This window comes from Pseudophryne corroboree, chromosome 7 (genome assembly GCF_028390025.1).
Source record: "Pseudophryne corroboree isolate aPseCor3 chromosome 7, aPseCor3.hap2, whole genome shotgun sequence".
In the NCBI taxonomy this organism is placed as follows: Eukaryota; Metazoa; Chordata; class Amphibia; order Anura; family Myobatrachidae; genus Pseudophryne; species Pseudophryne corroboree.
In genome coordinates, this window is record NC_086450.1 from 342,255,563 (window position 1) to 342,327,651 (window position 72,089).

Below are 72,089 nucleotides of genomic sequence, written 5' to 3' on the forward strand. Positions count from 1 at the left end.
CCTCGCTCAGCACATATCACGCTGTGTGCTGAGCGGGACAGAGATGTGTGCTGAGCGTTCTGTGCTAGATCGCTCAGCTAGGGTGACCATATTATCCCTTTTACCTGGGACGCTCATGGATTACACAGGTTCTGTGGCTGGCTGACTTAAAGCCTACATTCCAGCTGGTTTTAATCAGCCACAGAAGATGTGTAATCTATGAGCGTCCCAGGTAAAAGGGATAATATGGTCACCCTAAGGGCTGTAACACACACTCCGGTTTTTCCCGGATGGCAAAAAGCCGGACAAACTTTGTCCGGCTTTTTGCCATCCGGGAGAAACCGGCAGTGTCTGTCACACAGGACGGCTTTGAGCCGTGTGTGATGCTGTGCGCATGCGCAGCATCAGACACGGCTTGAGAAAAAACCGTTGTGTGTGAAAGCTCCCCTTCACACACACGGTTTACTGGCTGCAAAGACGGCCCGGCGGCCGCCCGGCAGCCGGACCTTCCAGTGGTGAGACCCGGCTGCAACCCGGCAGCCGGGCCGGGGCCGTGTAGTGTGAAGGGACCCTACCCCTCACACTGTTAACTACAATGCCGGCACGGGAAAAAGCCGTCCGGCTCTTTCCCGGCCGGCAAAAGCCGGGTAGTGTGTTTTAGCCCTAACTCAGTGCACATCTCTGTACACATCGTTAAGTGTGCACCCAGCATAAGTAGAGCAGCAGCAGGACTAAACGGTCAAGTTCTGGTATTGCTTCAATCAGTTGTCAGTCAGAAGCTAGGCTAATTAATTAAACTGCACCTGTAATCTACCTATAACCACTTAACTGACGATTTTTTCCCCCCTTAAAAAAAACGCTCAGAAATTGTTGTTTTTTTATGAGTGAATTAGATGAAGAACATGAATTTAACCCTATGCAAAATGAATTTAGTTAAAAAAAAGAAAACACTTTTGTAAAGTTTTTTTCAAACATAGAAACATCAGTAAGGAACATTGTGACCATCAGAACAAAGGTAACATTGCGAGCATCGCAATTTTACCTTTTAAAGCCCAGACAGCCAGCAGGTACACAAGGGGGGGGGGGCTGTCGGGGGCTTGGGGGGGGGAGTTGTTTTACACTTTCCCTGCGGCTGCCTTCCCCCAGCAGCTGCCTACCGGTCCCTCTGACATCAGCAGCAGAGGGAATTTTCCCTTCCCTGCCTCTGCTAGCACTGTTTATCTGACTGGTCGCATCCTGTGCGACCAGGTCAGATAAGGAGATTTATGGTAGACTTACCATGGTTAAATCTCTTTCTGCGAGGTACACTGGATTCCACAGGAAATAACATCAGGGTGTAGAGTTGGATTTTTATCCAAGGCACCAACAGGCTAAAGCTTTGACTGTTCCCAGGATGCATTGCACTGCCTCCTCTATAGCCCCGCCTCCAGGCAATGGAGCTCAGTTTCGTTAACCAGTCCAATGCAGTAGCAGGTAAAAGAGACGGCAGATGTTAGTCACATAGAACCACATTCTCACAACAGGAGAAGGTACTAGTGGCTAATGCCATACAAACCCAAAGAAGCTAAGTGCGTCAGGGTGGGCGCCCTGTGGAATCCAGTGTACCTCGCAGAAAAAGATTTAACCATGGTAAGTCTATCATAAATCTCCTTTTCTGCAGCGGGGTACACTGGCATTCAACAGGGAATAACATTGGGGATGTCCTAAAGTAGTTCCTCATGGGAGGGGATGCACTGTAGCGGGCACAAGAACCCGGCATCCAAAGGAAGCATCCTAGGAGGCGGAAGTATCAAAGGCATAGATCCTGATGAACGGGTTCACAGAGGACTACGCAGCCACCTTGCACAATTGTTCAGCGGAAGCGCCTCAGCGGGCCACCCAAGAAGGTCCAACAGACCAAGTAGAATGGGCTTTGATAGCAGCAGGAGCTGGAAGACCAGCCTGTGCATAAGCTTGTGCAATCACCATTCTAATCCATCTGGCCAAGGTTTGCTTATTCACAGGCCAGCTACGTTTGTGAAAACCAAAAAGTACAAAAAGGGTATCGGACCTCCTGAGATAGGCAGTCTTCTTCACATAAATACGGAGAGCCCGTACCACATCCAAAGACCGCTCTTTGGAGGACAAACCAGAAGAGATAAAAGCCGGAACCATAATCTCTTGGTTAAGGTGAAAAGATGACACCACCTTAGGCAAATAACAAGGGCGAGTTCGAAGAACTGCTCAGTCACGGTGAAAAATCAGAAAGGGCGGATGACAGGTCAAAGCGCCTAAGTCCGACACCCTCCTAGCAGAGGCAAAATCCAACAGAAAAACGACCTTAAGCGTAAGGCATTTAAGGTCCATAGACTCAAGAGGTTCAAATGGAGACTCTTGTAGGGCATTCAAAACAACAGACAGATCCCATGGAGCCACAGGAGGGACATAGGGAGGCTGAATCCGTAAAACACCCTGAGTGAAAGTATGAACGTCAGGGAGAGATGCAATTTTCCCCTGAAACTACACCGATAAGGCAGAAATATGAACCTTGAGAGAGGCTAGACGGAGGCCTAAGTACAGGCCCTGTTGCAGAAAAGCCAAAAGTCTGGAAGTTTTGAAAGTATATGCATCATAATTCTTACCAGCACACCAGGTGAAGTAAGAATTCCAGACCCTATGATAAATCTGTGCAGATGCCGGTTTACAGGCTTTCAACATTGGCCCTCATTCCGAGTTGATCGCTCGGTAAAAATCTTCGCATCGCAGCGATTTTCCGCTTAATGCGCATGCGCAATGTTCGCACTGCGACTGCGCCAAGTAAATTTGCTATGTACTTAGGAATTTTACTCACGGCTTTTTCATCGGTCTGGCGATCGTAATGTGATTGACAGGAAATGGGTGTTACTGGGCGGAAACAGGCCGTTTTATGGGCGTGTGGGAAAAAACGCTACCGTTTCCGGAAAAAACGCAGGAGTGGCCGGAGAAACGGGGGAGTGTCTGGGCGAACGCTGGGTGTGTTTGTGACGTCAAACCAGGAACGACAAGCACTGAACTGATCGCAGATGGCGAGTAAGTCTGGAGCTACTCTGAAACTGCTACGAGGTGTGTAATCGCAATATTGCGAATACATCGTTCGCAATTTTAAGATGCTAAGATTCACTCCCAGTAGGCGGCGGCTTAGCGTGAGCAACTCTGCTAAAATCGCCTTGCGAGCGACCAACTCGGAATGAGGGCCATAGTTTGAATTACCGCCTCAGTGAATACCTTGGCCCTCAGGAGTGAAGCTTCAAGAGCCACGCCATCAAAGCCAGTCTGGCCAGGTCTGGGTAGACACAAGGGCCCTGAACGAGGAGGTCTGGGCGCTGAGGAAGTAGAAGAGGACGCTCCATCGAAAGTCCCTGCACGTTTGAGAACCAATGCCGTCTGGGCCGTGCTAGAGTGACTAGAAGTAGTATTCCTCTTTCTTGCCTGGGCAGGAGTGACACTGGAGGGAACACATATGGCATCCAAAAGTTCCATGGAATTGCCAGTGTGTCCACATACGCTGCTTGAGGATCCCTTGTCCTTGATCCGAAGACCGGAACCTTGTGATTGTGTCGAGATGCCATCAGGTCTACATCTGGTAGGCTCCCTTGTCTACTAGGAGTTGAAAGACTTCCGGATGAAGACTCCACTCTCCAGCGTGAATGTCCTGACGACTGAAGAAATCCGCTTCACAGTTGAGTATTCCGGGAATGAACACTGCCGATATTGCTGGCAGATGGCGTTCCGGCCAATGGAGGATCTTTGATACTTCCAGCATTGCCATGCAGCTTCGAGTGCCGTCTTGATGATTTATGTATGCCACCGTGGTGGCGTTGTCTGATTGTACTTGAACAGGCCTGTTCTGTACTAGAGGTGCCAACGCATTGAACACTGCCTGCAATTCCAGAATGTTTATCGGGAGGAGAGATTCCTCCCTGGTCCACTGACCCTGGAGAGAGTGTTGCTCCAACACCACACACCAACCCCGCAGACTGGCATCCGCTGTCATGAGGACCCAGTTGGAGATACAGAAGGGACGGCCCCTGCTCAGCTGTTGGTCCTGTAGCCACCAGCTCAGTGTAAGACAAACCTCCGGAATCAAGGAGATCATTTGAGACTTGATCCGATGAGGCATGCCGTCCCACTTGAAAAGGATTAACCTCTGCAGAGGGCGGGAATGAAATTGAGCGTACTCTACCATGTCGAAAGATGACACCATGAGGCCTAGTACTTGCATCAACACTCTTGGGCGAGAGAGGAAATAGCTGATCCTGTCCTAAAGTTTCAGGACTTGTGTCCAGTAGTGCCCCCAAGTGCACCATGCTCCGAGCAGGGACCAGTGAGGACTTTTTGCAGTTGATGAGCCACCCATGGGCTTGTAGGAATTGGACCATCAGTTCCAGATGACTGAGGAGAACCTCTTGGGAGTTCACCAGGATCAGCAAGTCATCCAGATATGGCAGGATCCTGATTCCCTGATGGCGGAGAAGAGCAGTCATCACAGCCATGACCTTGGTGAAGATCCAAGGGGCTGTGGCCAATCCAAAAGGCAGTGCCTGGAATTGATAATGTAGGTTGCCAATAGCAAACAGATATTGCTGATGCGACATGGCAATAGGTATGTACAGGTAAGCATCCTGTATGTCCAGGGACACCATATAGTCTTCGGGTTCCATGGCCAGCAGTATAGAGTGCAGAGTTTCCATACAGAATTTGGAAACTCTCACAAACTTGTTCAATGACTTGAGGTTGAGTATAGGCTGGAAGGACCCATTTGGCTTCGGAACTAGAAACAGGGTCGAATAGTATCCCCTGCCTCTCTACGACAGAGGTACCGGCACTACCACTACTGTATCCAGGAGGGATTGTATAACCAAGTGTAAAGCTTGTGCCTTTAATGGATCTGCAGGGATAACCGTTGTGCAAAACTGGCGAGGGGGACTCTTGAAAGAGATTGCGTACCCGTGAGAGACATCTTCCCGCACCCAGGCATCTGGAGTGGTCTTTAACCAGGCCTGGGCGAACAGCAGAAGTCGGCCTCCCACCCTGCGGTCCCCTAGGGTAAGGCCCACCCCGTTATGCAGCAGGCATGTCTTGTTTGGAAGCAGGCTAATGAGCAGCCCAGGATTGTTTAGATTTAGGCTTAGTGGTTTTGGAAGCACGAGCCTGTCATGCCTGACCCTTTGCTTTTCCTGGAGGTCGAAAGGAATGAAAGGTGGTACTCTTAGCCTTCGGAACATAAGTATTAATATTTGGGAGACACGCAGTCTTGGCAGTAGCCAAGTCAGTTACAATCTTTTCAGATCCTCCCCAAATAGGATGTCTCCCTTAAAAGGGTGCACCTCCAAGGTCTTTTTTGAGTCCATGTCCACCTTCCAGGACCTCAACCACATAATTCGACGAGCCAGTATAGATGTAGTAGATGCCTTGGCTGCCATTACACCTGCATCAGAGGCTGCCTCTTAAATATAGTGGGAGGCTGTGGTAATATAAGACAGATATTGTCTGGCAGTGTCAGAAAAATCCTAAGGCAGCTCATCCTCAATTGCCTGAACCCATGCTTCAATACCTTTCACAGCCCAGGAGGCTGCCATAGTGGGTCTATGTACAGCGCCAGTAAGGGAGTAAATAGACTTCAGGCATCCCTTCACATGCTTATCCGTCGGTTCCTTCAGTGAGGTGACAGTGGTGACAGGCAGACTAGATGACACCACAAGACGGGTGACATGAGAGTCCACCAGCGGTTACTCAACTCCGCAGAGATAGGATAACGAGCTAGCATCTTTTTAGACAGGGAAAATGAATTTCCTGGAGACGACCAGGATTGCTGACGTATGTCAATTAAATGGTCAGAATGTGGTAAGACAACTTTAGCAACCTTCTGACATATCAGATTTCTTAGATGCAGTAGTGGGCTCGATCTCATCATCTATTTGAAGAATTAGCTTAATAGCCTCCACTAGGTCCGGAACATCAACCTTGGTTGTAGATTCCTCATTAGAAGCAACTGTATCAGTGGCTGACAAATCAGTATATTCCCATCCTCATCGGAAGAATTATCTGAAATATTAGTGTATTGTGAGGAAGAATTGGCCCGTTTAGATTACCCCTTGGTCCTAGAGGAGCGTGGGGTAGACTTTTGTCTAACCAAAGATTGATTTAATTGTTGTAATTGGGTACACAGAGTTTCCGTCCAGGGCAGATTAACTACAGGGACAATATGTGGCTGCAATGGCACAGGAGGTCCCACAGGGGGCCTAAGATGTGTCACAAGTGTAGTCAGCAGACTTGAGAACGCTGCCCAAGGTGGGTCCTGATTGGCCACAGGTGCTACAGGTTGGCTGGGTGTATGGCACTCAGTGCCTGAACCAGCAGCTAAAACTTCCCCCTTAGGTAAATCCGTGGTGCCAGTACTGCAGGATGCAGAAGTGTCCACAGATTTTTCTGCCCTTTGTGACAGACATTATAAGGAATGCAGCCTTAGGGTGTAACAGTACAATATAGCCAGACAAACACAATTCCTGCAAATAAACCCCTAAGTTATGTGACAGTAACCACAGGACACAAAACAGAGGATTTAAGTGGTATGAGGTGACTGAAACACACAGTAAAAATACCCAATCGTATATTCTGTGTAACACTATATATATATATATATATATACTGTACATATGGGACCCTGACGCACTTAGCCCCTCATGGTACAGAATATAGTGATAGCAATATGTGATATAGGAGTATGGAATCCCACACAACAGCTACAGGCACACTCAGTCACATGTACAATTCAGACGTTATTACATATAAACAATAAAACTGTACTGGACTAGTAAAACTACATATAAATATGTATGAGTATAGTTATAACAATGCACAGTAGATACTGGATGTATATCACAGAATACTTGTACTAAATATTCAGTTAGCAGTACACTTGTTCTTTACTAACACTGTCTAAAATGACATGTAGAATACTTAAGTGCCTGAAAATGCACAGCGCTAATGAGGAAGGTGGCTTTACAGAGGAGACAGAGCCCTGCAGTCCAGCTAGTAGTGAAGATGACACCAAAATCTCTGTCAGGGAGTGAGGGAGAGAGAAATGCAGCTCAAGGGCAGGAACACCAGCAGTAGATGGCACCTGGAGCTGGGGGAGGGGCTACAGGTCAGCGCCTTATCCCCTATACTGGGCCTCACCACCGGGTACTATGGAGCCTACATAAAATGGATTTTAGTTCATTCAGCCTGTGCTCCCTGCCCTGGTGGATATAGTGGGGTTCCTGTGCAGTACAGTGTCCACGCAAGCGGCGCGGTCCATCTCCTGGGACCGCGACCGGACCGCGATTTACCGGCAGGTCCCACCTGGGGGACCCTCTTACCTCCTCCCTGATGTGCAGTCACGTGATCCTCGAGAATGTCAGTGGTGTGTGCCTGAAGTCCGGTGCGCCTCCGTTACAAGTACCCAGGCAGGCCACGGGAATATGCAGCGCTGCTGGGGGAGGTGATGGAGCCGCAGCACAGCATGTCAGAATGACATAGAAAGTGCTGCGCCCTTGAAGTCTTCTTAAAAAGCTCTTTTCAGGGCTGCCTAGCACAGCCCCCCCTGTTAGTGACCTGCTCTGTGGGAACCAACTTACAAACTGAGCTCCAGTGCCAGGAGGCGGGGCTATAGAGGAGGCGGTGCAATGCATCCTGGGAACAGTCAAAGTTTTAGCATGTTGGTGCCTCAGATCAAGATCCAACTCTACACCCCAATGTTATTCCCTGTGGAATACCAGTGTACCCCGCTGCAGAAAAAACACTTTCTGGTGTGGTCGCATCTGATGCGACCATGCCAGGCAAGAGGTTAAGTATATGTTCAGGGGTCAGAGACTTTGATACTGGTTATTAGCATCCAGAAGGGGTTGTGGGAATGTCAGGGCCACTGATCCTGTGATATGATCCTGTGCATATATGAATTATGCTAATGTGATCCTGCCATACCCTCCCTTCCATACACACTGATACACACACACTGTCATACACACAAACACTCTCATACACACTAACACACATTCTGGCACTGACAAGACAATGTGGACACTGTTCCAGAGTCTACTGTGCATGCTCATATCTGTCAAGCCTGGGGGTAGGGTTATGGCTTGGGTAGGCATGGGGAGCTGATGCTGGAGCTGAAGGAACATGGAGGAAGCTGGGAGGCTTAACCCAGCTCCAATTCATGGAGCATTAGGGAAAACTATGGAAACTGCTTGTGATCGGACGCCTTCAGCCCTCACTGGCTACACCCTGCGATCACAGAATAGTTTTGGGTCACACGGGACCTGGCTAATAGGGGAATCCCTCTTACCACCAGTAATCGCCTGTTACTGACTCCACTGAGCAGTGGGCAAGTATGATGCTGCCACCACCAGACTTCTAATGCCCTTGGTGTCTGGAACCATGGTTCTGCTCAGGCTCCTACCACCGGCACTTGAAAACCACTTGCTGCTGTGTATGTGTCGACATGTTGCTGACACACCTCCGAGTTGGCTGACCCCCACAGGTCACTGACAAGGCCACTGGCAGAAGGTGGAGCTTAGAGACGCTGGACGTAACCTGGACACCCGGAGAACGTGTCTGCTTTAGGTCATCCCTGGGTGTCGCAAGATGGAAGGCAATCGTCGTCTTGAGGCAAGAATGTTTATTGGTCAAATCAAGCCCTAAAAAATGACCTTCCTGTTGCCAGGGAAAACAGCATCCAAAAAGAAGTTCACAGCAGAATAAATTAAGATGGAATACATTTCTAAGGCTCGCAGGCCCTCTTTTTATCTGAATTCTAGTTCTACACACCATACCACAATCACTGGATGTGCACGTGCCTTTCATGCCCAAGGCATGCTCACCTTTAACATTGTTCTCTATAGGCAGTGGGGAGTGTCCACTCTTATGCAGACTCAGCCCTTCTCCTGAGTTAGACACTCCCTGGTGCCATCCAGTCTGGGAGTAAAAAAAAGTTCCCTCCAAAAACTTTCTCCAGGAATCTGCCATGGGACCCAGCTCATCATCTCCAGCCTGAAACCAAATTCCAGAGATGGGCAGCCCAGATCCCCTGACAGGGTTTCCTGCCCACCAAGGGGGATCCCTATGGAGCTCCCTAAAATATTCAGCTGGTTGGGAAGCTAAGCTGTTTCTCTCCCTCCCCATGCTATATTCATAGGGGAGGCTGAAACAGAAGACACTCCATTTCGCCTGGAAGGGGGCTGAGGGAGTCCAGCTGCCAAGACAGAGCCCTTGACTCCCTGGGACACAAGCACAACCAGTAAGTGCATTTTTATCTTAAAATATATTTAAATACCTTTTGTGCATTTCTACACTGAGCCTGTGCACAGCACAGATTCCTCAAACCACACAGCACTGTAGCTGGGGACCTTCAGTCCCAGCTCAGTGCTGCACATATATTAAAATACATTCTTATATGTTCCACATACCCAGGCACTGCAACCTAGCTGCAGTGCCTGGCAGCCTGGTACTAAGTTCTGGCTGCAGTTGCTTCCTATACACCGGCCCCTGGTGCAGTGCACCAGGGGTTAACAAGCATCGCTGTGGCTCCTGGATAAGTCTGGGGCCGCGGCACATCACACACATTGAAATATACATTGTTAACCAACCGTGCACTGGGAATACATTTACACAGGTCACCTAGCGCATATTGGGCCAATTTCAGAATTGATCGTAGCCGTGCAAAATTTTGCATGGCTACGATCAGTTACTCAGACATGCGGGGGTGCCCAGCACAGGGCTAGTACGCCCCGCATGTCTGGCTCTTCCCAATCGCACAAATACAAAAGCATCGCACAGCGGTGTTGCTTTTGTACTTGATGAGTGGCTCCCTACCAGCGCAACTCCTGCGCGCTGGTAGGGAGCTACTCAACGCTGTCTGGGTCACAGCGGGGAGTGCCCCTCCAGCATTTGGAATCTACAAATATAATGGTGGACCCACCTACTGTGTGGATCACCACTGGGAGCTCCCCATTGATGGATATTATCTGATGTGAGTGCAGGATACACGTGTACATATATATATATATATATATATATATATATATATAATATTATATATTGGACATATATATACATATATATTTACATATTGGTATCTGTTATTCAGACAGATTGGTCAAATCAGGGATTTAACCAATTTGTATGAACAACAGTTTGTGTCCATTTTCCAGTGTTTGGGAGTAATGGTCAATTGTAATTTTTCTCATCCATTAATAGATTTTCATTAAAACCAGCCAGAGATGACAGATTATCTGACAGATAATTGTATAGTGTATGCCCAGCATTAATCTTAACCAGTCAATCAGACATTAGCTTTAATTGTATCACTTGAATAGAAAAAAATGCTGATTGGTTAATATAGTTTCAGTGCAACTTTCAGTTATTTTAGTATAAAGCACTCATTCTTTTCCTTTGCTATTTTAATAGGGTTTTTTTTGCCATTAACAGCAGCTACCTAATTATTTGTAACATTATTGTAACATTATTTATTCCAACACAGGTTACTGCATTTGGAATATGATTTTTTTTTTTTTTTAAAGAGAATGCTATTGTGTGTAAATTTTCTTAACTAGCAATCAAAGAGATGATGTTCCTTTTAAATTTGACTTTTTATGGATATGTTTCAGCTTGCAGTGAATATTGCTTTAAATGCATACATTACAATTGTTAAGATTTAAATAAAACTCAACTGAACTGTATGTGAAGATGTAAAATGAATGCACATGCCAATCAACAAGTTTATCATGGAAGAATCGCTAATATTACCCTGCAGCCTGATTCCATCTCGTTAGTGCTAGCTGAGTGTAGCTTGGTTGCTGTGATGGAAACAGCTAAATTACTTGCATACGATTTGAAGAAACTGTATGCAAAGCAATTTGCAACTGTGAAGATATGAGACAAAAGAAGTCATAAGTACCATCTGTAGAACAGAGATCTAGGAAGTGTTATAAAAAGAAAAAAAAAGCACAAAAACAGTAACAGCAAACTGCAAAAACCAATTTGTGCCTTTGAATTGTTTTTCTATTTAAACATTGATGTGCAAAAGTATTACAGTAATTCACATCGTCTGTAAAAAGAAAATGTGCTTATATTTTAATATTAGATTAAATATAGGTTAAGGGTAAAGAATTCAATATTATAAATACATTTATGCTTATTTCATACAAAACAACCCAAGCTTAAAATCAAGGGCCAGATGTAATTGAGATCGACGGAGGTGCGAGATGCCGGACGATCTCGGATGTTTTTTAAAGGGGCAACCGCTTACAAGGCAAATTCCTTGTAAGTGATTGTCCCTTTAAAAAGATGACTTGTTAGTGATTACCCCTTTAAAAATAGAGATGAGTGGGTTCGGTTCTCAGAGAACCGACCCCCCCCCCCCCCCTGAACATCCCGTTCCGAGCCAGAACCCAAGTCCGGCTCAGGACTTCCCACCAGACTCAGAAACCAGAATGAGGCAAAACGTCATCATACCACTGTCGGATTCTCACGGGTTTTGGATTCCATATAAGGAGCTGCGTGTCACCGCCATTTTCACTGTGGACTTGGAAGTGAGGAAGACAGAACTCTGACTCTCTGTGGGTGGTGGTGTCGGGTGGGGTCAGTGTGTGTTCTCTAGGGGTGCTGTTCCTGTCACTGTGGTGCACCTGTGCTGTTAGGGGTGCTGTCTTGACTGTCACTGGTGTTTTATGTTCTGTTAGGAGTGCTGCAGCTGTACATGGGTGTTGCTGTCCTGGCTGTCACTGTGTTGTACAGGGGCAGGGGCACTGTCCTTCTGTATGCTGTGAAAATAAAGGGGTGCTGGCTGTAAAAAATCTGGGTTGCAGTGAAAATAAATGTACACTGGCCCTACCTTGTATGCTGTTAAAATTCTGGGGTGCAGTGAAAATAAATATACACTGGCCATGTCTTGTATGCTGTAAAAAATCTTGGGTAAATGAAAATAAATGTACACTGGCCCTGTCTTGTATGCTGTAAAAAATCTGGGTTGTTGTTGTTAACATAAATGTACACTGGCCATGTCTTGTATGCTGTAAAAATTCAGGGGTGCTGCTGTTAAAATAAATGTACACTGGCCCTGTCTTGTATGCTGTAAAAAAAATCTGAGGTGCTGCTGTTAAAATAATTGTACAATGGCCCTGTCTTGTATGCTGTAAAAAATTGGGTGCAGTGAAAATAAATGTACACTGGCCCTGTCTTGTATGCTGTAAAAATCTGGGGTGCTGCTGTTAAAATAAATGTACACTGGCCCTCTCTTGTATGCTGTAAAAAATCTGTGGTGTGGTGAAAATAAATGTACACTGGCCCTGTCTTGTATGCTGTAAAAATTCTGGGCTGCAGTGAAAATAAATCTACACTAGCCCTGTATTGTATGCTGTAAAAAATCAGGGGTGCTGCTGTTAAAATAAATGTACACTGGCCCTGTCTTGTATGCTGTAAAAATGATGGGGTGCAGTGAAGATAAATGTACACTGGCCCTGTCTTGTATGCTGTAAAAATTCTGGGGAGCTCTGTTAAAATAAATGTGCACTGGCCCTGTCTTGTATGCTGTAAAAATACAGGGGTGCTGTTAAAATAAATGTACACTGGTCCTGTATGCTGTAAAAATACAGGGGTGCTGCTGTTAAAATAAAAGTACACTGGTCCTGTATACTGTAAAAATACAGGGGTGCTGCTGTTAAAATTAAAGTACACTGGCCCTGTATGCTGTAAAAAAAAGGGGTGCAGTGAAAATAAATGTACACTGTTGTGTTGTGAAAATACAGGGGTGCTGGCACTGTCCACGGTTGCGATGTCTAGGCCTGACCTTCACAACACTGTATGGGAAGAGGAGGCACCTACCACCATTTGCATGCCCTCTGCAAGTGCTGGGAGGAGCACCGCCAGTCCAGTTGCTGATATTGAGATTGAGGATGTCACTGTAGAAGTACACCAAGATGAGGAGGATATTGGTGTAGCTGGTGCTTAGAAGGTTGTTGACGATGAGGATTCTGATGGTGATGTGGTTTGTTTGAATAAGGCACCAGTGGAGACAGTTGTTGGCCATGGGACGAAAAAGCCTATTGTCATGCTTGGCAAAATAACAAAAAAGCCACCTCTTCGGTGTGGAATTATTTCTCCACAAATCCGAACAACAGGTGTCAAGCTATTTGTTGCCTTTGTAAATCCATAATAAGTAGGGGTAAGGACGTTAACCACATAGACCCGTCCTCACTTATACGTCACCTGCAGCACATTCATGAGTGGAGATGAAAGCCTGTGTGTTGTTCCTGATTGCGTGTGCATCTCTAATTTTTAATCACCTTCTTGAAAAGTAATCAAAGAAGGAGGTGGTATGTTTGTAGCTAGCTATGATTCAGAGAACTTGGCGAGCTTTTTCCAGGGGGATCACCTGTCGCTGAAATGATGGGTTTATTAAACTGTGCATGTCCTGTTTAAACAACACATGGGTGGGTGGATGGGCCCAAGACAATTCCATCTTGCACCTCTTTTTTTTCTTTGCATTATGTGCTCTTTGGGGCCTATTTTTTTCAAAACTGCCATCCTGTCTACCACTGCAGTGCCACTCCTAGATGGGCCAGGTGTTTGTGCCGCCCACTTGTGTCGCTTAGCTTAGTCATCCAGCTATCTCGGTGCATCCTTTTGGCCTAAAAACAATATTGTGAGGTGTTCAGAATAGACTGGAAATGAGTGGAAATAAATGGTATTGAGGTTAATAATACCATAGGATCAAAATTACCCCCAAATTCTGTGATTTTAGCTGTTTTTATGTTTTTTTTTTTAAATCATTGAGATCCAAAACCAAAATACGAAAGGGTGGTTTTGGCAAAACTAATCCAGATCCAAAACACAAGTGGACATCCAGATCCACAACCAAAACACAAAACCTGAAAAGTGCCCGCCGCACATCTCTATTTAAAAAAACGTCCGAGATTGGCCGGCATTTCGCACCTCCGGTGATCTCGGGTGTCATTACATCTGGCCCTAAATATTTAACTACAATTCACCTCTCAACTAGCAGAATTTTGGTGGACCTGTTTCTGGACGCGTGCAGTGTGATACAACTCCAGGACAAATTCATTAAAACGGGAAGCAGTCACAATACCGCAGGACGGGAGCCAGAATCCTACTTTGCGGCCACAACCCTGGTGTCAGAATGCGGACACCAAGATTCATGATCGTACTCTCAGCGGGACGTCCTACCACGGGGGCGGGGGGTGGTAGGTTTAGGCATTAGAAGGGAGGTTAGGATTAGGGTGCAGGGACAGGAAGGTTAGGGTTCGGTACTGGGTAGGGAGGGTTAAATACTTAGAAGGGGAGGTTAGGGTTAGGCACCCCCGGGGAGGGTTATAGTTAGGCACCCACAAGGGAGGGTTAAGGCAGGGGGCAGGAGAGGGTTAGTGCCTTAACTACGGGGCTGTCTGGATTTTGATGGCCGGGATACTGTTGTCGGTATTCTGAGTGACGGCATCCCGTCCATCGGGATTACAAACTGAACCCATAAAAACAACTTCTGCCCAGTGTTGATAACCTAGATGAATTTTTATGCTGGGCATACATTACACAAATATAATTCTGATGCGCCAGTTGTTGGCTGTTGGCTCAATAATCGCATAGTATGTAGCCATGACCGACCACAAATGATTCTACTCAACAAATATTACAATATTCTCTGCATCTAGCATGTGAATATGTGTTTTAGGCTTATTTAGGGATGCTGAATTCAGTGGAAAAAAAATCAGATTTTCTCTATTATGTCAGATTTATTAGATGAACAAAAATAACAAAAGCGGCAATAATCATATCTAAATAAAAGTAAGATTAAAAAAAATTTGATTAATCTCTATAAAATTGGAATATTCTCATCATTTTCATTTATAAAATACTAAAAAGAAATACAGAAATGCTTAAACATTTCAGAAACTACACTACAGAGACTCTCAACAATGCAAATTAGCCATAATGTAATTTGTTAATCTATATATATATATATATATATATATATATAAATGGATGTATGTATGTGTATATGTGTGCATGTTCCAGCATAACTATGGAATGCCTGGAAAAATTTACACCAAAATTGGTACACATACTGTATGACTTACAATCTGAAAAAAAAAAATACAGTGGGGGTTAGCCACCCCTAGCACCCCTAGGGTTGGGGGTGGGAAGGGGGTAACAAGTAAAAATCCATAGTTTTCGCCAGAACTCTGGAATGCTTGGAGCAATTTACAACAGACTTCACACAGAGATGATTTCCAATCTGGAAAAAACTACTGTGGGGGTAAGACACCCCTAGCACCCCTAGTGGTGAGGGTGGGAAGGGGGTTACATGTAAAAATCCATACTTTTCAGGGTTGCGGAGTTGAATAGTGACACTCCTGATGCCGTTTATGTACAAATTCACCCCCATCAACATCAGGGGAGAGAAGGGTGAAAAATAAAATGTCCAAAATGACCGACATTAGTGTCAAATTATGCTGGCGCTATAAGCATCAAACTGACAAGTATATAGCCCAGAGGCCCATTACATAGTGACCCCTGGGGGAACAGCTCCCACATAGACTACACCCGGCATGGGTGATGAAACAATGACAGCAGTCGGCAGTTTGTGCAGGGCCTGGGGGTGGGGAAAGGGCAGCCATGCTGCTGCTTCCACACTTACCCATGTCAACAGTATCTCACACATATCCACACGGTCCAGACTCTCCACGTTTAACATCCTCCCTCCGCTCCGCTACTCGCTTTCCACTAACTGATCTGCAGCAGCGCGATGCTGCTTCGTCCCCGGCTACATAGCGGCATCGATGGTAAATCGCATTAGGGTTGCTGCTCCCTGTGACCACCCCCTGGCACAGCTGCCACCGTTATAACTACTACTGTCACCGTACATTCCGCTGACACCGGGGGGGCACGGTGGCACCACTTCTGGGTAACGCAGATGTCTTCCCGCTGGTGTACCCGGCGCTGGCTGCTGTGTCCGGTTTGGGGAGGGGGTGACTCCAGGAGGTTCCCAGCAGTGGGCATTTCCTCCGTCTCTGGGCTGCTCACTCCGGGTGCTGCTGGCTGCTGCCTTGCTGGGGGATGGGTGGTCTTAGTTTACCAGGAAGTCCTTCAAAATTAAAGTTAAATGTACGGAAATACTTGAAATTCCATAGCAAAGCACGGGTATTCAGCTAGTGAAAGATAAAATGAAAAGTCACTTTGCTTTAGGGAAATAGGAAGTTGATGCTTTCCGTTTGTACAGTGTCTCATCGGTCTCTCTAAAGAGGAACCAGAGTAGTCCCCTATCATTGGAGGGTCCCAGCGCCCTTGTCAGAATGTCTTGGTGAAAACATTCCCCCCTGCTCATCAGTTAAGATGGACATATATCATACGATTATCTGTCAAATAATCTGCCAGATCTGACTGATTGGAATGAAAATCTGGTAATATATGAGAGCAATTAACAATCAATCATTTGCTCCCAAACACTGGAAAATTAACAAAAACACATTCAGACAAATTGGTTAAATTATGGATTTAATCAATTTATATGAACAATAGTTTTTAGCGATTTTCCACTGTTTGGGAGCAAATGGTTAATTGTCTTTTGCTCTTATCCATTACCAGATTTTCATTCCAGATCCGGCAGATGATCTGCCAGATAATTGTATAGTGTATGCCCAGCTTTACACTACCCAGGTTGCCAGGAAAAAAAGTCTAGATGGGAATGCAAAGTTTGAAGTTTAAGTGACATTCTACAACCCATATTCTTGTAGTTGTCCATTAACGATGGACACGTAGTTGGCCTCTTTTCTGTTACCTAAGAATCCATACACAGAAGCTTTGAAGGAGAACTAAGCAGCAGACTGAATTTCTGTCAATTTACCATTAAATATTTAATCTGTAAGCAGTTCCCTTATTGGGGGCCAACAAATATACTTTCTTAAGCTTTTCTTTGCTTTGCTTAACTTCGGAAACTTTTACTTCAGATAACTGAAAGCCTGGCAGTCCTTATCAAAAGCTTTCATGAAATTCTGCTTTAGAGCCAACTTAATGTGAAGTGGAGATAAAATGCTTTTATGCGGCTCAACCAATGGAATGTATGTGACGTGTTTCTCTCAAGAAACATTGGCCCTCATTCCGAGTTGTTCGCTCGCTCTGGGAGTGTATCTTAGCTTAGCAGAATAGCGAACGAAAGATTAGCAGAATTGCTACTAAAAATTTTCAAGCAGTTTCTGAGTAGCTCCAGACCTACTCCTAGATTGCGATCACCTCAGCCTTTTTAGTTCCTGGTTCGACGTCACAAACACGCTCTGCGTTCGGCCAGCCACTCCCCTGTTTCTCCTGCCACTCCTGCATTTTACCTGGCACGCCTGCGTTTTTTAGCACACTCCCTGAAAATGGCTAGTTACCACCCAGAAACACCCACTTCCTCTCAATCACACTACGATCACTCGAGCAATGAAAAAACGTCGCTCGAGCTTGTGCAAATCTCCAAAGTTTTGTGTTAAATTACTGAACGCATGCGCGCTGCGTACCGTGCGCATGCGCATTTTCCACCTAAACGCTCCATTGCGAAAAACGGCAACAAGCGAACAACTCAGAATGACCCCCATAGTTTCTCTATCTGGCCACTTCTTTGTGATATAGTGATTTTTAGTGTCTTTGCTGCCCCATAAACACAGAAAAGATTAGCACTTTGTGAACCCACCTTGCAAAACTAACAGCAGTGCAACTACCTTTAAGTCACAACAAAGATTCCATCCATGGTCCTTATATGGTCCTTATACGGGACAGGAGCCAGCAAGCAACATGGCATCCAGCGGTAAGAGGAAGGGCCACCAGGGGATAGTGTTCCCAACTTAAAAATCCAACGGGACTCCTTCTGTAAAAGTAATCTATCCCTATTGCCACCCCTCAGCGAAATGGGGGTATGATCAATGAGGATAGCCCCAATGCTAGCCACCCCATGTTTAGCTGTCAAGCAGTGACGCGCAAAAGGCTGATCACTCGTGCCCTTCTCAAATGCTTTTTTGATGGCACTCCTATGAAGCGCCATCCTTTCTCTAAACTGTCGTATGGTCTTGCCTACATAGGCAAGACCACACGGACACGTGAGCAAATATATTACATGAGTAGTAGTACAGGTAAGGCGATGTCTAATAGGGATTTTATGACCTGTTTGGGGATGGTTAAACGTGGTGCCAGTTTGCAAAGTATTGCACGTGGCACAACCAAGACACCTATAGCACCCCATCTTAGGTCTAAGGAAATGGGCTTGGTTGCATTTAGCCATATTGGTGACATCAAGGCGAACTACATGGTCCCCTATATTGTTACCCCTAGTATGACTTGGTAACAATCTAGTGTTGGATAGATTACTCAGAGCAGTTTCTGTTTGTATAATGGGCCACAGTTGTTTGGCCTTGCTCACTATTCGTTTTGAACTCGTAGTGAATCTGCTCACCCATGGTAATCTGTCTGCTGCTTTTTTCTGGTCAGACCTGGGATTTAATAATTGTTGTCTAGGGATACGGAGGACTGCCGCCTTTGATTTTTCAAGTTCCCTAATGGGATACCCCCTTTGTGCAAATCTCAATAGCATTTCATTGAGGACCCTATTGGTCTCCTGAGGGTCTGACGTAATACGCCGTACTCGTACTTTTACAGAAGGAGTCCCGTTGGATTTTTAAGTTGGGAACACTATCCCCTGGTGGCCTTAATGAAAACCTGGGACTACAATGTTTTCATTAAGGTCATATAATTGTTTAGGTATTTCCATATCCTGCTTGTAGTGGAGGGGTTAATTGCTATCTGCTAATTGTAATCATCCTGGTCGTTCAGCAACAGAGGAATTTAATATGTCATTATTGAGTTAAAAATTTGATGTTAGCTAGGTATTGTTAGGATCTCTCCCTAAACGATGGTTTATATGTATTTTAAATGTGTTGTCTCATATTGTATTTTTATTTCTGTATGTCTTTCGTACAGGCTCTTTGGACGCCTGTAACTGATTATTGTTGGTTTCTATGACGATCTCCCTGCCCCACGGCGCACCGTGACGTCATCGCTCAGCGACACGGAAGCGTGCAGCGTGTGCGGACGGGCGGCAGCGCCGTGAGGACAGGTGAGTACAATCTCTGCATTAATGTCTTTTGTCTGTGGTGTATTTAAGTGTTATATGTGTATGCTTTTATTGTTGTCTAAGCCCTGATGACGGGGTGCTTTTCCCCGAAACATGTAGGCAAATAAAGGAATTTTATCTTTGCATCTATTAAGCCTGCTTGAGTGCCACCAACTCTTACTCCCTATGTTTGTCAATCGCTGACCTGGAGGGCACCGCAGCAAAGGAATCTATCCATATATTTTGGGAGTGCCGGTATGACTTTGGAATTATATATATATATATATATATACATCTCAAAAGTCAATTAGTCATGTACACAACATAATTCTTATCAGCTCTTGATGGAAAATGTTCAACGGGGCATGTGAGAAATATTTTGGAGGATTTTAGTTAGATCATGTTTTGTAAATATTTTATCAACCCTTTCACCAGGAGCAGTTTCAGAGAGGACAGGGTCCTGGACTCCATGTAAGCTCCTTCCCCTCTGTCCGTGCAGTAGGCTGACTTCTCTACTGTGCATGTGAAAATCTCTGTGGAATTTATATGGGTGCAGGGTGTGCAGTGTGGGTCCCCATGGACCCAGGGGACCATGTGCAGCACACATCCTGCACCCATTACAGATGTGCCAATGCCTTTCGCACTGGAATGTCACTCATGGCCAGGTGTGTCTGGTTATGACAATTTGGAGGCAGATTTCTGAATACTTTTTTTTTTGCCAAATAAATTCCCCATTATTTTAGCATCTGTACAATGGGCAATTAATAAACCAGTGACAAAAAAACAGACTCCTGAAGCATATATCAATCCAGGTGTTGGCAAAACACACTGAGAAAGGGCAAATCATGTTACTAAAAAATAAATATAAAATTTCTGGATCAATCAAGATCACATACATTTATGAATTTCCTAATAATCCTGATTAGTCTATAATCATCCCAAAATGATTCAGGTGTTATTAATATTTGGAATAATAAAAGATGAGAAGACAGGTTTGGATTGGTTTCATGTGATATTCAATTAGTATATTGATACTAAACTTTTACATCAAGATTTCTTGTAATATTGATTTTTTTACATACATTTACACACTTTTTAAATGAACACGTGTATGTGTTTCATTCTATTAAAGGCTCATGCAAAAAAAAAAAAATTACTGTTGCTGATACATTCTATATTCAATGCACAATTGTTGTAATAGGAACTTATGTATCTTGAGTTTATGGTAGCTAAAATATAGAATTTCCAACATTCCATTCAGTGAACATATTCTTTGTTGATTGACTTATGTGATTTTCATGTATTTATAAAATGGGTATTATTACACTGGATGTATTTATTTTTTTAAATACAGTAAATGAATTGCTATTTTCCAAAATAAGAAGGGAAACAGAAAGAAATGGAATAGAAATTGAATATAATAGGGAATGGGAGCACAATAATTAGAATAAGACAAAATATGTACATTAAATACAGATAAATAAACATATATGGGTGCACAACCTCGGACATAAATAATTATTATAGACCAACAAGATGCACATAAAAAGTGAGGGGGAAAAAGAAAATAAAGGGCAAAAAAGAAATAGTCAGAAAAACTTTACCACCTTCTCCAATATTTTTTTATATACACAAAATCCTATTTGTTAATTTAATATATTTTGCAATATTTGTACATGATGAGGAAAAATGTCAAACTTAAATTCCACATTATCCCAATATTTATGTACATCTTTAAAGAAATAGAACATTTTATATTTAAAACTGTAATTTATTTGTAAGCCATTGTTTTCCATATATTTAGGAATAGCCACTTTTTATGTAAAGCCATATTCAGCTTCAGTTGCAGTTTAGCAATTTTATTAAAACTGCAATTGCTTGTGATCGCATGCTGGGGGCTGCCCAGCACAGGGCAAGGTTGCCCGGCATGCTAATGGCGGTGCGCCACCATTTTCCTGTTCTTGTCCACCTCAAACCTGCACCTGTTTCTGACACCATACCCACACAATGTTGCATTGCCTCCCCCGCAATGCCTCATCTTGCCGCCCCTGACCAACCCATGAACGCATCTGCCTGTCCATCACATTGGCAGCCGTGCACACACGTAGATCAGGATCTGGGCATGCATAATGCGGTAAAAACAGCCCAATGCAATTGCATCGCATTAGCGGGTCAAGCTGAATATGGCACTATGTGCATATGTATTCCAACAAATCTGCTAATTCTCTACTCCTTGAATTTAGTATACATATGAGTGAAATACTCCACTAGGACAGCTATCTCTTTCTTGCAAGTGTATAAATGTTCAACTTTTTAATACACCGATCATGCAGATGGTGTGCCATGCCTTTTTTTTTTAACCCCAGCTACATACACCCTATCACCCATAATTTTTAGTAAAGCAGAAAGATATAATGGAACTATAAAAAATATGCTAGCAAAATTCAGCAAGCACACACTTTCAGAACAAAACACAGGTGTTACTAAATTGTCACATTAAAAAAAAACATTCTGGATAGCTCACAATACAGGTCTAGAACTAGAAACTTTACAAATTGAATAGGACTAGTGTGAAACACTTTTAGAACAAAACCCAGAGGTGTTACTGAAATGTCATCTTAAAAAAAAAAAAAAAAACAGGATTCTGGATAGCCTGACAATACAGGTCTACAGCTAGAAACTTTGCAAATTGAATAGGACTAGTGGTGACAAATATAAACAACTAGTTAAAAGCCTTTACAAATGACAGACACCTGGGCCAGATTATGGGGGGGGGGGGGGGTGTTCTACTCACACAGCAGCTGCCAAGTCTCTGGAAGCCCAGCTGCTGGGAGCCAGGGCTCTCTCATGCTGAGTGTGTGTGAGTGTATCTCATGCTAAGTGTGTGTGAGTATGAGTGTACGTGTAGCGTCAGATATATATATATATATATATATATAAATCTCCTATATAATAGCCCTATTCTGTGACCTTGTGATTCATTTGCTAACGCTGGGCGGAGTCACAACAGTGGGTGGAGTTATTCAAATGAGTCACAGAGATCTGGCCAAATCTACAGGAGACTAGGAGCAGAAGCAGATAGCATGGGCATTGGGCATGTCACAGGCAGGGGTGCAGACCTCCCAGCTTTCTGCAGGAGCTTTCTCCAGGCAGAAGGAAGGAAACACACTCGGCGAAAAGGGGGCGTGGCTTCACGGGAGGGCCCCGTTTTAGTCAGTGAGGGGGCATGCCCAGCGCTCTGTGAGCTGCTGGCATGCCCCCAGGGGCTGATTATGAGTCCGGGGGGCACAGGGCACTTGAGACAGGGGAGCCCTATCTCATTGCTGTGCCTGCTGTGGGTTGGGGGCGTGGTCTAATCGCGGCCCGCACGGCCACGCCCCCTTATGCAAATTCCGATTTTTGTTTTTATTTTTTTATGGGATTTTGGCCCCTCAGCTAGGGCTAAATCCAGAGGACGTGGTCGCTCCCCCTACACACCCGCACAGGCAGAAGAAAGCAGGGAGACTGCTGCCTCCCTGTAACACCACAGACCTGCCAATATGCAGCAGCGTGTGCTGACTGTAGCACAATGCTGCCGCTGTTGCTGGGGGAGCTTCTGAGCTGGGACAGAGCTACTCCAGCCGGGGGGCCCCCTAAAACTGTGGGGCCAATGATACGTACCGCCTGCCCCCCCCCCTTAATCCGGCTCTGCTGCTGGAACCCCCCCTTAATCTGTACCCCCTGATGCCCCCTCTCCCACCACTATTCACCGCTGCTCTGCTAAGCAGAACAGCGAGTACAGGAGCTTTCCAACTGCCCCCCCCCCACCGCCGGACACTGCGACCCGCGGGTGGGACAGCGGGACAGACCCCAAAAAATGGGACTGTCCCGCGAAAATCGGGACATTTGGGAGGTATGGGGGTGTGTGAGGGGTATGTCATACAGACAGACGGGCACCGGCTCACTGTGTGCTTGACCCCCCACATCGGCATACTCAGCAGGGTCTCTCTGGCGTGGAGGAGCGTCACTTTCTGACACACTCCACGCTTCTTAGCTGCAGTTTAGTGGGGCACCAGCCGCTGTGCAGGTTCCATACTGCCTCTGTTATCTCCAGCCCCGGCAACCCCACCGCTAGCTGCAGCGCTGCCACCCGCAGTGGAGTGCGCCCAGCTCATTCACACACTTTAGCTGGCGGCTAGCGCTGCAGAAATCCGAGCTGCTTGCAGGCTCTGACCCACTCCTCCCTCCAGCCGCAGCGTCTCCTGGGAGCTAACCAGTCACTCCCAGTCTCCCCTTACCACAGTGCCCGGAAGCCGTGAGGTCCGCGCCACGTGCATGCTATGACCCCCTCCTCCCTCCAGCCTCAGTGTCTCCTGGGGGCTAACCAGTCACTCCGTCTCCCCTTACCACAGTGCCCGGAAGCCGCGAGGTCCGCGCCACGTGCATGCTATGACCCCCTCCTCCCTCCAGCCGCAGCATCTCCTGGGGGCTAACCAGTCATTTCCAGTCTCACCTTACCACGGTGCCCGGCAGCTGCGCGAGGTCTGCGGTGTGTGACTGAGGAGGGGGGGAGGGATGCGGACTGGCAGAGAAAGCAGGACTCCAGCCTGAGAGAGTCAGCCATGCCAAGTCTCCAGCAGCAGCAGATCCCAACAGGTTGGAATGGAACAGCAGCAGCCAGCAGCAGTGACTCCGGTAAGACACATCTGTCTGTCACCACTGTTTTGTCCCTAATACCAATCTCTCCCGTGCCCTGTGTTCTGTCATGTCCCTGTCACCCCTGGCCTTGCCCTGCCACCCTTATTCTGGCCCTTTCACCCTTATCCTGGCCCTTTCACCCTTATCCTGGCCCTGTCACCCTTATGCTGGCCCTGTTACCCCTATCCTGGCCCTGTCACCCCTGTGCTTGCCCTGTCAACCCTAAACTGGCCCCGTCACCCCTGTCCTGGTCCTGCCGCCCCTACCCTGGCCCTGTCACCCCTATCCTGTCCCTATCATTTCTGTCCTGCCCTGTCACCCCTGTCCTGCCCTGTCACCCCTGTCCTGGCCCCGTCACCCCTGTCCTGGCCCCGTCACCCCTGTCCTGGCCCTGTCACCCCTATCCTGTCCCTATCATTTCTGTCCTGCCCTGTCACCCCTGTCCTGGCCCCGTCACCCCTGTCCTGGCCCCGTCACCCCTGTCCTGGCCCGTCACCCCTGTCCTGGCCCCGTCACCCCTGTCCTGGCACCGTCACCCCTGTCCTGGCCCCGTCAACCCTGTACTGACCCTGTCACCCCTGTCCTGGCCCTGTTACTGCATACCCTCCAACTACCTTTTATGGCATGTACAGTACCCGCAGCGCCTCCAGACCTCTCTTCAAAGCACTACACCTCCGCACCTTCCCCTCCGCCACATGCGGCACTCCACCCCTCCCCCACATGCTGTGCTTTCAGACCCCCTACACCACCCGTGGCTCCCACTCCTCCACCCCTTCACCACCCACAGCACCTCCAGGCCCCTTCCACCATTCACCCCCCTTATACGTCTCCCCCCACACCTGCCCCCCTCCACCCGCAGCATCTGCAGACACCCTCCTCCATCAGCGGTCCCCTCCTCACCCACCCCTCCCCCACCAATGGCACCCCCGCACCTGCCCCTCCACCACCTGCAGCACCTCCGGACCTCCTTTCCCTTCCGCCGCAACACCCGTACCTGCCCCTACCCTACCCATGGTGACTGCGGTCCCCTACCCAACCCCCGGCACACCCATCCCACAGCACCTCCGGAACCCTTCACCCATCCACAACATCCCCACACCTGCCCCTCTCCCACCCGTGGCACCCCTGCCCCTCCCCCACCTGCAGTGCCTCTGGACCCCTCCCCCATCTGCATCCCCCACTCCTCTGCCCCTCCCCCACGCGCAGCACCTCCCGAACCTTCCCCATCCGGGCCCCACGCCCACTTCTGCCTCCCCTCCACCCGCAGCATCTACAGACACCATCCGCAGTCCCCCCCGCACCCGCTACATTCTGTACATCGTGCCCTGCAGGTGCTGTTCACGCCGTCGCAAGGGGCTGCGCCTCCTTCACCATCGCACGCCCTTTCATTGTGCAATATTTAACCACTAACAAAGGAATGCAGGTAATACTCCATATAATACAAATATTAAACCCCAGAAAGGCATGCAAGGGTTAAGGGGGCGTAGCCCCTTGCGACGGTGTGAAGAGCGCCCGTAGGGCGCGATGAAGCACCTAGTATATATATATACGTGTGAGAGTCTCATGCTGAGTGTGTGTGTGTGAGTGTTAGCCTCATATATATATATATATATTATATATATCCGTCACCAAAGGAGGATAAATGATGGCACTCAAGAGGCAACTTTTTAGATACAACAGCTGATCATGTTGTCTACGTTTCGGAGGATTGCACCCCTTTCTCAAGACATACGAGAACAAACAGAACATAGAAGCACTTACCACCTAAAATACCTGCAGGCTGTGTCCACACTCCCTCACGCTCACCGTGGCCAGACGCAACTCGTCACAAGCCGCACTTCCGGGTTGCAGCTCCCGCTGTTGCCTAGGCAACCTGGCAGTATGCGTTCCACAGGAGGCGAATGATACTGTCTGGAGGTGGCGGCACTGCAGGGAGAGGAGGCAGAGGTGCATAACACACATACCAGAGATGCAGACCAGTGCATATTAAAAATTTACAAAAACACCAATATATGAACAAATATGTACATATATAAAAAATGGTTACAATATATAATACAGAACAAGTCAGAAAAAAGTTGTACCTCGTTCAAAGAACAACGTCTCACAATGTAAGAGTACTACATAAAAATAGGATTTTAATACCTACCTGTAAATCCTTTTCTCTTAGTCCGTAGAGGATGCTGGGGATGCTTCAAGAACCATGGGGTATAGATGGGATCTGCAGGAGACATGGGCACTTTCAGACTTTGAATGGGTGTTAACTGGCTCCTCCCTTTATGTCCCTCATCCAGACTCCAGTTTAAGTAACTGTGCCCAGGGAGACGGACATTTTGAGGAAAGAATTTATTGATAAACCACGGTGAGCATTTTACCAGCTCACACCTCCAGTATGCCGCAGAACGTGGCATTCAATAGAACACCAGCCGACGGCATGAAGAATATGCAGCAATACGCTGACATAAAGCGTAACACAACCTATGTGTGTTAACACAACCAGTAACAGCATAACGCATGCTATGGCCTGAATATCGTCAGCAACAGGCTGACTTAAACACAACACACCATGGGGTAAATTTACTAAGATTCGTGTTTTCCCGTTTCAGGTCAAAGTTCAATCACGAATGACATCGAAAGTTTAAAACTGCAACTTTTTGAATTTGTTACGATGGATTTACTAAGCTGTCGTATTCGGGTTTTTCTTTTCTTCCGATGTCGATGTCATTCGTGTTTTTTTTGTGTTTTTTACGGCAGTGATTAGCAAAACACTGCCGACTTTTTTACAATTAATCTCGGCCGGATCTGTGTGATCCGTGCTGGGGTTCTATTTTTTTTTTTTTTTAATTAAACACTGTAAAATTTAAAAAAAAAATTGCGTGGGGTCCCCCCTCCTAAGCATAACCAGCCTCGGGCTCTTTGAGCCGATCCTGGTTGCCGAAATATGGGAAAAAAATGACAGGGGTTCCCCCATATTTAAGCAACCAGCATCGGGCTCTGCGCCTGGTCCTGGTCCCAAAAATACGGGGGACAAAAAGAGTAGGGGTCCCCCGTATTTTTAAAACCAGCACCGGGCTCCACTAGCTGGACAGATAATGCCACAGCCGGGGGTCACTTTTATATAGTGCCCTGCGGCCGTGGCATCAAAAATCCAACTAGTCACTCCTGGCCGGGGTACCCTGGGGGAGTGGGGACCCCTTCAATCAAGGGGTCCCCCCCCCCCCAGCCACCCAAGGGCCAGGGGTGAAGCCCGAGGCTGTCCCCCCCCCATCCAATGGGCTGCGGATGGGGAGGCTGATAGCCTTTGTTGTAAAAGAAAAGATATTGTTTTTAGTAGCAGTACTACAAAGCCCAGCAAGCCTCCCCCGCATGCTGGTACTTGGAGAACCACAAGTACCAGCATGCGACGGAAAAACGGGCCCGCTGGTACCTGTAGTACTACTACTAAAAAAATACCCAAAAAAAGACAAGACACACACACCGTGAAAGTATAATTTTATTACATACATACACACATACATACATACTTACCTTAAGTTCCCACGCAGGTCGGTCCTCTTCTCCAGTAGAATCCAAGGGGTACCTGTTGAAGAAATTATACTCACGAGATCCAGGGGTCCAGGCTCCTCGGGAAATCCCGGGGTAATCCACGTACTTGAAAAAAATAACAAAACGGTGTCCCGACCACGAACTGAAAGGGGACCCATGTTTGCACATGGGTCACCTTTCCACGAATGCCAGAAACCCACTTTGACTTCTGTCTAAGTGGGTTTCTTCAGCCAATCAGGGAGCGCCACGTTGTAGCACTCTCCTGATCAGCTGTGTGCTCCTGTCCTCACTGACAGGCAGCACACGGCAGTGTTACAATGTAGCGCCTATGCGCTACATTGTAACCAATGCTGGGAACTTTCTGCTCAGCGGTGACGTCACTTTAGGTCAACCGCAGGGCAGAAAGTTCCCATCATTGGTTACAATGTAGCGCATAGGCGCTACATTGTAACACTGCCGTGTGCTGCCTGTCAGTGAGGACAGGAGCACACAGCTGATCAGGAGAGTGCTACAACGTGGCGCTCCCTGATTGGCTGAAGAAACCCACTTAGACAGAAGTCAAAGTGGGTTTCTGGCATTCGTGGAAAGGTGACCCATGTGCAAACATGGGTCCCCTTTCAGTTCGTGGTCGGGACACCGTTTTGTTATTTTTTTCAAGTACGTGGATTACCCCTGGATTTCCCGAGGAGCCTGGACCCCTGGATCTCGTGAGTATAATTTCTTCAACAGGTACCCCTTGGATTCTACTGGAGAAGAGGACCGACCTGCGTGGGAACTTAAGGTAAGTATGTATGTATGTGTGTATGTATGTAATAAAATTATACTTTCACGGTGTGTGTGTCTTGTCTTTTTTTGGGTATTTTTTTAGTAGTAGTACTACAGGTACCAGCGGGCCCGTTTTTCCGTCGCATGCTGGTACTTGTGGTTCTCCAAGTACCAGCATGCGGGGGAGGCTTGCTGGGCCTTGTAGTACTGCTACTAAAAACAATATCTTTTCTTTTACAACAAAGGCTATCAGCCTCCCCATCCGCAGCCCATTGGATGGGGGGGACAGCCTCGGGCTTCACCCCTGGCCCTTGGGTGGCTGGGGGGGGGGGGACCCCTTGATTGAAGGGGTCCCCACTCCCCCAGGGTACCCCGGCCAGGAGTGACTAGTTGGATTTTTGATGCCACGGCCGCAGGGCACTATATAAAAGTGACCCCCGGCTGTGGCATTATCTGTCCAGCTAGTGGAGCCCGGTGCTGGTTTTAAAAATACGGGGGACCCCTACTCTTTTTGTCCCCCGTATTTTTGGGACCAGGACCAGGCGCAGAGCCCGATGCTGGTTGCTTAAATATGGGGGAACCCCTGTCATTTTTTTCCCCATATTTCGGCAACCAGGATCGGCTCAAAGAGCCCGAGGCTGGTTATGCTTAGGAGGGGGGACCCCACGCAATTTTTTTTTTAAAAATAAGCACTTTCCCACCCCTTCCCACTGATATACATGCACGGATCTCATGGATCCGTGCATGCCTATCCAATCACGAATAAAAAAAAAAGGTCTGGTTTTTTTTAGCACTTTTTTACGAGTTGTAATTTTTCACGGCAGTGTTTGTTTGTTTTTTGCTTTGCACTTCTTAGTAAATGACCGAGATTCATACTTAAACAGCCGCGTTTTGACCGATGGTGTATTCATTCGTAATTTTTTACTTGGACTTGCAAAAAATTACGAATGCCCTCATCTCTGCCGTGATTAGTGTTTAGTAAATTACCGAGATGACACTTTGATGAAAAAACGGCATCTCGGTCAAAATCGGGAGCTTAGTAAATTTCCCCCCATGTGTGTAAACATACCCAATGACTGCAGATACAGTACGCACTGGGACGGGTGCCCAGCATCCTCTACGGACTAAGAGAAAAGGATTTACCGGTAGGTATTAAAATCCTATTTTCTTATACGTCCTAGAGGATCCTGGGGATGCTTCAAAAACCATGGGGTTTATACCAAAGCTCTAGAACGGGCTGGAGAGTGCTGATGACTCTGCAGCACTGACTGACCAAACAAGAGGTCCTCCTCAGCCAGGGTATCAAACTTGTAAAACGTTGCAAAGGTGTTTGAACCCGACCAAGTAGCTGCTCGGCAGAGTTGTAATGCCGAGACCCCCGGGCAACCGCCCAGGATGAGCCCACCTTTCTGGCAGAATGGGCCTTCACCGATTTCGGTAACGGCAATCCTACCGTAGAATGAGCCTGCTGAATCGTATTACAGATCCAGCGTGCAATAGTCTGCTTGGAAGCAGGAGCCCCAATCTTGTTGGGAGCCAACAGGACAAACAGAGCCTCTGTTTACCTAATCTGAGCCGTTCTGGCGACATAGATTTTCAAAGCTCTGACCACATCGAGAGACTTCAATTCTGCCAAGGCGTCAGTAGCCACTGGCACCACAAAAGGCTGGTTTACATGAAACGATGACACCACTTTTGGCAGAAATTGCTGACGAGTTCTCAACTCCACTCTATCTGCATGGAAGATTAAATAGGGGCTTTTGTAAAACAAAGCCACCAATTCAGACACCCGCCTCGCAGATGCCAAGGCCAACAGCATGACCACTTTCCAAGTAAGGAATTTCAACTCAACCTTACGTAAAGGTTCAAACCAATGAGATTGCAGGAACTGCAACACCACATTAAGATCCCATGGTGCCACTGGGGGCACAAAGGGAGGTTGGATGTGCAGCACGCCCTTCACGAAGGTCTGAACTTTTGGAAGGGAGGCCAATTCTTTCTGAAAGAAAATAGATAAGGCCAAAATTTGTACTTTAATGGAGCCTAACTTTAGGCCCGCATCCACACCTGCTTGCAAAAAATGGAGCAAACGCCCCAGCTGAAATTCTTCCATAGGAGCCTTTTTGGATTCACACCAAGACACATATTTTTCTCCAAATACGGTGGTAAAGCTTCGCCGTTACTTCTTTTCTAGCCTGAATCAGTGTGGGAATGACTTCACTGGGAATACCCTTTCGGGCTAGGATATGGCGTTCAACCGCCATGCCATCAAACGCAGCCGCGGTAAGTCTTGATACACGCACGGTCCTTGTTGTAACAGGTCCTTTCGTAGAGGAAGAGGCCAGGGATCTTCTGTGAGTAATTTTTGAAGATCTGGATACCAAGCCCTCCTTGGCTAGTCTGGAACAATGAGGATCGCCTGAACCTTTGTTCTTCTTATGATCTTTATCACCTTCGGAAAGAGTGGAAGTGGAGGGAACACATTGACCGACTGAAACACCCACGGTGTCACCAGGGAGTCCACCGCTATTGCTTGAGGGTCCCTCGACCTGGAACAATATCTCTGAAGTTTCTTGTTGAGGCGAGACGCCATCATGTCTATTTGAGGAAATCCCCAACGACTCGTCACTTCTGTGAAAACCTCTTGATGAAGACCCCACTCTCCTGGATGGAGATTGTGTCTGCTGAGGAAGTCTGTTTCCCAGTTGTCTACACCCGGAATGAGGACTGCTAACAGAGCGTTTACATGCCTTTCCGCCCAGCGGAAAAATTTGTGGCTTTGCCCATTGCCGCTTTGCTCTTCGTTCCGCCCTAGCGGTTTACGTACGCCACTGCTGTTAAGTTGTCCGACTGAATTAAGACGGGCAGATCACGAAGAAGATGTTCCGCTTGCAGAAGGCCGTTGTAAATAGCCCTTAATTCCAGAATGTTTATGGCAGACAAGCTCCAGGCTTGACCATTTTCCCTGGAAATTCTTCCCCTTGAAAGACTGCTCCCCAGCCTCGGAGACTTGCATCCATGGACACCAGGATCCAATCCTGCATCCCGAACCTTCGTCCCTCTAGGAGTTGAGAACTGTGCAGCCACCACAGGAGAGAGATTCTGGTCCTGGAAGATAGGATTATTTTCCGGTGCATGTGCAGGTGAGACCTGGACCACATGTCCAACTGGTCCCGCTAAAACCACTCTGGCATTTAACCTGCTCACTGAATGGCCTCGTAGGCCGCAACCATCTTCTTCATCAACGGAACGTATTGATGGATTTACACTGTTGCAAATCTGATCCGACTCTGGATCCTCAGAGCTGTTTCCACTGGAAGAAACAAACTCTCAACAGTTCTGTATCTAACCTTATTCCCAACTCCGACAACCGCATCATTGGGATCAACAGTGATTCTGGCAAGTTCAGGAGCCAACCACTTTGTTGAAGAACTGTCAGGGAGAAAACAATTATTTGCACCACTTGTTTCTTAACCTCGCCGTAGTCAGGAGAGCGTCCCAGTACAGAATAATAATGACTTTTACTATTGAAGGAAAACCATCATACCGCCATCACTCCGGTGAATTGGCAATGACAATCCTGAAAAGCAAACCCAGGTAAGCCTAATGCGTAAGAAACCATACTTAGACCCTCTTTCTCCTTTTACAGATTGGAGATCCCTGCCCTGAGAGATTCCATCTTGTAGTTCAACTTCTTAAGTAGATATTTTTTGGGGATTGTTCTGACCGAGCCGTCCGGGCTCAGAAGCATGAAAAAGCTTGAATAACAGCTTTTTTTTGTGACCGGGACAGCAGGACAATGCCCTGATCCTGACCCAATTCCTGTATGGCGTCGCATACTACCTCCCCGTCCAGAGGAGAATCATTAAGGTCTATTTGAAAAATCAGTGAGGAGAATCATCTGGAATCTCCAGTATGTCCCCCTTGGGACTCTATTCTTAAACTCACTGGTCCATGTCTATTCCAGGACTGACTGAAGAGTATTAGACGTGGTCCCACCGGTGTGGGCTCCCGCAAGATAGACCCAGCGACATGCGGTGGATGTGGTAGAAACAGAGGATGATTTCTGCTTCTGCGAACTTGAAAAGGCTGCTAACCTCTTACCTTTTCACCTTCCTCTACCTGCAAAGAAAGGGAAAAACCGTATCCATTCGGTCGAAATGACTGCATCCTACAAAAATGCGTCACCAACCGTTGTGAGGGAACATAGGTCAAGAAGGTAGACTTACCAGTGGTATCTGCCGAGATCAACTTAACAAAGCCATCCCAAAACCAGGTTTCACCTTCATAGGGAAGATACTCCAGTACTTCGCAGAGTCAGCCTCAGCATTCCATTGGTGAATCCACAACGTCCTCCTAGTCGAGACCGCCATGGAAGTGGCCCGCGAACCCAAGAGTCCTATATCCCTTGTAGTTGCACGGCAGTATGCTGCAATGATATAGACATGACTCAACTTCAGGAGTACCCTGCATACAACTACTCCCCCATGTGCATGTAATGCTAGTATAATCAACGTACATGCAGACACATAATTAGAGTATCACATATCTTCCTGAATACGATCCTTTGTGATAGAGCCCCGTGCAGAACAGGAGTGACTAACTTTATTCTATCCATGAGAAGGAATAACTTTACCTCAGTATTCATTATAAATATTTATATATATATATATATATATACATAAATATACCTTCAAATGCACCTATACACACACATATATATATATATATATATAATATGTATACATATATCCTTTTGTCATGAACAGCAGGGTCCCTAATGACGTTAAAACATTCCAATGTGTATGAACAGGTACTGAATGCCGATTTTGTGGATCTGATCAGGAAACATTATGGTCGACATAAAAAACATTATTCAAGTCAATCTCAGGGAGTAGTAACTGGGCAAAATAAAATTTTTGCGATCCCGAGGGGTCTGAGAGAAATCAATTCTATGAATATGCCTCCCTCCATAAATATTATCGCGTCTGTGATCGTGCCACAGACCTATGTATCCTTACTATACATACATATACATATAGGTATAGCTCTTTCTGATATGCATCACATTATCATGTCAATATCCACCCAGTCAGATATAGTTGGTGCCGACAGGGTCACCCCCCACATCTGTATCTCTTATATAGTTTTCTCTTGCAAAAAATATACCTCTACTGACATGCTGACATTGATTTACATGTACCAAGTTCTATTAGGAGTTGACAGCGCCGACATAGTCATTCCCTTTGTGGCAGAGCACTCAGCCTCAGATATGCCGACACATGTGTACCAAACACCCACCGACATTACACTGGCTATAAGGGATAGACCCCAGTACATTCTGTTATGGAAACACAGAAGGAGTTTACCAGCTCATTTCCACCACGCTCATGATGTAGTGTGCTTTTATTTTTAACTTATATTGCACCAAACAAATGTGCCCCCCCTTGTTTTTCACTCTGATCTGTACAGCAGTGTTTTGGAAGGACCAGCGTCTCTGTGAGGAGAAAATGGCGCTGGTTAGAGCTGTGAGGGCTAAGCTCCGCCCCCTTAATGGCATGCTTCAGTCCCGCTTATTTTTATATATTTATACTGGTGGGGGTCTGTATTTAGTGCCCAGGCACTGTATACTCTTATGCCAGTTGCTATTGAGGTTTTATGCTGCCCAGGGCGCCCCCCCTGCGCCCTGCACCCTGCAGTGCCGTTTTGTATGTGGGAGCATGGTGCGCAGTGCGACCACTGCGTGGTACCTCAAAGCCGTCACTGAAATCTTCTGCTGTCACTGAAGTCTTCTGATCTTCTTCTACTCACCCGGCTTCTGACTTCTTGCTCGGCAAGGGGGGTGACGGCGCGGCTCCGGGAACGAGCATCTAGGCGTACCTAGCAATCAGACCCTCTGGAGCTAATGGTTTCCAGTAGCCTAAGAAGCAGACCCTTGAAACTCACAGAAGTAGGTCTACTTCTCTCCCCTCAGTCCCACGATGCAGGGAGACTGTTGCCAGCAGTGCTCCCTGAAAATAATAAACCTAACATAAAGTCTTTTCAGAGAAACTCAGTAGAGCTCCCCTGTGTGTGACCAGTCTCACTGGGCACAGAATCTAAACTGGAGTCTGGAGGAGGGGCATAGAGGGAGGAGCCAGTTCACACCCATTCAAAGTCTTAAAGTGCCCATGTCTCCTGTGGATCCCGTCTATACCCCATGGTTCTTGAAGCATCCCCAGCATCCTCTAGGTCTAGGACATATGAGAAATAGTATCAATAGTATAATTTAGTGAAGCTATGTATCATAGCTATCAACATCCAGGACATATATAGGCACAGAGTTCTAAATGAAAATTACCTCAACTGGACATCACATATTACTATTCCAGTTGATTTTGTCGTTGAGGCCATTAGACCAAATCGTATTGAGCCTGAAGATCCATCTGGATTCAGCCAGCAGCAGCTAGGACAGCGTGAAGCCTCCTAGAAGGCCTATTATTTCTGCTCATGACTCCTTACTACAAACCATTTCACAATTACTGACTTTATTTTACAGCCACTACTTCCCTATAAAAAGTCTTTTTTGAAAGATACCACCAGTTTTAGTAATTTGTTAAGAGATCTAATTTCAGTGTCTGTGGGTACGATCATATGTTGTCTTGATTTGTGTAGCCTCTACACCTCGATAATGCATACTGAGGGTGTCGAGGCTATGCATCTGTTCTTGAGAGATTATCCTAATCCTACTATATTTAACCATAATTTGTTTGCACAGCTTTTAGAATTTACACTGTATAGGAACTATTTTCTTTATGACAGCCACTTCTTTCTACAATTGCGCGGATGTGCGATGGGGTCGGCAGTGGCCCCATCATATGCAAACATGTTTATGTTCAATGTAGAGGAACAATTATTCTTAAATTGTCCAGATGTGAGCAGTCACATACTGGAATACTCCCGGTACATAGATGATATTTTCATCTTGTGGACCAGGGGTATAGCAGGTTTTGTTAACCTGATGAGTGAGGTTAATTCGACTAATTCTTTGATTAAGTATACTTACTCTTGTAGTGCAGAATCTTTGCAATTCTTGGATGTTAAGGTTATTATCACTAATGGCATTAATAGCACAGATATCTACCTTAAAGATGTGGATTGTAATACATTTTTAAGAGCCAACAGCCATCATCCATTGGCCTTGATATGTGGTCTACCCTTGTCTCAAATGGTGAGGGAGGCCAGGAGTGTAAGTGACACCTCTATGATTTCCGAAAGATTGGATGTTTTGTTTAGCATGGGATTGATTTAAAACTCTTACACAGCCAGAAGGAAAAGGTCATGCTTATGTCTAGGTCACAATTATTACAGCATACTACACATTCCAATGAGAACATCATGTAGGTTAGCTCCTACACGGTAGCGAGTCCCATTATTAAACATGCCAACCAGGCCCTTTGGCCAATAATTAAATCAGAAAAAACACTTACCACAGTTGTTAACTGCGCATGGGATATTGCTCTCAGTCCAAATTCAAATGATCAGTTCTTTTCTTTTTATCGATGTACATGCTGCCAATTCCTGAAAAGCCGATCCACCGGCTCAGTACATGTGAAAAAGCAGAAGAAAGGAAGGCGCACAAATAAGCAAAGTTTGAAATCTTTACTAATAAAAGGATAAAAGCTCACATACATCGAGGTAAGTAAATACCGGCTCCCTCCTCCAAAACCCCACAGGAAACGTTTCCGGATCGTGCCCAGCAGTGATTCAGACGGGGAACTTCAAATGGTTTGCATCCGGCTCTGCTTACATCCACGCACTTCCCTGCTTTACAACACCAGACCTATTGCGGCTTTTAAAAGGGGCCACAATTTGCGTGATAGGCTGGTTAAATCGGACATATCAGGCATGGGTAGAATGCCTGTGCCTAACGTTTATTATAAGCAACAGGCTGTTATAGTTGTTATAATTGTACAGCTTGCAAATATATGACGCCATGCAAGAAATTCAAACATCTTTATTCTGATAAATGTTATGAAATCCGCCATATCTTGACCTGTAAAACTGATTTTGTTGTTTATGTGATATGCTGTCTGTGTGGTTTATACTACATAGGGCAGACGTCACGTCAATTCCGAGATTAGATGGCCCTTCAACACTCTGCCATACACCTGGCTGGGAGAAATCTGGATCAACCGGTCGTGCGCCACTTTAAGGATAAAGGACATACATTGTCCATGTTATGCTATTTTATGATCGATCACATTCCCCTGTCGTTAAGGGGAAGTGTTCGACATAAGGCACTGCTGGCTGAATCCAGATGGATCTTAAGGCTCAATACGATGTGGCCTAATGACCTTAACAACAAAATCAAATGGAATAGTATTATGTGATGTCCAGTTGAGGTAATTTTCAATTTTCAACTCTGTGCCTGTATATGTCCTGGCAGAGCCGGCCCTAGCCAATTTGATGCCCTAGGCAAAATTTTGTCTGGTGCCCCCTAGCTCCGCCGCTAGTTCTGCATCTGTACCTGCAACGCTCAGGTAGTGGGGCCCACCGGGGGGTTACCCTGTGGGCCAGTTCAACTCTGCACAATGCCACACAGTAATGACCATAATACATATAATTCCACACAGTAAAGGAACCTTACACATATGCCCCACATTAGTAATGCCCATAATACACATAATGCCACACAGTAATGCACCTTACACATATGCCCCACATTAGTAATGCCCATAATACACATATACTGCCACAGATACTGCCACACTTGCTGGTTATACAAAAAGATCAGTATCAAACATGTAGAAACTGTCCATTCTCTTCACTATTCAGTGTGTTTGCTGGTGTCTGTTACTCCCGTTAACTGCATGCACTTTACTTTATACTGTGGGAGCTAAATGCTCTGCCCTCCAGTCTGATGTGTCCAAAAGTCACGCTGCACTGATGTTTCATATAGAAATAGCACAACGCAACTTACTGACCACGTTACAGTGCTAGATGGCAGGGGAATTTTACGGTATGGACTGACTAGGAAATAAAGTGTGGGGAGAACACTGCCCATGTTATGTCCCTGCAGACACCTGGGGTTTGCACAGGGATAAGGGACACACACAGGATGGCAGGGTCCCCCTCCCCCATGTGCACAAGCAGTATAGGTGATGTCAGGTTTCTGTGAAGCAGTCTTCCAAAATACACATGTGTTATCATAAGAAGCCATCCAGTAATAACCTTATATAGTCAGTAAAAATGTCACAGGTCCAGGAATTGCATTTACTGGGCTTCTGCTGTCTGTCTGAGGTCTCACAAGTCAGGGGCATTCATGCATGTCAGAGGAAGTTTAAGGCACAGTGTGCATTTTTTTTTACAAATGTAAACAGCAGTGTATACAAGTACTGATTGAATACATTTGGAAAGTAACAGTTAATTTGCGGACTGTCCCTCTCAGCATGAGATGCTGCAGGGACATGCTTGGATGCCCCTAGACATGCTTGAATGCCCTAGGCCACAGGTTCTCAAACTCGGTCCTCAGGACCCCACACGGTTCATGTTTTGCAGGTCACCTGTAGGTTTTTGAAATGTGACAGTTGGTGATACACAGTGCAGCTGCTGGGTGAGAAGGAAAACGTGAACCGTGTGGGGTCCTGAGGACCGAGTTTGAGAACTACTGCCCTAGGCAAATGCCTAGCCTGCCTATAGCTAAGGCCGGCTCTGTGTCCAGGATGTTGATAGTTATGATACATAGCTTCACTAACTTGTACTATTGATACTATTTTATGTAGTACTCTTACATTGTGAGACGTTGTTCTTTGAATGAGGTACAACTTTTTTCTGACTTGTTCTATATTATATATTGTAACCATTTTTTGTATATGTACATGTTTGTTTATATTTATTGGTGTTTTTGTAAATTTTTAATATACACTGTATCTCTGGTATGTGTCTTATGCGCCTCTGCCTCCTCTCCCTGCAGCGCCGCCGCCTCCGGACAGTATTATCCGCCTCCTGTGGAACGCATACCGCCGGGTTGCCTAGGCAACCAGCGGGAGCTGCGACCTGGAAGTGCGGCTTGTGACAAGTTCCGGCTGGCCATGGTGAGCGTGAGGGACGTGGCGGGGAGTGTGGACACAGCCTGCAGGTATTTTAGGTGGTAAGTGCCTCTATGTTCTGTTTGTTCTGGTATGTCTTGAGAAAGGGGTTCAATCCCCTGAAATGTCGACAACATGACCAGCTCTTGTATCTGAAAAGTTGCCTCTTGAGTGCCATCATTTATCCTCCTTTGGTGACATATACATGATTTGGATTATGGCACTGGGGCCATTTATTATCTATCAATGAGTGCCGGCTGATTTGGAACCATATTTATACAAATCTATCTATCTATCTATCTATCTATCTATCTATCTATCTATCTATCTATCTATCTGCAAAATATCTGTAATTAGCAGGTTGTAATGATGCTGCACCATATACACCAGTACTGGCATGTGTAAATTCACTAGTACCTGCACAGCTCCCTGCTAGTCTGGGGGTAGAGGGCACCAGTAACTACCAGCAGCTGACTGGAGGGATCTGGGCATGACCTGCCCCTCCACCAGAGCAGTATAAATAAAGCAGCTGAGCCTGTTATCTGACTCTTCCTCACCCGCATCATCTTCAGCCTCAACACCGACCCCTCCTCCTGGTTATTACACTGCGCACACAACACAGGGTCTTACCCCTTCCTGTCAGACTGATTCACCTTCTCTCCAAACCGGTAAGTGGCCACACGTGTCCTTGGTGCCTCCGCTCTGAGCGCTGCGGGACTGTCTGGTGCTTCCAGTATCTGTTTACTGGTTACTGCTGCTACTTGTTGCCGAATGTATACTATGTCGAGAGTGAAGTTTGGATGGGCTCAGTTTTCTGTAAACCAAGCCCACTCATATCTAATTTATAACATTGAGAAAAAAAGTTTACATATTGCAATACAGTATGTACTATACAGTGCAAAAAAAAGTTCCTGAGAAGTGGTTACACAGAAAGGCACGGCCTTCGGAGTCACAGTACTTATATGTTATGGATACAAAGTGGGGTATGGCCTGCAGAGTCATAGAACTTGCATGTTATGGATATACAGTGGAGTATGGTCTGCAGATTCTAAGGACTTGTACGTTATGGATACAAAGTGGGGTACAGCCTGCAGAGTCACAGTATTTCTGTTATGGATACACAGTAGGGTATGGCCTGCGGAGTCACAGTACTTGTATATTATGGATACATAGCGGGGTACAGCACTATTTTTTTAAAACTGTGTTACATATAGTAATACATTATGTACTGTACAGTGCAAAAAAAATAGATACACAGAAAGTCACAGTACTTATGTTATGGATACACAGTGGGGTATGGCCTGCGGAGTAATAGAACTTGCATGTTATGGATACACAGTGGGGTATGGCTTACAGAGTCCAAGTACTTGTACGTTATGGATACACAGTGGTGTATAGCCTGCGTAGTTACAGTACTTGTATGTTATGGATCCATAGTGGGGTACAGCATTTAAAAAAACCTTTGTTTGCCAATGACACTGTGGGGTCACACCGCACAGTGGGGTACGGCCTGCATTGTCACAGTACTTGTATGTTATGGATACATAGTGGGGTACAGCCTGAGAAGTCACACTACTTGGATATAATAGATTCACAGTGGAATCAAGCACTTTTTTTACTTTACAAATAGGTAGAGAGTATCACCCTTTAGGCGCTAAAGCTGCTGAACCATAGTGCCCACTAAGATGCTTCACCTTGCTTCACCAAATACTTTCAAGAAACCAAAACAAGTGGGTAATTTTTAATTACAAGCGCTTAACACACAGGACTTCTCTTTTAAATGTTGAAAGTAATGTCCTTAAAGATTCCCAATCTTCTTCTCCCAGAGTCTTAGCATCCATTCATGTACTCAGTAGGGAGATAAAAAAGAAACAAAGCACATCATGGTATAGTACATCTAAACACGCAAGTCCCCAAATTTTGTCTATCTTTGTAACTCCCAGAGGTTGATAGATGGTTATTCTAAAAGCCTAGGGTAGCGTACCAAACTCACTCATTAGCTGTAGTGGTAAAGTGTATAAAGGTATATTTTTATCATCTGTGGATGATATATACAGTATCCCAGGTATATTTCTGTATGTATATAATGGTGCGTACCCCAACTCACAAGTTGAAATGTGAAAAAATGTACATAAAGGTATCTTTAAATCCCCCTATATAGGTCAGGTAAAGTGGATTTGAAGGGCGTACCCACTCACAATCAAAGGAATGGTTACTTGCACATCACGGTTTCTTTTAGGTTATTTCCTGAGGGCTCTGACTTCCTTCAAAAACCTCAGTCCTGACAGCAATTTCCAAACAGGGGGTTACAGTATATTAAAATCCACTATTCCACGAAAATTTCAAAAAAGACATAAGTTCATAAAATATCCACATGGGGATCACAAAAACAATGATTTCAAATGTCAGTACTGTATAACAGAGCAGAAAAACCACAAGATATCAATCAAGCGTCAGCAATGTGTCATCTGTACGGATTGCCCACTCGCCATTCACCTTGATTAATATATGTGGCTCTCATGATCAGGATGGTATGTACAGATGGAGCCATGCTAGTCGTGGCTCCATTTGTGCCTGGGCGCACCCGCCCAGGCATGCTTATTGATGAGAGCATCTCCATCCAGTGCGCGATCGCGTCAGTGACACAGACGCTCCCTATTCTGGTGAATAGTAGAGTGTCTCTATGCACTCCCGGCAGGGCTAGGCGGACGGATCGCCTAGTCACGCCAGAAGTGCACGTCTGTCATGGAGCCACCTCATATTATTATTATTATTATTACATTTTATTTATAAGGCGCCACATGTTTTTCTCAGCGCCGTACAAAGGACAGTACAGGGGACAAAACATTGCATTACAGTAAATAAATAACAGAAATAGAGTACAGGTAACAGAGCACCACACATTCTCAAGACATAATACAGCTAAGATGTAAGTATTGAGGGAGTGATCATCGTACTACTAGAGGCTGGTGGCCATAGATGGAGATGAGCCTTTACTAGCAGGATAAAGATGGTCGTTGAGTAGGGGAGAGCTGTGAGTGAAATGTGTTGAGACGAGGGCTTAGATAACAAGAGGAAAGAGGGCCCTGCTCTCAAGAGCTAACAATCTAATGGGGAGGGGCGACAGACAGATGACAAGAGGTGCAGGCAAGTGGGAGGTAGCCTGATGGCAGTATGCAAGCAAAGCTGAGATGTTCACGGCATGAGGCAGGGGGGTGGAGGCGCGGCTTCAGCACTGGGTTATGCATCGGGAGGGTATGCTTTGATGAATAGGTGGGTTTTTAGTGCCCGTTTGAAGTTTTGCAAGGTTGGGGACAGTCTAATGGAGCGGGGGAGTGCGTTCCACTGAAGGGGTGCAGCACGGGCAAAATCTTGAACTCGTGCATGGGAAGCAGTGACCAGGGCGGTGGAGAGGCGATGGTCATTAGTCGACCGTAGGGGTCGGGAGGGAGTATGAATCTGTATACAGTCCAAATGTTCCCCTCTGTAATTTGCCAATACATTTCGGTCCTACTGGACCTTCTTTAGGGCATGTGGAGGTGAGCATCTGAAGAGATATTTATACCCTGTGTAAATAATATAGGAAGTAATTTCACACATGCTGATCATAGCCAGACTGTGTGTGTAGTCCCCAATACAGGCTTATCTATATTAAGTAAACCGTCTCTAATCTGTTTATAATATTTATTAATGGCTCTAAACCAGAGGTTCCCAAACTGTGTGCCGTGGCTCCCTGGGGTGCCTCGGGACACTTGCAGGGGTGCCCTGGGTTGGTGGTCCAGGACCAATTCAAATTATTCATGGTCAATATAACAGGCAAAACCAGTGCTGGTGGCTGCCAGTCATAAAATATGTGGCCAAACAGAAGCAAATCTTGTCCCTCACCACACAACTGACCCTAAGGATGACATATAAACGCGATCTACTTAATGTAATATTTCTTTCTAAATTTCTCAATAAGAAATTTTTGGCCTAGGGGTGCCGTGAAAAAAATTCTGATATTCATGGTCGCCGTGATTCAAAAAAGTTTGGATACCACTGCTTTAAACACATTTCTGTGTAAAAGAGCCTGTCTAGAAGTGCAAAAATGGCAAATAAGCTGAAACCAGTAGTGGACGCCACGCCGAAAGTGCACGTGTTTTCCACCTCGGCATTTTGCGTTCCAAACACCGAAAGTGTGTTAATTCAGGTGTCTGGATGCTTCATTAGTAAATAAAACATTCTCGACGGCTGTGCATGCATTCTATGTAGTAAATAAACAATTAAATGACATTCATGGGTATAAAAGAAGGCCATGTTTCAGTGAAAGTGGATGCCACGCCGGAAGTGCGCGTGCGGTCCACCTCTGCATTTTTGCATTCCAAACAATGGAAGTGTGTTAATTCCGGTGTCTGGATGCTTCAATGGTAAATAAAACACTCTAAAAAGTTGTGCATGTATTCTATTCAGAAAATAAACAATTAAATGACATTCAGGGGAATAAAAGAAAGCAATATTCCACATGACAAATAAAGAGGAACATTATTTAACATTCATCAATCCAGTGTTTTTAGACAATAATAAGAGGATGGCATGAGCTATTCAAATGGTATATATTACACGACTAAAGAAATAAACACCACAACGGTGATATGACTGCTATCTATTTCGGTAATTACACATTCTAAAAGTCGGATATAGGCTCATTCCAGTGGTCGTATCTTAACAACAGCTGCCCAAACATTGTCAAAAAATGATATGGACGGTGTAGATAGGTAAAAACTTTGGGAAGTGGAAGACGGCTTTATGAGACTTAACATATACAAAGGTGAATAACTACATAAATCAACCTGGTATATATTACCAACTTTCAATTTTAGCTTCTTATCACAAGGTACAACATTACATAAAAATTATTTTATAAAAATAATTTTTCATGTTCATTCTTGTGTTTCACTTCCAATATCCATTCGTCACATGTTCATATTATTGCACTGGGATGAAAGAGAAAAACATAAGAGGTCAGCAATGTGCAGAGACAAGTTCAACAACTTTTACAGAAACCATTTCATCCCAAAATTGCTGTTCAGTCCCTTAGGTAATAGAGTCTTACATGTGTATATTAAGTTCATTTCTAATTTTTCCAACCTTCTGGACGTATTTTTATCCATCACACTAGGGTTTACCACACGTATCCCATAAAAACCTGTGATGTGTGAAATACAGCTGTTGTTCACCTCCTTAAAATGTAGAGAGAGGACATGGGTCACCATGCCCTTTTTAATATTTCTCAGATGTTCCCCGATCGAGGATGCATGATCAGAGGGATAAAGAATGTTTAATGGACTTAGCACCAAATAGATACGAACCTCTAGCATGAGACACACTACACACTCCTTTTTTAGGGAGGAACAGACCTAATGTCAAGTACCACTGGCTTATATAAAAAGGAGGAGAGGAAAGAGGGGAGGGAAAAAAAGTAGAAAGATCATTGGGAAGCCATCCTGAATAATAAAGGATGAAACCAAATAAAAGACAAATTTTCTCCCCATTGAATGACCCCAATGAAACAGAGACAACCAGACACTGTCAAGATATTCGATTTGAGTTCCCATACTTTGACCAAAGAGGAAACTTCCTTATTAGAAAAAGGACTCAAGTTTGCACCCAGCAGATACCCTTTTAGAGTATGTATATATTGACATAGAAAGGTTTATCAGGAAACTAACCCTTAGAAAGTTTTTTGATACTAAAAAAGATACAATAAAAGAGGAAATAAGATCCGATGAGGTGACCTTTCACCCTAAATCTGTCTTCTATCCCCAGCATTTAAAGGGTCCTTTTTTAAATACTTTCAGTACTTTAGTTCATGACGATATCGAGAAATTAAATTTAAGAAAAAAGTCTAGACAACATTGGAATCTAACTTATAGAGAAAGGAAGGCATTAAAGGATCTGAAGAAACAGGAGAATCTTATCATCAAACCAGGGTGGGGGAAGTTGTGTTTATGGACCTGGAGGACTACAAAAAAGAGATCTACAGGAAATTGAGCAAAACCTCTACATATAAGACGCTAAGAAATGACCCCACTGATATGATGATGGAAAAAATTCGAATGATAGTGGGCAAAATCTGCAAAAAAAAACACCTTCTCACTGAAAAAGAGGTGAAATTCCTAATCATAGAAGAGCCAGCAACTTAAGTAATATATATGTCCTCCCTAAAGTTCACAAATGTGAAGTAACCCACCGGGAAGAACCAATAATCTCCGGTATAGGATCCATTTCAGCGAATCTGTCACAGATCATCAATTATAACCTACAATCGCTGGTACTTAAAAATAAATAACATCTAAAAGACACAAAAGAGCTGTTAAAACATCTATCCAGCTTGGAGTGGAGCGATGAATATACACTTGTGACTGCTGACGTGACCTCACTGTACACAATTATCAACCATTTACAAGGAGTTTTAGCCATAAAAGAGGCATTATGCAAATCAGATCTTGCAAAAAAATTCCAAGAATTTATTATAGAAGGGATAGAGTTCATTCTGCATAATATTTTTTTCTTATCTAAAGAAGATGTTTTTTCTTAAAAAAAACAGGAACAGCGATGGGCACCAGGTTCACTCCAAGCTATGCGAATTTGTTCATGGGCAAAAGTGTGTCCGATTACATTTGGAATAACAACCCCCATGGAGCAAACCTGGGAGTATATTTACTAAGCTCCCGATTTTGACCGATTTGGTGTTTTTTCTTCAAAGTGTCATCTCTAGAATTTACTAAGCACAAATCTCGGCAGTGATGAGGGCATTCGTATTTTTATTACGGCTGTGTAGTAAAAATACGAATGAATACACCATCGGTCAAACGTGGCTGTTTAGGTATAGAACTCGGTCATTTACTAAGCATTCGTATTTGAAATCTCTTCCGTAAAAATGCATGTGCGGCCGTGAAAAAATACTAATCGTACAAAAAGCCTAAAAAAAAGTAGACCTGCTTTTGAGAGGCGTGTTTACATGTGTTGCCAATTCTACATTACTCACACCTGACTTTTTGGGCCTTTAAAGGGGCCCAAACACATTTTTCTCCTCTCTCACTCTGAAATGGCTGCTACCGTGTGTAGTACTGCTTTCTTGTTTGCTGGGGGAACCCTGACAGTGCTCCATGAGGCTACAATAAACCAAGGCCAGGAAAATCAACATGGTCAGCAGGTTGTACAGGTTCCGCGTAGGCTGGGCATGGCTGGTTTTTTTAGTGGTCGTTTAAACTTTATCAAATTTGCTGATGAACATGTTATACAGATGCTCCGACTAAATGTAAATTACATTTTCCCTCTGTATGACGTTGTCAAACTGAACCTAGACCCTGAGACAGCACGCTCTCGCTCTGTCTCAGGCCTGCACAAACTCGTGCCTGTGTTGCACTTTATGGCTACTGGCAGCTTCCAGCCTGTGACTAGCGATGTCATTAGTATCTCACAGGCCACCTTTTAGAAATATGTAATTCAGGTGACTAAAAACATACATACACGTCTATGTCTAAGTGGTGCTTCTGTAATGTAATAGAACACAGTATTGTATTGATTTACAGGTCATGACACTCACCTTTAATTTTGAAATGTCCACTCAGGTTTTGGATGTCTTGGATGGCCACATAGATGCCTCTCTCTGCTTCCCTACCCAGGAGTTGCAGTGGCATGCAGTCAGGGTAGCTTTATGTGATCTTGCGGCCATGGCCAATGTGCTGGGTGCCATAGATTAGACACACGTTGAGCTGAGGACACCTAGGGGCAGGCAATATATTTATACCAATACACATCTGGCCCAAGACACTAATGTGGAGGTGGTTTGTGGAGCTAATTAAACAATACACATATTCCATGTTAACTATTTATTTTTTTGAACACACCAATTTATGATCCAAAAAAACAACAACATTTTAATGGTCACCATATTCTGTGCATGCATTATTATTATTATTATTTTTTTTTGTGTGCTGGGTGCCGAGGATTGTGCTGGTTCGTTGGTGCGGGTTCGACTTGAGCGTTGAACTGGGGTGTGGCTTGGTGTAGTTGTCCCCGAGCTCGATGTCACATGGTGTGATGCCAACACACTTAGGCTTTGACTAAGATTGTTCAAGCTTGCTGTGAGCTGCGTATTAGCGGCAGTGTTGTTGGATATAATTCGTGATAGGTTCTCATTTATCATTTGGTTATGTTGGATGATCTGGATGAGTGTTTGTTGCTGCCGCTGCTGTTCGTCCAAGATGCGTTGGAGGTTTGATTGCATTTGGCTGTTGTCTGCCCTCATCTGCTCCATGGAGTTTGCGATTCTGCCCACCTGCACTATAAGTCTGCCTGAGTTACGACTCAGTCTAGGCAGATGATGGGGCAGACTTGACAGGTATTGGCTGTGAGTGTTGAGGCACGCATAGTGGTCCGCCTGTTGTGTGGCCCAACGGCTCCAAAACTCAGTGCCCATTTGTGTGTGGACTTGTGTTGTGCTCAATTGGGGGCTGGGGTAGAGATGTGCACTTGAAATTTTTCGGGTTTTGTGTTTTGGTTTTGGGTTCGGTTCTGCGGCCGTGTTTTGGGTTCGACCACGTTTTGGCAAAACCTCACCGAATTTTTTTTGTCGGATTCGGGTGTGTTTTGGATTCGGGTGTTTTTTTCAAAAAACACTAAAAAACAGCTTAAATCATAGAATTTGGGGGTCATTTTGATCCCAAAGTATTATTAACCTCAAAAACCATAATTTACACTCATTTTCAGTCTATTCTGAATACCTCACACCTCACAATATTATTTTTAGTCCTAAAATTTGCACCGAGGTCGCTGGATGACTAAGCTAAGCGACCCTAGTGGCCGACACAAACACCTGGCCCATCTAGGAGTGGCACTGCAGTGTCACGCAGGATGGCCCTTCCAAAAAACACTCCCCAAACAGCACATGACGCAAAGAAAAAAAGAGGCGCAATGAGGTAGCTGTGTGAGTAAGATAAGCGACCCTAGTGGCCGACACAAACACCTGGCCCATCTAGGAGTGGCACTGCAGTGTCACGCAGGATGGCCCTTCCAAAAAACACTCCCCAAACAGCACATGACGCAAAGAAAAAAAGAGGCGCAATGAGGTAGCTCTGTGAGTAAGATAAGCGACCCTAGTGGCCGACACAAACACCTGGCCCATCTAGGAGTGTCACTGCAGTGTCACGCAGGATGGCCCTTCCAAAAAACACTCCCCAAACAGCACATGACGCAAAGAAAAAAAGAGGCGCAATGAGGTAGCTGTGTGAGTAAGATAAGCGACCCTAGTAGCCGACACAAACTCCTGGCCCATCTAGGAGTGGCACTGCAGTGTCACGCAGGATGGCCCTTCCAAAAAACACTCCCCAAACAGCACATGATGCAAAGAAAAAAAGAGGCGCAATGAGGTAGCTGTGTGAGTAAGCTAAGCGACCCTAGTGGCCGACACAAACACCTGGCCCATCTAGGAGTGGCACTGCAGTGTCACGCAGGATGGCCCTTCCAAAAAACACTCCCCAAACAGCACATGACGCAAAGAAAAAAAGAGACGCAATGAGGTGGCTGTGTGAGTAAGCTAAGCGACCCTAGTGGCCGACACAAACACCTGGCCCATCTAGGAGTGGCACTGCAGTGTCACGCAGGATGGCCCTTCCAAAAAACACTCCCCAAACAGCACATGACGCAAAGAAGAAAAAAAGAGGCGCAATGAGGTAGCTGTGTGAGTAAGCTAAGCGACCCTAGTGGCCGACACAAACACCTGGCCCATCTAGGAGTGGCACTGCAGTGTCACGCAGGATGGCCCTTCCAAAAAACACTCCCCAAACAGCACATGACGCAAATAAAAATGAAAGAAAAAAGAGGTGCAAGATGGAATTGTCCTTGGGCCCTCCCACCCACCCTTATGTTGTATAAACAGGACATGCACACTTTAACCAACCCATCATTTCAGTGACAGGGTCTGCCACACGACTGTGACTGAAATGACGGGTTGGTTTGGACCCCCACCGAAAAAGAAGGAATTAATCTCTCCTTGCACAAACTGGCTCTACAGAGGCAAGATGTCCACCTCATCATCATCCTCCGATATATCACCGTGTACATCCCGCTCCTCACAGATTATCAATTCGTCCCCACTGGAATCCACCATCTCAGCTCCCTGTGTACTTTGTGGAGGCAATTGCTGCTGAACAATGTCTCCACGGAGGAATTGATTATAATTCATTTTAATGAACATCATCTTCTCCACATTTTCTGGAAGTAACCTCGTACGCCGATTGCTGACAAGGTGAGCGGCGGTACTAAACACTCTTTCGGAGTACACACTTGTGGGAGGGCAACTTAGGTAGAATAAAGCCAGTTTGTGCAAGGGCCTCCAAATTGCCTCTTTTTCCTGCCAGTCTAAGTACGGACTGTCTGACATGCCTACTTGGATGCGGTCACTCATATAATCCTCCACCAATCTTTCAATGGGGAGAGAATCATATGCAGTGACAGTAGACGACATGTCCGTAATCGTTGTCAGGTCCTTCAGTCCGGACCAGATGTCAGCATCAGCAGTCGCTCCAGACTGCCCTGCATCACCGCCAGCGGGTGGGCTCGGAATTCTGAGCCTTTTCCTCGCACCCCCAGCTGCGGGAGAATGTGAAGGAGGAGATGTTGACAGGTCGCGTTCCGCTTGACTTGACAATTTTGTCACCAGCAGGTCTTTGAACCCCAGCAGACTTGTGTCTGCCGGAAAGAGAGATCCAAGGTAGGTTTTAAATCTAGGATCGAGCACGGTGGCCAAAATGTAGTGCTCTGATTTCAACAGATTGACCACCCGTGAATCCTTGTTAAGCGAATTAAGGGCTCCATCCACAAGTCCCACATGCCTAGCAGAATCGCTCCCTTTTAGCTCCTCCTTCAATGCCTCCAGCTTCTTCTGCAAAAGCCTGATGAGGGGAATGACCTGACTCAGGCTGGCAGTGTCTGAACTGACTTCACGTGTGGCAAGTTCAAAAGGTTGCAGAACCTTGCACAACGTTGAAATCATTCTCCACTGCGCTTGAGACAGGTACATTCCACCTCCTATATCGTGCTCAATTGTATAGGCTTGAATGGCCTTTTGCTGCTCCTCCAACCTCTGAAGCATATATAGGGTTGAATTCCACCTCGTTACCACTTCTTGCTTCAGATGATGGCAGGGCAGGTTCAGGCGTTTTTGGTGGTGCTCCAGTCTTCTGTACGTGGTGCCTGTACGCCGAAAGTGTCCCGCAATTCTTCTGGCCACCGACAGCATCTCTTGCACGCCCCTGTCGTTTTTTAAATAATTCTGCACCACCAAATTCAAGGTATGTGCAAAACATGGGACGTGCTGGAATTTGCCCATATTTAATGCACACACAATATTGCTGGCGTTGTCCGATGCCACAAATCCACAGGAGAGTCCAATTGGGGTAAGCCATTCCGCGATGATCTTCCTCAGTTGCCGTAAGAGGTTTTCAGCTGTGTGCGTTTTCTGGAAACCGGTGATACAAAGCGTAGCCTGCCTAGGAAAGAGTTGGCGTTTGCGAGATGCTGCTACTGGTGCCGCCGCTGCTGTTCTTGCGGCGGGAGTCCATACATCTACCCAGTGGGCTGTCACAGTCATATAGTCCTGACCCTGCCCTGCTCCACTTGTCCACATGTCCGTGGTTAAGTGGACATTGGGTACAACTGCATTTTTTAGGACACTGGTGAGTCTTTTTCTGACGTCCGTGTACATTCTCGGTATCGCATGCCTAGAGAAGTAAAACCTAGATGGTATTTGGTAACGGGGGCACACTACCTCAAGAAATTGTCTAGTTCCCTGTGAACTAACGGCGGATACCGGACGCACGTCTAACACCAACATAGTTGTCAAGGCCTCAGTTATCCGCTTTGCAACAGGATGACTGCTGTGATATTTCATCTTCCTCGCAAAGGACTGTTGGACAGTCAATTGCTTGGTGGAAGTAGTAAAAGTGGGCTTACGACTTCCCCTCTGGGATGACCATCGACTCCCAGCAGCAACAACAGCAGCGCCAGCAGCAGTAGGCGTTACACGCAAGGATGCATCGGAGGAATCCCAGGCAGGAGAGGACTCGTCAGAATTGCCAGTGACATGGCCTGCAGGACTATTGGCATTCCTGGGGAAGGAGGAAATTGACACTGAGGGAGTTGGTGGGGTGGTTTGCGTGAGCTTGGTTACAAGAGGAAGGGATTTACTGGTCAGTGGACTGCTTCCGCTGTCGCCCAAAGTTTTTGAACTTGTCACTGACTTATTATGAATGCGCTGCAGGTGACGTATAAGGGAGGATGTTCCGAGGTGGTTAACGTCCTTACCCCTACTTATTACAGCTTGACAAAGGCAACACACGGCTTGACAAATGTTGTCCACATTTCTGGTGAAATACTTCCACACCGAAGAGCTGATTTTTTTGGTATTTTCACCAGGCATGTCAACGGCCCTATTCCTCCCACGGACAACAGGTGTCTCCCCGGGTGCCTGACTTAAACAAACCACCTCACCATCAGAATCCTCCTTGCCAATTTCCTCCCCAGCGCCAGCAACACCCATATCCTCCTCATCCTGGTGTACTTCAACACTGACATCTTCAATCTGACTATCAGGAACTGGACTGCGGGTGCTCCTTCCAGCACTTGCAGGGGGCGTGCAAATGGTGGAAGGCGCATGCTCTTCACGTCCAGTGTTGGGAAGGTCAGGCATCGCAACCGACACAATTGTACTCTCCTTGTGGATTTGGGATTTCGAAGAACGCACAGTTCTTTGCGGTGCTTTTGCCAGCTTGAGTCTTTTCATTTTTCTAGCGAGAGGCTGAGTGCTTCCATCCTCATGTGAAGCTGAACCACTAGCCATGAACATAGGCCAGGGCCTCAGCCGTTCCTTGCCACTCCGTGTGGTAAATGGCATATTGGCAAGTTTACGCTTCTCCTCCGACAATTTTATTTTAGATTTTGGAGTCCTTTTTTTACTGATATTTGGTGTTTTGGATTTTACATGCTCTGTACTATGACATTGGGCATCGGCCTTGGCAGACGACGTTGCTGGCATTTCATCGTCTCGGCCATGACTAGTGGCAGCAGCTTAAGCACGAGGTGGAAGTGGATCTTGATCTTTCCCTAATTTTGGAACCTCAACATTTTTGTTCTCCATATTTTAATAGGCACAACTAAAAGGCACCTCAGGTAAACAATGGAGATGGATGGATACTAGTATACTTATGGATGGACCAGCGACTGCCGACACAGAGGTAGCTACAGCCGTGGACTACCGTACTGTGTCTGCTGCTAATATAGACTGGATGATAATGAGTTGAAATTAATATATATATATATATATATATATATATAATATCACTAGTACTGCAGCCGCACAGGTATATATATTTATTATGTAATGACTGATGACGGACCTGCTGGACACTGTCAGCTCAGCAGCACCGCAGACTGCTACAGTAAGCTACTATAGTAGTATGTATCAAGAAGAAAGAGAAAAAAAAACCACGGGTAGGTGGTATACAATTATGGATGGACCAGCGACTGCCGACACAGAGGTAGCTACAGCCGTGGACTACCGTACTGTGTCTGCTGCTAATATAGACTGGATGATAATGAGATGAAATTAATATATATATATATATATATATATATATATATAATATCACTAGTACTGCAGCCGGACAAGTATATATATTTATTATGTAATGACTGATGACGGACCTGCTGGACACTGTCAGCTCAGCAGCACTGCAGACTGCTACAGTAAGCTACTATAGTAGTATGTATCAAGAAGAAAGAGAAAAAAAAAAACCACGGGTAGGTGGTATACAATTATGGATGGACCAGCGACTGCCGACACAGAGGTAGCTACAGCCGTGGACTACCGTACTGTGTCTGCTGCTAATATAGACTGGATGATAATGAGATGAAATTAATATATATATATATATATATATATATATAATATCACTAGTACTGCAGCCGGACAGGTATATATATTTATTATGTAATGACTGATGACGGACCTGCTGGACACTGTCAGCTCAGCAGCACCGCAGACTGCTACAGTAAGCTACTATAGTAGTATGTATCAAGAAGAAAGAGAAAAAAAAACCACGGGTAGGTGGTATACAATTATGGATGGACCAGCGACTGCCGACACAGAGGTAGCTACAGCCGTGGACTACCGTACTGTGTCTGCTGCTAATATAGACTGGATGATAATGAGATGAAATTAATATATATATATATATATATAATATCACTAGTACTGCAGCCGCACAGGTATATATATTTATTATGTAATGACTGATGACGGACCTGCTGGACACTGTCAGCTCAGCAGCACCGCAGACTGCTACAGTAAGCTACTATAGTAGTATGTATCAAGAAGAAAGAGAAAAAAAAACCACGGGTAGGTGGTATACAATTATGGATGGACCAGCGACTGCCGACACAGAGGTAGCTACAGCCGTGGACTACCGTACTGTGTCTGCTGCTAATATAGACTGGATGATAATGAGATGAAATTAATATATATATATATATATATATATATATATAATGTCACTAGTACTGCAGCCGCACAGGTATATATATTTATTATGTAATGACTGATGACGGACCTGCTGGACACTGTCAGCTCAGCAGCACCGCAGACTGCTACAGTAAGCTACTATAGTAGTATGTATCAAGAAGAAAGAGAAAAAAAAAACCACGGGTAGGTGGTATACAATTATGGATGGACCAGCGACTGCCGACACAGAGGTAGCTACAGCCGTGGACTACCGTACTGTGTCTGCTGCTAATATAGACTGGATGATAATGAGATGAAATTAATATATATATATATATATATATATAATATCACTAGTACTGCAGCCGCACAGGTATATATATTTATTATGTAATGACTGATGACGGACCTGCTGGACACTGTCAGCTCAGCAGCACCGCAGACTGCTACAGTAAGCTACTATAGTAGTATGTATCAAGAAGAAAGAAAAAAAAAAAACACGGGTAGGTGGTATACATATACAATTATATATATATTATATACAATTATATATATATATATATATATATATATATATTAAACTGGTGGTGATTAATTAAACTGGTGGTCAGGTCACTGGTCACACTATCAGCAACTTGCAAGTAGTACTCCTAAGCAGACAATCACAATATATACTGGTGGTCAGTGTGGTCACAATGGCAGTGTGGCACTCTGGCAGCAGAGTGCCAGCAAAAGTGTGCACTGTACGTTAAAATATGTACTCCTGCTCTCAGACTCTAACTGCTCCCCACTGTCTCCCCCACAAGTCAGATATACAGTCACACTATCACTTCAGCAAGTAGTAGTACTCCTCCTAATGCTCCCCAAAATTACTAAAGTAAATAATACTGTGTCTCTCTCTACTCTAGTAGTCTCACTCTCTATAAACGGAGAGGACGCCAGCCACGTCCTCTCCCTATCAATCTCAATGCACGTGTGAAAATGGCGGCGACGCGCGGCTCCTTATATAGAATCCGAGTCTCGCGATAGAATCCGAGCCTCGCGAGAATCCGACAGCGGGATGATGACGTTCGGGCGCGCTCGGGTTAACCGAGCAAGGCGGGAAGATCCGAGTCGCTCGGACCCGTGTAAAAAAAACTGAAGTTCGGGCGGGTTCGGTTTCCGAGGAACCGAACCCGCTCATCTCTAGGCTGGGGGATGTTTGTGGTGGTTAGGGTATGTCCTGCGCCGTGGTTGGCTGGGTAGGATCGATGGGCTGCAGGTGGAGTGTGAAGGTCTCCTGGTCACGTTCCTGCTGGGCATCCTCGGTGCTGATGGCTGGGTCTGTATGTGGTTGAAGACAGCCACTATTTAGTAAATATGTAGCATTGGTCTTACTATAGCTTTACGTCAACATGCATTACTTCTTAATATTAATGTTGTAATTGCTAAATAGATTGTGGCCTAAACTTAACTATGTTGTTCACCTTTTTAAAAAAATATGTGGCTTCTAACGTTCACTACTCAGTTGTTAAAAGTTTGTGGGAATAGTTTGATTCACAGCCATAATTACTGTTTAAACACGAAGAACTCTAACAAATACAAAGTACTACATTTACATATTGGGTATGAAGCTTCCTTTGGAACAACACACACAATACAATAAATGTGTTGACCAATACACTCATACACTGTTCAAGGCAGTCAGTGGTCTGCCCAAAACGTTAACAAATAGAGTGGTCTAAAATGTACACATTAACAATGGTTGAAAAAGTATTAAGGTGCCCTATGTTTAGAATTGGTGTTGTTGGCCATGCAAAACAATTGGATGAGACTTAACATTTATGTGTTTTTTTTTTGCCAAAAATTTATGTTACAAAAATATGTTGATACGGCCAACATCACATCTGACCCTAAACCATCTAAAAATACCTTAACACCATCTGCTTGTTGTTGTTGATTATTGCAAGGGTCAGTGATCATTTGTGTCATTTTTTAAAATCTGTACTAACAGTGGTGCAGATGTATAAACCTGGAGAAGGCATAAGGAAGTTAAAAACCAGTGATATGTGCAAGGTGATAAAGGCACAAGGCAAACAGCTCCAATATGTACATTCACAGTTGTGTTTATTTTGTACTGCTGCCTTTATCACCTTGCACATATCATTGATTTTTCACTTCCTTATGCCTTCTCCAGGTTAATACATCTACACCACTGTTTTTTAACTTATTTACATGTAATTGTTATGTTTACTCACCAGACAACTGAGGGGATTGTGGATCCTCACTTTGTGGGCTGGCCAAAAGAGCTAGTGGTGGCAGGGCCGACACTGCGGAGATGCGCCGTTGGGGTGGTGATGCAGGTGCTGGAGCTTCAGCCTCAAGACGGCATCTCTTGGGTGGCCTCGTAGCCACAGTAACCGAGCCCTGTGATGGCCGCCTTAGGGGAGGGGGATTTGCCGAAGACGAACCTATGTGATAAGATAATCATTAACATTTTGTGTTTCTATGTGTTTGCAGAATATGTGTTTACAGTTAAATCTTACCTGCATTGCCACCATCTGCATCTCTTGGCAGTGTTGGATGTGGCCTGGCTGTGCTGCTTCTCTGGTGTACTGTAGAAATATGAAGATTGTCCTTATGAACATACTTTGTTTAAGAATATGTTTATGCAAATTCATTATTGTGATGTAAACATATGTGGTACCGGATGAGAAGTAAACTAAACGATGCTTATGCTTTTCTGCCTGACTTCATTGGGTGTGTATACTTTAAATTTATAAAAAATTGGCAAAATAATCCATACACAAAGGCGCATAATGCAAGCAATTATACTACTTAAAACCAAAACGTCGTAGCTTGACACAACCACAATCTTGCACGCTAAGGTCCCAATTTTTGATGCTAAGAATCAAACACTAGCCACAAATATCTGCTAAAACTTGGAAACATCACAACCAAATATGCATGAAAAAACACATCAAGCACACAAATGACAACCCAGAACAACACACAATAAACATAAATGCTATGAAATGTATCTAAAAAGAACCATTGAAAAAAACATATTCATCACACTTCTTTAAAATACACCTACAAACATTTACTTTTGACATAAAACACCAGAAAAAGGCCAAGGCAACCAGAAAAAAAAAACCAGACAAAGGATAAAAAGATACATAATTGAGAATAACACTACATCAGGCCTGGCCAACCTGTGGCTCTCCAGATGTAGTGAAACTACACATCCCAGCATGCCCTGCCACAGTTTTAGCATTCCCTAATAGCAAAACTGTGGCAAGGCATGATGGGACTTGTAGTTTAACAACAGCTGGAGAGCCACATGTTGGGCAGGCCTGCACTACATCACCAACACATTAGAAGAATGAACAAACTGACAATCACAATTAGATAGAAGACATTTCAGACAACTAAGGACAAAGCACAGATGTTAAAATTTTATAAAAAAATTAAAAACACTCACCATCCTGCCTTGGCCGATCCGAATCCCGGACATGAGTGGCACCAACCACTTCTGGCGGAATGAGTACACGCACAGGCTCCTCCCAATCACGGTAAGATGCACGGAAGGGGTGTCCACCCCTGGTTTGGTGAGCTGATTTAGCCTCCTTGGCCATCTTCGCCTTGACACGGCGCTTTATGTCGTAGAAACGCTTACGACACGTGTCCTCAGTCCGCCTGACCACACCCTCACTATTCACAGCCGCCACGACCTTCCCCCACAGAACAGTCTTCCTGTGTGACGACACCTTTGCAGCATCATGGCCAAGCAACTGCCAATGATGCCTCATCAGCTCCCGCACTGCGTAACTGAATTTTACATTGCGGCCAGTCTTTGTAGTGGTGTGTGGCTGCGGAGCCACAACACCATCACTATCACTGGAGGCCGCAGCACCAACCTCCCCCTCCTCCTCACTAACCTCCTCCACCTCACTCACCTCCTCCCTCTCACTCACCTCCTCCACCTCACTCACCTCCTCCCTCTCACTCACCTCCTCCCTCTCACTCACCTCTGACTGGGACATAATCAGGACAAACAACAAATAACACTGAGAAAAAAATACAGTAAACACACTCCTCCACTACCACTACACACCACACACCAAACACACACACACTCACTCACAAACAATGACAATAGACGTGAAAAAAAAAACAGTGACAAAAACTAGACAGACTTTTAAATGGGTGGTATTCATGTGACCGCCGGTCAGCTGACCGACAGTCACATGACCTCCTCCACGAGCCCGACGGCTCACTTTCCCGATGGTCGGCATGCCGACCAATGGGGACTATTTCCACTCGTGGGTTTCCACGACACCCATAGAGTGGGAATACAACCTGTGGCGACCGCAGGTCGCCACCGAGCCCGCAGCGTGGCGAGCGCAGCGAGCCCGCAAGGGGCTTGCTGCACTCGCCCCTCCCCGCCGGGATCCCGGCGTCGGTATGCTGCCGGGATCCCGGTGTCGGTAAGCTGACCGGCGGTCAGGAGACCTCCGGTCAGCCATACTACACCCTTTTAAATAACTACACAACAAGTATGACAAGACTACTTATACACACAGTACAGCACTCAACAATCACAAAGAACCTCCTCAAAACCGCCAAAAACTCCAAACAACTCACCAACTCCTAACACACCTTCCTCTCACCTCTCTACTAGCTAAACCCACGAGGTTCGGATGGTTTGGGGCGTTTTTATAGTAATGTGCACAGACACTCCTCCATCACGAATCAAACCAATCACGGACGAGTGACAAAAACGAAACTTAGGAAAAAACACGTCCGTGAACGGACAAACACTGCCGTAACCAAAATGTGATGCAGTCATAAAAAAACCCTCATAACACGGCCGCAAAACCAATAAATCGTCCGCATTCTACCTCACAAAACCACGAATGACATCGACATCGGAAAACACGAAAAATACAAATACGACAGCTTAGTAAATGAGGCGTAACCAATTCAAAAAGTTGCAAATTTACACATTCGATGTCATTCGTGATGAATCTCAATCCAAATCGGTACAAATACGAATTTTAGTAAATATACCCCCTGGTGTCCATCTTTAGGTACATTGACGAGATTTTCTTTGTATGGAAAGGGGATGATATAGAATTAGGGTCGTTCTAATCCTATCTCAATCAGAATTATAGAAACATCAAACTATCATTTGAGAGAAGCAAACAAACTGTAAACTTTTTAGATATTACTATGTATGTAAAGAATGGGATCCTACATACACGCAACTATAATAAACCAACAGATTCAGGTACATATATAGGGGCCTCAAGCTGCAATCATAAGAACTGGTTAGAATCTATACCAGATAGACAATTGAAGAGCCTGAAGAGAAACTGCACAGATAAGGTTTTCCAAGTCCAGGCCCAAGAAATGTGCCAAAAGTTTAAGGCCTGCGGGAATAACAAAGATGAGATAAACACCTCATTCACAGCTGTTAGTACTATGGCTAGGAATGACTTTTTAAAAAAATAAGGATGAAAGCAAACATAAAATGGAGGGAGAAGAGAAAAAAGTAAACTGGGCTTTAATCACTGACTTCAGCTCTCAACATAAAGACATAGAAAAGATCCTCTGAAAGCACTGGTATATACTGAAGCAAGACCCAGTTATAGGCCATGTAATTCCAGAATGACCCCTATGCAATTACTGCAAAGCCCCTAATCTTAAATCAAAGTTAGTATCCAGTATGGTTCCTCCAAAGAAAAAAATTATCACAAATTAAATCAAAAGGTTTTTATAGGTGCTTAAACTGCCAGGGTTGTAAAAATATTAAAGGAAATAATACTAATAAGATTTAACAAATTGATATCAATAGTACTACCATCTCAGTCAATAGTTTTATCACTTGTAATAGCAAGAATGTCATCTATCCCATTAGTTGCAGTTGCAACAAATTTTATATTGGAAGGACAACCAGGCAATTAAAAGTCCAGATCGGGGAACATCTGAGAAATATTAAAATGGGCATGGAGACCCATGCCCTCTCTCTACATTTTAAGGAGGTGCACAACAGCTGTATTTCACACATCACAGGTTTTTATGGGATACGTGTGGTAAACCCTAGTGTGATGGATAAAAATACGGCTAGAAGGTTGGCAAAATTATAAATGAACTTAAAATACACATGTAAGACCCTGTTACCTAAGAAACAGACAAAATCAGCTGCGCAAAGTATCAGGGAAAGGACAGTACAATTTTAGGAGAACCGATGTATGTATATAAATTGATTTATTAATGAAAAAGCATAAAATAGCAGTAAAAGATGACATAAAATTGTTGGATATACAAAGGCACACCTTGACTAAGTTTATCCGTTTAAACAGACACCAAATAGTGTCGGTTCTCTATATGGAAGTCCACAAAAGGAAATAAAGTCCAGCTGTTTGTTGGAAAGCAATAGATGGTAATAGCCGTAATGTTAATACTGGAAGTGAATGATCAGTGCAGTAGACATCCCATAATAATAAATTGGGGGAGTGATCCAGTGTTATTTATTGTTCAATTACCTCTCCTTAGGTGGGCTGGTCCAAAGCCGAGCGTCCTCGGCGATGTGTCCTGCAATGCCCACTGTGCGAATGCCGCAGGGGAGAGGGAGCCGTGGATTCACTGTAAAGTGTATGCCGTGTGCTGGTTTATCCGGCTGACGGGGAGCCGTATGTTGATACGGGCGGCTCGAGAATTCAGATCCGCGGCTATTATGGGATCTCTGTGGAGATGAAGGACGGCTTGCGGGGAGAACAAACCCGCTAATGCTTTCAAATCGGATACCTCGGCAGGTGTGCAGACAGGAGGCGTGGCCTAACTAGTTTCGTCACGTGACCCGTGACTTTCTCAAAGGAATATTCCTATTCCTTTGAGAAAGTCACGGGTCACGTGACGAAACTAGTATCAACATACGGCTCCCCGTCAGCCGGATAAACCAGCACACGGCATACACTTTACAGTGAATCCACGGCTCCCTCTCCCCTGCGGCATTCGCACAGTGGGCATTGCAGGACACATCGCCGAGGACGCTCGGCTTTGGACCAGCCCACCTAAGGAGAGGTAATTGAACAATAAATAACACTGGATCACTCCCCCAATTTATTATTATGGGATGTCTACTGCACTGATCATTCACTTCCAGTATTAACATTACGGCTATTACCATCTATTGCTTTCCAACAAACAGCTGGACTTTATTTCCTTTTGTGGACTTTCATATAGAGAACCGACACTATTTGGTGTCTGTTTAAACGGATAAACTTAGTCAAGGTGTGCCTTTTTATATCCAACAATTTTATGTCATCTTTTACTGCTATTTTATGCTTTTTCATTAATAAATCAATTTATATACATACATCGGTTCTCCTAAAATTGTACTGTCCTTTCCCTGATACTTTGCGCAGCTGATTTTGTCTGTTTCTATATTCTCCAACCAAACACCCACATAGTGTTTTTCAGCCGCGCATGTATCAGGGTAATTTGATTATTAGCCTCCTGCAATTGAGGCGCTGTAGAAGCAGTTTTCTCTTTTTTCCCTGTTACCTAAGAGACTGAACAGAGATTTTAAGATGAAATGGTTTCTGAAAAAGTTGTTGTTGAACTTGTCTCTGCGCATTGCTGACATCTTATGTTTTTCTCTTTCGTCCTAGTGCAATAAGCTGAACACATAACGAATCGATAATGGAAGTGAAACACAAGAAATGAACATGAAAAATAATTTTTATAAAATATTTTTTATGTAATGTACCTTGTGATAAGAAGCTAAAATTGATATTGGTAATTATATACCAGGTTGATTTATGTACAGTTATTCACCTTTGTATTTGTTAAGTCTCATAAAGCCATCTTCCACTTCCCATAGTTTTCACCTATCTGCGCCGCCCATATCATTTTTTGACAATGTTGGGGAAGCTGTTGTTAAGATACAAACACTGGAATGAGCCTACATCCGACTTTTAGAATGTGTAATTACAGAAATAGAATGCAGACATATCACCGTTGCGGTGTTTATTTCTTTAGTCATGTAATATACTGTATACCATTTGAATAGCTCATGCCATCCTCTTATTATTGTCTAAAAACACTGGATTGATGAATGTTAAATAATGTTCTTTATTTGTCATGTGGAATATGGCTTTTATTTTATACCCCTGAATGTTATTTAATTGTTTATTTTCTGAATAGAATCCATGCACAACTTCTTAGAGTGTTTTATTTACCAGTGAAGCATTCAGACACCGGAATTAACACACTTCCGTTGTTTGGAATGCAAAAATGCCACGGTGGAATGTACGCGCACTGCCATGTGCAGTGTCTACTTTCACTGAAATATGGCCTTCTTTTATACCCCTACATGTCACTTGATTATTTATTTTCTGAATAGAATGCATGCACCACCTTTGAGAATGTTTTTTTTACTAATGAAGCTTCCAGACATCTGAATTAACACACTTCCGGTGTTTGGAACGCAAAATGCCAAGATGGAACACATATGCACTTCCGGCGCTGCGTCCACTTCCAGTTTCGGCTTATTAGCTGTTTTTGCACTTATAGACAGGCTCTTTTACCCAGAAATGTGTTTAGAGTCATTAATAAATATTATAAACAAATTACAAACAGTTTAAATAATATAGATAAGCCTGTTTTGGGGACTACACACAAAGTCTGGCTATGATCAGCATGTGTGACATCCCTTCCTATATTATCTTTTTTTTATTTTTGTGGAATCATGGATTTTAATAAACTGTAACCCCCTGTTTGGAAATTTCTGTCTGTACTGAGATTTTTGAAGGAAGGAAGAGCCCTTAGGAAATAACCTAAAAGAAACCATGATGAGCAAGTAACCGTTTGTTTGATTGTACACCCTTCAAATCCACTTTACCTGACCTATACAGGAAGATTTAAAGATACCTTTATGTACATTTCTTCACATTTCAACTTGTCCCATACATTGTAAGCTTGCGAGCTGGACCCTCCAACCTCTATGACTGTTTGTTTTGACCCAGTTTTGTCATCTAATTGTGTCCAGTTGTAAAGTGCGACGGAATTTGCTGCGCTATATAAGAAACTGTTAATAAATAAATAAATAAATAAATAATACCTGGGATATATATTGTCCACATAGATGATAAAAAGAAACCTTTATACACTTTACCACTACAGCTAACGAGTGAGTTTGGTACGCCACCCTAGACATTTAGAATAACCATCTATCAACCTCTGGGAGTTACAAAGAAAGACACAATTTGGGGACTTGCTTGTTTAGATGTACTATACCATGATGTGCTTTGTTTCTGTTTTATCTCCCTGTTGAGTGCATGAATGGATGCTAAGACTCTGGGAGGAGTAGATTGGGAATGTTTAAGGACATCACTTTCAACATTTAAAAGGGAAGACCTGTGTGTTAAGCACTTGTAACTGAAAATTACCCACTGGTTTTGTTTTTTGACTTTTTTTTTACTTGCCCTGACTTTTTTTTTTACACCTTTTTAAACTTTTTTGTACTTTTTTAAAACTTTTTTTACTTTTTTATTTAACACTGGAGCAGATGGACACTAGACAGGTACGTCATCAGCACTGGAGCAGATGAACACTGGACAGGTTCATCATCAGCACTGGAGCGGATAGACACAGAACAAGTGCATCGGCAGCACTGGAGTGGATAGACACTGGACAGGTGTGTCGTCAGCACTGGAGTGAATGGACACTGGACAGGTGTGTCATAAGCACTGGATTGGATGGACACTGGACAGATGCACCAGCAGCACTATAGTGGATAAACACTGGACAGGTGCATCAGCAGCACTGGAGCGGATAGACACTGGACAGGTACTTCAGCAGCCCTAGAGCAGATGAACACTGGACAGGTGCGTCAACACTGACATGCATGGATACTAGACAGCCACTTAATGGACACAGCACAGCCACTTATAGAACACAGCACAGCCACTTTAGATGGGCACAGCACAGCCACTTAAATATAGAATCTGGACACAGCATAGCCAGTTATATGGATGGACACAGTACAGCCACTTGAAATGGCACTGAGTCAATGCCGCAGTTCCCCTATATAGAATCCATAACCCACAAGAATCTAATGCAGTGATAATGACATTTTGCCTCGATTTGGAATTTAAGCCTGACAGGATAACCCGAGCAGCTGCTCAGATTGACTCAGATTCCGGAAGTTCGGGTGGTCTCGGATTCCATGGAATCTCATCTCTAACTACAAATATTCTATTTGAAATTTACAGTATCATCAATGTTGTTTATCCTTTAGAGTCTTGGGCAAACAGGACGTTATGATCAATATTGCATATCATTTAATTGTTATGAGCAAACAACATGAATGACGGTATAATTTTTATCTATTTTCTGTACATAATTCAGACAAAAGTCTAAAAGTTTTCTGTTTTATTGTTGCAATAAATGTAAAGTACTACAGTACTGTAGAGAGTTCTTTTTTTTCATTTGAACAGCTCATATTATATTATCTCAATAAACAGTACAATAAAAGAATAAAAAAAATATTGATTAATTGTGGTAGGCATTGGCAACTGTGTGATCCAATAGGGAAGACACTGATGTGAATGAGCTTTTCTCTGTTAGCCCTAGCAGCAAATAGACAATAAAAGAAGAAGAATAAAAAAGATTGATTGATTGTGGTAGGCATTGGTAACTGTATGGTGTACTAGTGAAGAGACTGATGAGAATCAATAAATAGTCTCTGTGAGGTGAGGTCTAGTAGCAAAAAGACAATAAAAAAATAAAAAAATGATTTATTGATTGATTGTGGTAGGTACTGGCAAATGTATGGTCCTTATTCTCTGTAATGTGAGGCCTAGCAGCAAAAAGACAATAAAATAATAAGACAGTCACCAATGCCCCCAAATTGCAGCTAATAATGAAAATAGAGCTATAACCAATTACAATGTCTATGCAAAAAAACAAACATTGCTAACGATCCCCAAAATTACAGCCCATTTTGAAAAGAAAAGTGGTTGAAGAAGGAATTGTCCTTAGGCCCACCCACCCACCCTTATTAAAAATTACATGCACAGTTTAACAAAGCAAGCACTTCAGCGACAGGGAACTTTTGGGGCTGAAGTACTTGGTTTGTTTGGGCCCCCACAAAACAAGCTACCAGCTTGCTTAAGGCAGCTAAGCTAACAGCTTTACAGTGCCTAGAAGTCATCCTCATTAGACTCATTACCATCCTCATCCTCACCCTTATCAGTGTGTACATCATCCTTACACAATATCAATTTATCCTCGCTGGAATTTACCATGACAAAAGTCTCTGTACTTTGATGTAAGTGATGGTAAAGGTCATTCTCATGGAATTTGTAGTTAATTTTGATGAACATCCTATTTTCCCCATTCTGAGGAAGAAGCCTTCTACGCTGATTGCTTACCAGGTTCCTGGCTGTGCTGAAAACTCTTTCTGAGTACAAACTGGATGGTGGGCAGCTTATATAATGCAAAGCCAGTTTGTACAAGGACCTCCAAATTGCCTTTTATTCTTTCCATTAGTCAAAGGGATTCTGTTACATTCATATGGTGTCATGGAAATAATCCTCAACCCTTCTTTGGATAGTGACTGTATCTGATGGAGTGGTAGAGGTGTCACTAATTTTAAGCAACTATTTTAGACCGTACCACATGTCAAAATGTTGTGTTGATTTCTCTGCATCACCACTTTTGGGAAAGCTGTGTTTTTTCATGACAGCTGCCTGAGAAACTGAAGAAGGAGATGTCATTGTGACAATGTACCACTTGAACTGCCAACTTGCTCACCTGGAGCTTTTTTCATTTCTTAAGATCTGGGTCAGTTGGAAAGAAAGACACAACATACAACTTAAACCTAGGATGAAGCACTGTTGCCAAAATGTAGTGATCTGATTTCAAGATATTGGCAACCCTTGGATCCTGGCAAAGTGAATTAAGGACTTGATCTACAAGTCTGACATACTTAGTGGAATTGCTTTGTTTCAACTTCTTCAATTTTTCAAGCTGCTTTTCCAAAAGTCTAATTAGGGGAATCACCTGACTCAAGCTGGCAGTATCTAAAGTCACTTCACAGATGGCTACTTCAAAGGGTTTCAGAACCTTGCACAACATGGAAAGCATTCTCTGCTGTTCTGCAGGTCGGAGCATTCCCCCTCCTCTCATGACGTTGTTTAGCTTTGGATAACTTTCTGCTGTTGCTCCATCCGCTGAGCATATGAAGGGTGGAAATCCACCTTGTTACCACCTCTTGCTTCAGTCAGTGGCAAGGCAAATTGAACTGTTCTTGGAGCCACTGCAATCTCCTCCATGCTGTTGCTGAATACTAAAAATGTCCCAAAATATTTTGGGCCACAGGCATGCTGCCCTTGTCATTTAAAAAAAAAAACCCTTTGCCACAAAGTTGATATGTGAGCAAACATGGGACGTGTTGGAATTCACCCACTTGTAATGCCTTCACAATATTTGTGACATTATCAGAAATTACAAATCCTGGGGAGAATCCAAACGGGGTAAGATGCTTATCTATGACATCCCTTCATTTTCCTAAGAGGCTGTAAGTGGTATGTCTCTTAGTAAAGCCGGTAATACATAGAGTAGCCTGCCTCTGAGAGAGTTGGCATTATTTGTTAGATACTGCTGCTGCTGAAGGTGAATCACTCACCCAGTGGGCTGTCACAGTGATGTTATCTTTAGTTTGCCCACTACCGCATGTCCACATAGACATTTTGTAGGCCAATAATTAGTTTTTTAATAATGTCCTGGTACAGCCAAGGAATGCCTTTTCAGGATAAATGGAACCGAGGTGGAATTTGGTACCGGGGACACAGGACCTTGATTAACTGTGTAAAACCCAATATATTGGATGCAGATCTAATACTAGTATAGCCGTGATGGTGTCAGTGATCCACTGTGCGACTGGGTGAGAGCTGCCATTCTTTTTTTCCCTTACAAAGGATTGTTTCACAGTCAATTGTTTTTTAGAATACTACTCTTCTTGGTCCACTTCTGGGATTAAGATCCAACCCCATCAGCAGCAGGTCTAGCACTGAAGGATTCTTCTGAAGAATCCCGGATAGGGGAGGAGTCACCTAGCCATAACAAATTGGATGCAGGACTTCCTATGATCATTACTAAGGATATTGAGGATGAAGGTGTTGGTGGTGGAAATTGTAGGTGCTGGGATCTAGTTGAGAGATGGGAGCTAGCTGATGCTGGACTGCTAATTGTTATTTTTTAGCACCAGTTTCTGGTTTTGTCAAAAACTTTTAATGAGCTTGCTGCAAATGACATAACATGCTGGAGATTCCTAGATGTTAACATGCCTTCCTCTACTTACTGCAGTTTTAAAAATGATACAGATGGCTTGACAATTGGGTAAAAATAATTTCACCAATAAGAGGTGGATGTGTTGGTCATATGGCCTTATTCTTATCATGGCCAAGAGTTTCTTCCACTGGTGCCTGACTTACACAAACAGCCTCCTCATCCTCAGCATCCTCATTAGCTCTGGCATCACCTACACAAATATCTCCCTCATCAATTTGCACTTCTGCAGTGGCATCCTCAATTTTAATGTCATCAGCTATACTTCTGCTGTTCATCCCCACATTTGCAGGGGGTGCAGAAATGGTGGAAGATGGCTTTTCTGTGAGTACAGTATAAGAGAGGTCAGGCTCATGCATAGCAATCATGGACACATTTAGACTCTCCTCAGGGACTTGTACCATTTCTGTTTCTGAACACAGTTTGTTCTATTGGCTTAGTGGTTTTCTTACTTTTACACCTCTTCTAGATTCATCATGAGATACAGAAGATGCCTCACTGACAGTTGCAGAACCACCACTCATTAATAAAGGTCAAGGCCTGAGTGTTTTATTGCCACTGCATGTGGTGAATGGCATGTTGCCAATTTTATGCTTTTCTGCACTACGGTTTCCCTTTAATAGAGATGTTTTTTCTTTACCACTGTATATTTTTTTAGATGCCCTGACTTAAACCCTCTATGCTCTTGAGCATCTGAATTAAATTACGTCGAAGGACTACTATCGTCATCATGACTGGTTGCAGTAACTGCAGCGCTAGTATTTGCTTGCTGCTCCTGCTCTTCTCTTGACTGATCGCCATGATCCAAACTGATGAACACACTCAAGTTGTATAAAAACAACTACAGTTTAATAGATTATTTATTTACTGGAACATTTTTTTTAAATCACCACTTACTACACAGTACTTATATGTTATGGATATACATTGGTGTATGGCCTGTGTTGTCACAGTAATTGAATGTTATGGATACATAGTGGGGTATGTCCTGCATTGTCACAGAACATGTATGTTATGTATACACAGTGGGGTACATCACAAACGAAAACCACATTTTTTTCCTTTTTTTAATTTCTTTTAACTTTCCTGTAAACTGTGTTTGCAAATGACACTGTGGAGTCACACCGCTAATGTGATTGCAGTGGGGTATGTCCTGTGAAGTCACAGTACTTGTATGTCAGCACTGGAGCATATGAGCACTGGAGAGGCGCTTCATCACTGGTGCCACTTAATGAACACAGCACAGCCACTTGTAAATAGAGTTTGGACAATACACACCCAATTATATGGATGGACACAGTACAGCCACTTGTCTGGAGTATGGACACAGCACAGCCACTCATATGGACACAGTACAGCCACTTGTATGGTGTCTGGACACAGTCTGGGCACAGTACAGCAGAGCACACAGCAGCATGCCTGAGAACAATGGGGATCATTCCAACCCATTCGCACGCAGCGGTTCTTTGCTGCGGTGCGAACGGGTCAGAAATGCACAGCAGGAGCATTGTGCACGCGCGTCATTGCTTGGCGATGATCGTCGCTGGGCAACGATGCTGCCAGCGACAAATATGATCGCAGCGGCGATCGCAAGAAAATGGACAGGCGGGAGGTGTTCCGGGTTTTATACTCACTGTTTCCAGCTGTTTTCGGGGAGTGGTAAGAAAAACGTAGGCAAGTCCAGGCGAACGGAGGGCGGATGTCTGACGTCAGGACCGGGACCTTCATCGCTGGATACGTTGCACAGGGTAAGTAGCTGCAGGCTACTCTTGTTTTGAGTGAAACTTTTTAGCATAGCAGGGCTGCACAAGCATTCGCAGCCCTGCTATGCTAAAATACACTCCCCCATAGGCAGCGTCTAGTTGATCGCAAGAGCAGCAAAAAGTTGCTACGTGCGATCAACTCAGAATGACCCCCAATGTGAAATGGCGCCGAGTCACTGCTGAGGGTCCCTTATATAGAATCCAAAATTCAAAAGAATCCAATGCCAGGATGATGACGTTTTGCCTCAATTTAGAATCAGAGACTGAGGGGATAACCTGAGCTGTGGCTCGGATTGACCTGGATTCCGGAAGTTCAGACATCCCCTTGGGTGCCTTATGGAATAATCAGGATACTGATATACAGTAGATCAAACAGTGACACTCAGAGACTGTTATTGAAGTTAATGTATTAAATAAGATGACATTTCAGGGGCCCACAATCCCTGTTTAATCCACAAGGCACCAGAGCAACTTGCAGATTTGGTGGAGTGCATGGCTACAGGACGTGTGTGTGTGTGTGTGTGTGTGTGTGTGTGTGTGTGTGTGTGTGTGTGTGTGTGTGTGTGTGTGTGTATGTATATATATATATAAAACCACAGAGACCTCAGCCAGAAGGCAAAGTATGGGGGATAGCACACTGTTCAGAAGTAAAAAAATGTATCATTAATCCAGCAACGTATTAAAATCCATGGTATAGTAGGCCAGAACATTTAGGCATATCTAAAGTGTTTACAAATTGCAGTCATCAAAAAAGGGTACAGTATATTCACCCATCCAAATAAAGTGCTTCAGTATTGTCAGTCGACGGAACCGTTTCGGTGCCACATGCACCTTCATCCTGGACTGCCTGAGACAGTCCAGGATGAAGGTGCATGTGGCACTGAAATGGTTACGATGCAGAGATGTCTACCTATTTGGGATACCGGTGCCGGCATTCCAAATAGTCACGGGATTCCCACGTCTGTAATCTGACTGCTGGGATCCCAACAAGCGGGATCTTGACTTAATCGCAGAGGGAGGCCTGTGTTCCTAGAAATAGGGGCATGCTACCATGTAGACTTCCTGGCCTAACAGCCCCGCTTAGATTAGCCAACTGCACAAGCTGAGGCTTACACAGCTGGATGACTGCGTGGAACATGGCGGTCTCCACTTTACACACACCTCCAGACCCGGTAACCATAAAGGGGGAGAAGTTGGACTTTTACTTTCCCAATCATTTGCATACACTGTTCTACCACAGGTTCAATCACTCACATTTACATCATTTAAAGTACATTCCATTAGGGTTTACTCTCCTTTCTCTCTGCGTGTTGCAGCTATCTACCGCCCACCTGGGCATCCAAAACAATTTTTGGACTTCCTATCCTCTGACATCTCCACCATTATCATAGGTGATTTCAATATTGCTATTGATTGTCCAAAATCTGCTGCTCACGCCTCCAAACTACTCTCTCTAACCTCCTCTCTTGGCCTCTCCCAATGGACTGACTCCTCTACTCATCAGGAGGGCCATTACCTTGATCTAGTATTCACCAGACTATGCTCCATCTCTGAACTCACTAACACTCCTTTTATATCACAACCTTATCACCTGCATGCTCTCCTCCGTTAATTCAAACCCTGTGTTGCTGAAGTCCTCCAATCTTTCTCAAACCCGCAGAAATATTAACACAATTAATCTTCAAGAACTTTCCACTTCACTCCAACAACTGCTTTCACCTATTTCTGCATTCACCTCTCCTGAGATGGCTGTATCACACCTTAATGAGACTCTAGAACTAGCCCTTGATGAAGTGGCTCCAGCTACCCATCACACTCCACGTAGGCCTAGATGTCAACTCCAAATTAACAAGACAACTACAAAAACTCACACGAAAACTTGAATGCCAGTGGCGTAAATCTCGTATTTTAAGTGACTTCCTCACATATAAGACTGTCTACCACTCTTATAGAAATGCCCTGGACACTGCCAAACATATTTCCAAACTCTTATCTCTGCTCAAGCCTCTAACCCCAAACAACTCTGCAATACATTTAAATCACTTCTGAATCCTCCCTCACCTACCCCACCAGCCACTATCAAGGCACAGGATCTTGCTTCCTACTTCAAAAAGAAAATTGATAAGATCTGAGATGAAATGGTATGCTCTTCGGCAGCCAGTGACCTGCTCCGTTCTTTACCTGAACCCTCTGGCACTCTTTCTTCATTTGATCCCACAAATGAAGATGAAGTATCATCACTCTTCACATCCTGCTTCTCTACTACCTCTCCTCTTGACCCTCACAAATAAGTAAAGCTCTGTCTCTGGTGCTCATCCCTACCTTAACTAACATCTGTAATCTCTCTCTCTCTCTACTGGTATTTTTCCTTCACTCTTCAAGCATGCAGTGATTACTCCCATTTAAAAAAAACAAAATTCTGACCCTAACGCTCTTTCAAACTACCGCCCTATCTCTCAGCTCCCTTGTCTCTCTAAGCTACTTGAGAGACTTGCCTACACTCAACTCACACACTTTCTTAACTCATACACTTTGTTAGACCCACTTCAGTCAGTCTTCCGTTCCCAACATTCCACAGAGACAGCACTGACTAAAGTGGTTAATGATTTGGTCACTACGAAGTCTAAAGGCCACTACTCACTACTTATTCTTCTAGATCTATCTGCTGCATTTGACACTGTAGACCACTCTCTTCTCATACAGACACTACAATCTCTAGTTCTTAAAGACACAGCCCTTTCTTGATTCCTATCCTACCTATCTAATCGCTCCTTCAGTGTTCGCTTCTCTGAATCTACCTCCTCTGCGCTACCTCTTTCAGTTGGAGTACCGCAAGGCTCAGTCTTGGGTCCACTGCTTTTCTCTATCTATACCTCATCTCTTGGTAAACTAATCAGCTCTTTTGGTTTTCATATGTACGCAGATGATACTCAAATCTACCTATCCTGCCCTGACTTGTCCCTATCTGTACTGGACCATGTCACTGAATGCCTTTCTGCCATTTCATCCTGGATGACATCTCGCCACCTCAAACTGAAAATTTCAAAGACAGAGTTAATTATATTTTCACCGGCCAATAGTAGGTACCAACCTGATATCTCTATCACTGTTGAAAACTCGACTATCTACCCTACCCCACAAGCTCGCTGCCTAGGTGTCATCCTTGACTCTGATCTGTCCTTTGTTCCTCACATTCAATCTGTCTCAAGATCATGTTACATGCATCTAAAAAACATATCCAAAATACAACCATACCTTACACAAGACACTGCTAAAACTCTAATCCACGCTCTCATTATCTCCCGCATTGATTATTGCAATAGTCTCCTAACTGGTCTTCCCAAAACGAGACTCTCACCACTACAATCCATTCTGAATGCAGCTGTGAGGCTTATCTTCCTTGCTAGTTGTTCATTGTCTGCAGATCCACTCTGTCAGTCCCTCCATTGGTTACCTGTACTCTACCGCATTCAATATAAAATACTTTTACTCACACACAAGGCCATTAACCAAACTACACCAACATACATCACTTTGCTTATCTCAAAATATCTCCCAACCCGACCTCTTCGCTCTTCACAAGACCTGCGTCTCTCATCCACACTCATTTCTCGCTCCCACTCACGATTGCAGGACTTTCATCGGGCTGCACCCACTCTGTGGAATTCCCTACCATGCACAATAAGACTCTCCTCTAGTCTCCAAACCTTCAAGCGTTCCCTGAAAACTCACCTCTTTAGGCAAGCATATCAAATTCCAGAACCGCCCACATAACTTTCATAAACCTTCCTATCAAATTGCATCCACTCTGTACAGTCCACACACATCCTCACATGTCTTCTAATTCTATGCAATAGATAGCACCTTTCTTTGTGTACACATGCCTATTTCCCTATAGATTGTAAGCTTGCGAGCAGGGTCTTCCTACCTCTATGACTGTTTGTTATCACCCAGTTTGTTATTGTTAATTCAAATTGTAAAGTGAAACAGAATTTGCTGCGCTATATAAGAAACTGTTAATAAATAAATAATAATAATAATAAATAACATTGCAACATTGCAATGTCGGTCGCAGTGCTGGGATCTCAGTTAAATGCAGAAGGCATCTCTTCTACTGAGACGATTCTTGCATGTCCCTCCTAGCAATCTGACAGAAAGTCAATGCTGCTTGCATGCAGCATTGACCTTCATCCATCTCTGAATTAGGCCCTTTGTCTGTGATCCTTTATCCCTACGGTAAATTTCACCAGAAA